Below are 72089 nucleotides of genomic sequence, written 5' to 3' on the forward strand. Positions count from 1 at the left end.
AATAAGTTACTTATACTACAGATTGCTTTTAACAAATAGAATTAGAGAGAGAAGGGAAAACGTCATTTCTGTGCCTTATAAATTTTCCCATTTTTAATAATTGGTTTTATTTTTTAAACATTTTATTTTATACTGGAGTACAGATGATTAACAATTTGTTAGTTTCAGGTATAGAGTGAATTGATTCAGTTATATATATATATATATATATATATATATATATATACACACACACATGTATTTATTCTTTTTCAACATGTATTTATTATTTTCCTGATTAAGTTGTTACAAATAACATTGAGCTGTATTCCCTGTGCTATATAGTAAATCTTGTGCTATACAGTAGGTTCTTATCCATTTGTAAATATAGCAGTGTGCACATGTCAATCATAAACTCCCTAACTATCCCTCTCCCTTACCCTTGCCCCCAGTAACCATAAGGTGCTCTCTAGGTCTGGGAATCTTTTTCTCTTTTGTAAATAAGTTCATTTGTATCATATTTTTAAGGTTCCGTGTACAAGAGCTATCATATGATATCTCTATATTTATTTTAAAATATAAAACAGTTCTTTATTGAGGGAGCTATAATTTAGGGTTAGTTAGGTCTCTCCCATGTGCAAAGCTTGTTTTAGCTTTATTGAGATATAATTGATATATAACTTTGTATAAGTTTAAGGTGCACAACCTGTTAATTTAATACACATATATTGCAAATGATTACCACCACAGTATCAGCGAATACTTCCATAATGTTGCATAATTACAATTTCATTTTTTGTGTGTGTGGTGAGAACATTTATGATCTACTCTCTTATACACTTTTTAAAAAAATTTAAATAATCAAATTATCCAAAAAAAGTATCAAGGATAGTACAGAGAACTATATTTTCCAAATTAAATTTTTTTGCTTCATGTGTACCCTCTATTCCTCCTCCCATTATCTATCTGTCTATCTAACACCTATCAATCATCCATCTTCTGCATTCACAGCCAGTTCAGTTTGGTTCAGTTGCTCAGTCATGTCTGACTTTGTGACCCCATGGACTGCAGCATACCAGGCCTCCCTGTCCTTCACCAACTCCTGGAGTTTACTCAAACTCATGTCCATTGAGTCAGTGATGCCATCCAACCATCTCATCCTCTGTCATCCCCTTCTCCTGCCTTCAATGTTTCCCAACATCAGGTTCTTTTCCAATAAGTCAGTTCTTCACATCAGGTGACCAATGTATTGGAGCTTCAGCTTCAGCATCAGTCCTTCCAATGAATATTCAGGATTGATTTCCTTTAGGATCAACTGGTTTGACCTCCTTGCAGTCCAAGGGACTCTCAAATGTCTTATCCAACACCACAGTTCAAAAGCATCAATTCTTTGGCACTCAGCTTTCTTCATGGTGCAACTCTCACATCCATACATGACTACTGGAAAAACCATAGCTTTGACTAGACAGACCTTTGTCGGCAAAGTAATGTCTCTGCCTTTTAATATGCTGTCCAAGTTTGTAATGGCTTTTCTTCCAAGGACCAAGCATCTTTTAATTTCATGGCTGCAATCACCATCTGCAGTGATTTTGGAGCCCAAGAAAATAAAATCTGTCACTGTTTCCATTGTTTCCCCATTTACCATGAAGTGATGGAACCAGATGCTATGACCTTAGTTTTTTGAATGTTGACAGAATAATACATAATTCTCAGTGTTTATCATCTCAGTTTGTCACGGTTTGAGGCATGCAATGACAATCTGTGATCTATTGATGATGCTAATTTTGGTCACCAGGTCAAGGTGTTGTCAGGTTTCTGCATTTTATGGTTACTAGCTTTTCCCTTGTAACTAATAATATATCTTTGTAATGATGCTTTGAAGTCATGCCATTACACTGTTCCTCATCAATCTCTCCCCTCCCCTCCACAGATTTCAAAACCACTGATAATTCTTGCCTGAATCAATCTTTATAATGGTGATTATGTGATGGTGATCCACGCCTTCAAGCACTACAACTTCCTTGACATTTATTAGTAAGCATTCTTTTCAAAGAAAGTACTTAATCACACTTCATAATATGTATTTATTGACCACATACCTCTTTATTATCACCATGAACTCATGGATTACTGTTTTTAAAAAAGTCAATAGGTTACATTACATCACCCTTCTTATTTATTTTGATGCTCCAATTGTCCTAAACTTCACCACTGTGAACCCCTTCAAGCTATATTTTGTATATGCCAAAATTATTATTTGAATATTTTCTTAACTTTCTAGCATAAGATATTCCAGTCTCATCTTGTGCTTTACCTACCTTATCCAAGCATCAGATACTTCTTCAAAGAGCTACATTTCTATTAGTGAGGACTTATGTTTGGAAAACAAGATCTGTGTGCTATGTGGCATATCATTACTTTTAGGTCCTTTCAGGTGACAGAGCAACCTCAGTCTACCCACACACCGTTCTTGCCTTTCTCTATTTTATAATTATATATTCTTTCTTCCATAGTAAAGACTCAAGCTTCCACTCCACAATAAAATACACATTTACATATTTGCTTAACCCTATAATATACTTAAAAAAAAACTTTCAGAATGTCAGTCTAAGATTTATCTATCTAATCTATCATCTATCTACCTATCAGAAGATTTTCAAGAGTTGTCTACATTCCATTTTTATCCTCTTCAATTGAAAGTATACAATCAAAGTACTATTGCAAGTGTTAGTTTTTTCCCCTTGTTTGAAATACAACTGTGTATATTTGTTCCTACTTGCATTAGTTTTAGGGATTTTTTTTTCCCTATTCTAGCTTATTTAATTTAATTCTTTGTACAAATAGATCATCACAATTATTACTTCTTCCCTGTTCTTTCCATACTGTCTAACCTCCACATACATTACTTGTAGGTAATTTGACATATTCTGACATATCCATCTGTTACCTTTTGAAGATATATGCATGCTTTCAATTTCACCTTTTTTCCTATAAAAGTAGCATATTATACACAAAGAAACTTTTAGCCTACTCTTTTATAAGATTTCTGTAAGCTATATTAGTGATGATAAACAGCATGACATAATTTTTATATTTATCTGTAGTATTCATTATAAGATGAGGTTAAGCACATTGTTTAACCGTTTATATTGGTACCTTTGATAATGTCAAAGGGAAGAGTGGAAAAGTTAGATCTAGGCAACATTTGTCCTTTGTTATTTAGAAAGAAGCAACCCCAAGTCCAAGGAGCAGCGGCTGCACAGGTGCAGGAAGGCTGAGAGGAGCTACTCCACGTTGAAGGTCAGGAGGGGCAGCCGTGAGAAGATACCCCTCATCCAAGGTAAGGAGCAGTGGCTGTGCTTTGCTGGAGCAGCCATGAAGAGATACCCAATGTCCGAGGTCAGAAAAACCCAAGTAAGACAATAGGTGTGGCGAGAGGGCATCAGAGGGCAGACACATTGAAACCATAATCACAGAAAACTAGCCAATGTGATCACATGGACAACAGCCTTGTCTAACTCAATGAAACTAAGCCATACCATGTGGTGCCACCCAATACAGACGGGTCATGGTGGAGAGGTCTGACAGAATGTGGTCCACTGGAGAAGGGAATGGCAAACCACTTCAGTATTTTTGCCTTGAGAAACCCATGAACAGTATGAAAAGGTAAAATGATAGGATACTTAAAGAGGAACTCCCTAGGTTGGTAGATGTCCGATATGCTACTGGAGATCAGTGGAGAAATAACTCCAGAAAGAATGAAGGGATGGAGCCAAAGCAAAAACAATACCCAGTTGTGGATGTGACTGGTGATAGAAGCAAGGTCCAATGCTGTAAAGAGCAATATTGCATAGGAACCTGGAATGTCAGGTCCATGAAGCAAGGCAAATTGGAAGTGGTCAAACAGGAGATGGCAAGAGTGAACATCAACATTCTAGGAATCAGCGAACTAAAATGGACTGGAATGGGTGAATTTAACTCAGATGACCATTATATCTACTACTGTGGGGAAGAATCCCTTAGAAGAAATGGAGTAGCCATCATGGTCAACAAAAGAGTTCGAAATGCAGTACTTGGATGCAATCTCAAAAACGACAGAATGATCTCTGTTCATTTCCAAGGCAAACCATTCAATATCACGGGGATCCAAGCCTATGCCCCAACCAGTAATGCTGAAGAAGCTGAAGTTGAACAGTTTTATGAAGACCGACAAGACCTATTAGAACTAACACCCAATAAAGACCCCATGGAAAAGAAATGCAAAAAAGCAAAATATCTGTCTGAGGAGGTCTTACAAATAGTTGTGAAAGGAAGAGAAACGAAAAGTAAAGGAGAAAAGGAAAGATATAAGCATCTGAATGCAGAGTTCCAAAGAATAGCAAGGAGAGATAAGAAGGTCTTCCTCAGCAATCAGTGCAAGAAATAGAGGAAAAGAACAGAATGGGAAAGACTAGAGATCTCTTCAAGAAAATTAGAGATACCAAGGGAACATTTCATGGAAAGATGGGCTCGATAAAGGACAGATATGGTATAGACTTAACAGAAGCAGAAAATATTAAGAAGAGGTGGCAAGAATACACAGAAGAACTGTACAAAAAGTATCTTCACGACCCAAATAATCACTATGCTGTGATTACTCACCTAGAACCAGACAACCTGGAATGTGAAGTCAAGTGGGCCTTAGGAAGCATCACTACGAACAAAGCTAGAGGAGGTGATGGAATTCCAGTTGAGCTATTTCAAATCCTGGAAGATGACCCTGTAAAAGTGCTGCACTCAATATGCCAGCAAATTTGGAAAACTCACCAGTGGCCACAGGACTGGAAAAGTTCAGTTTTCATTCCCATCCCAAAGAAAAGCAATGTCAAAGAATGCTCAAACTGCCACACAGTTGCACTCATCTCACACGCTAGTAAAGTAATGCTCAAAATTCTCCAAGCCAGGCTTCAACAATACATGACCTGTGAACTTCCAAATGTTCAAGCTGGCTTTAGAAAAGGCAGAGGAAGCAGAGATCAAATTTCCAACATCTGCTGGATCATCAAAAAAGCAAGAGAGTTCCAGAAAAACATCTATTTCTGCTTTATTGACTATGCCAAAGCCTTTGACTGTGTGGATCACAATAAACTGTGGGAAATGAAAGAGATGGAAATACCAGACCACCTAACCTGCCTCTTGAGAAATGTGTATGCAGGTCAGGAAGCAAAAGTTAGAACTGGACATGGAACAACAGACTGGTTCCAAATAGGAAAAGGAGTACGTCAAGGCTCTACATTGTCACAGTGCTTATTTAACTTATATGCAGAGTACATCATGAGAAACGCTGGACTGGAAGAAGCAAAAGCTGGAATCAAGATTTCTGGGAGAAATATCGATAACCTGAGATATGCAGATGATACCACCCTTATGGCAGAAGTTGAAGGGAAACTAAAAAGCCTCTAGAAGAAGGTGAAAGAGGAGAGTGAAAAACTTGGGTTAAAACTCAACATTCAGAAAACGAAGATCATGGCATCTGGTCCCATCACTTCATGGGAAATAGATGGGGAAACAATGGAAACAGTGTCAAAGTTTATTTTTTTGGGCTCCAAAATCACTGCAGGTGGTGACTGCAACCATGAAATTAAAAGACGCTTACTCCTTGGAAGAAAGGTTATGACCAACCTAGATAGCATATTGAAAAGCAGAGACATTACTTTACCAACAAAGGTCCATCTAGTCAAGGCTATGGTTTTTTCCAGTAGTCATGTATGGATGTGAGAGTTGGACCATAAAGAAAGCTGAGCACCAAAGAATTGATGCTTTTGAACTGTGGTGTTGGAGAAGACTCTTGAGATTCCCTTGGCCTACAAGGAGATCCAACCAGTCCATTCTGAAGGAGATCAGCCCTGGGATTTCTTTGGAAGGAATATGCTAAAGCTGAAACTCCAGTACTTTGGCCACCTCATGCGAAGAGTTGACTTATTGGAAAAGACTCTGATGCTGGGAGGGATTGGGGGCAGGAGGAGTAGGGGACAACAGAGGATGAGATGGCTGGATGGCATCACTGACTCGATGCACATGAGTCTGAGTGAACTCCGAGACTTGGTGATGGACAGGGAGGCCTGGCGTTCTACGATTCATGGGGTCGCAAAGAGTCGGACACGACTGAGTGACTGAACTGAACTCAACTGAACTGAATATTCCATTATGTATGTATATTTTTAGGCACTTTGATTGCTTCCATATTTTGGCTATTGTAAATAATGTTGAAATGGACATAAGAGTGCATATAACACTTTGACTTAGTGTTTTGTTTTCATTGACTAAATGCCCAGGAATGAAATTCTGAATCATATGGTAGTTCTGTTTTCAACTTTTGAGAAACCATCAGTCTTTTCTATAGTGTCTACAGCTATATACATTCTCACCAACAATGCATAAAAGTTCCCTTTTCTCCACATCCTCTCCAAGACTTTTTATTTGTTGTCTTTTTGGCAATAGCCATTTCTGATAGGCTGAGGTGCTATCTCATTGTGGTTTTGATTTGAATTTCCATAATGATTAGTATGTTGGACTTTAGTTATATTTTTGAAGACTCCCTAAGTACTTTTATTTTGCCTTCCTTTATGTCTCTATAGCTTTCACTGATGTACTGGAAATACTGTGTCCTTATTTTTTATGCTTACTATTAGTAGCAATTCTGCAAAAATGCTATTAACAGAGGTAAAAGGCCCAGGCTCCAGAATCAGACTACCTTGGTTTGAGTTCTCACTCTGCCACTCACATCTCTATGTCTCAGTTTTTTCATCTGTAAAATGAGGATGATCATAGCACATACTGTAAAATCTTTAGAAGTGGACTTACCACATGTATGGCCATTTGTCAATTAACTTTTTATTATCTCCACTGTGATCAATGTGATCCATTGTGATCTCCACAATGAAGATCATAGGGTTTTGCTTTGCAAAGGAAATACGTTATTATATATACAATAGGATTTTTATTTTTAAAATAAAATTTAAATTTTTTATTCAAAAAACTTGCACTCTAATTATAGCTTTAATGTTTACTTGCTGTGTAACTATATGCTAATTTATTCATTTCTCAAGCATCACTCTCTTCATTTGTAAAATAAGGATCATAAGAGTATTGACCTCATGAGAGTGTTGTGAGGCTTAAATAGCACATTAGAAATAATTATAGACATTTACATGTTAAAAACTCAAAATTATAAAAATCTCTGTAATCAGACTTCCTAGGTTTATATCTGTGATGGTTATTTTTATATGTGAGTTTGGAGGGTGTTTTTGAATGACAGTAACATTTAAATAAGTGGGTTTTGAATAAGTACATCACCCTTCATAATGTGGATGGGCCTCATTTAATCAGTTGAAGGCTAGAATAGAGCAAATAAAAAGAAACCCTCCTTGAGCAAGAGAGAAACCTCCAGTAGTATGTCATTGGACTTCTTCTTCACCATTGACTCTCCTTACTCTCAAGCCTGCTGACCCACAATGCAGATTTGGCCTACCAGATATAATAATTATTATTTACCAATTCTTTATTATAAATCTTTATTAATAAGCACATCCTGTTGGATCTATTTCTCTAGATACCCTTTATGAACACAGTTACTCAACTTTGCAACTCACTACCTCTGTGGTCTAATACAATTTATTTGAGCCTCTTTTCTTCATATAGAAAATTGAAATAACAATGCCTAACTCACTTGATTGTTGCAAGAATAAACTGAGTTAAAGTCTATAAAGTGCCTTGTAGATAACTTGAGAACTACGATATGAATTTCATGGAGTACCTGAAAACAGGAGTTACTTTTTCTCCAAATGACAATGTAGATATTTTTAGTTCTTTATTTTAAGAATTAAATAGGCAAAATGCATTGATTGTCAGCATAAATTCTTCTGGAAAAGTAAGGTAGGTCCCAAAGATAAAAATTTGTTTTATGGGAAATTTTTCATTTTTTTCAGACTTGCAGGGACCCATCATGTGTGAACAATACAATCTTAATGAAACAATATTGCCTTAGGGAATTGAAGACATGAGAAAGCTATACCAAGATATACTACTTTTTGTTCTGACTTGTCTGGTCCCCTGATTCTGACAAGTTTCTGTATCTTAATTTTGTGTGTCACTGTTTTCTGAGTTGGCATTCTTTTAAAACTATGAAAATATCCTCAAGATACTTGTGTGGTTCATTTTTTAAAATTAATTTAGTTTGAGGCTAATTACTTTACCTTATTGCAGTGGTTTTTGCCATACATTGATATGAATAAGCCATGGGTTTATATGTGCTCCCCATCCTGAACCTCCCTCCCACCTTCCTCCCCATCCCATCCCTCTGGGTCATCCCAGTGCATCAACCCTGAGCACCCTGTCTCATGCATCAAACCTGGACTGGTGACATGTTTCATATATGATAATATACGTGTTTCAATGCTATTCTCTCAGATCATCCCACCCTCGCCTTCTCCCACAGAGTCCAAAAGACTGTTTTATACATTTGTATCTCTTTTGTTGTCTCGCATATAGGGTTATCATTACCATCTTTCTAAATTCCATATACATGTGTTAGTATACTTGATTGGTGTTTTATGTTCTGGGTTATTTAACTCTGTATAATAGATTCCAGTTTTATCCACCTCATTAGAAATGATTCAAATGTATTCTTTATTAATGGCTGAGTAATATTCCACTGTGTATATGTACCACAGCTTTCTTATTCATTAGTGTGCTGATGGACATCCAGGTTGCTTCCATGTCCTGGCTATTATAAATAGTGCTGCAATAAATATTGGGGTACATGTGTCTCTTTCGATTCTGATTTCCTCGGTGTATATGCCCAGCAATGGGATCACTGGGTCATATGGCAGTTCTATTTCCAGTTTTTTTAAGGAATCTCCACACTGTTCTCCATAGTGGTTGTACTAGTTTGCATTCCCACCAACAGTGTAAGAGGGTTGCCTTTTCTCCCCACCCTCTCCAGCATTTATTCTTTGCAGATTTTTGGATAGCAACCCTTCTGACGGGTGTGAGATGGTACCTCATTGTGGTTTTGATTTGCATTTCTATGATAATGAGTGATATTGAGCATCTTTTCATGTGTTTGTTAGCCATCTGAATGTCTTCTTTGGAGAACTGTCTGTTTAGTTCTTAGGCCCATTTTTTCATTGGGTCTTTTATTTTTCTGGAGTTGAGGTTCAGGAGTTGCTTATATATTTTTGAGATTAATTCTTTGTCAGTTGCTTCGTTTGCTATTATTTTCTCCCATTCTGAAGGCTGTCTTTTCACTTTGCTTATAGTTTCCTTCGTTGTGCAATAGCTTTTAAGTTTAATTAGGTCCCATTTGTTTATTTTTGCTTTTATTTCCATTACTCTGGGAGTTGGGTCATAGAGGATCCTGCTGTGATTTATTTTGGAAAGTGCTTTGCCTGTATTTTCCTCTAGGAGTTTTATAGTTTCTCATGTTACATTTACATCTTTAATCCATTTTGACTTTATTTTTGTGTATGGTGTTAGAAAGTTTCCTAGTTTCATTTTTTTGACAAGTGATTGACCAGTTTTCCCAGCACCACTTGTTAAAGAGATTGTCTTTTCTCCATTGTATATCCTTGCCTCCTTTGTAAAAAATAAGGTGTCCATAGGTGCGTGGATTTCTCTCTGGGCTTTCTATTTTGTTCCATTGATCTATATTTCTGTCTTTGTGCCAGTACCATACTGTTTTGATGACTGTAGCTTTGTAGTAGAGCCTGAAGTCAGGCAGGTTGATTCCTCCTGTTCCATTCTTCTTTCTCAAGATTTCTTTGGCTATTCAAGGTTTTTTGTATTTCCATACAAATTGTTAAATTATCTGTTCTAGTTCTGTGAAAAATACCGTTGGTAGTTTGATAGGGATTTCATTGAATCTATAGATTACTTTGGGTAGCATATTCATTTTCACTATATTGATTCTTACAATCCATGAACATGGTATATGTCTCCACCTATTTGTGCTCTCTTTGATTTCTTTCATCAGTATTTTATAGTTTTCTATATATAGGTCTTTTGTTTCTTTAGGTAGATATATTCCTAAGTATTTTATTCTTTTCGTTGCACGGGTGAATGGAATTGTTTCCTTAATTTCTCTTTCCGTTTTCTCATTGTTAGTGTATAGGAATGTAAGGGATTTCTGTGTGTTACTTTTATATCCTACAACTTCACTATATTCTTTGATGATCTCTAGTAATATTCTGGTAGAGTCTTTAGGGTTTTCTATGTAGAGGATCATGTCATATGCAAACAGTGAGAGTTTAACTTCTTTTCCCATCTGTATTCCTTTTCTTTTTCTTGTCTGATTGCTGTGGCCCAAACTTCCAAAACTATGTTGAATAGTGTGTTGAGAGTGGGTACCCTTGCATTGTTCCTGACTTTAGGGGTCCTGCTTTCAATTTTCCACAATTGAGGATAATGTTTGCTCTGGGTTATCACTGATGAACATAGATGCAAACAGCCTTATCAAAATTCTAGCAAACAGAATCTAACAACATATTAAAATGATCACACATCATGACCAAGTGGGCTTTATCCTAGGAATGCAAGGATTCTTTAATATCTGCAAATCCATCAATGTAATACACCACATTAACAAATTGAAAGGTAAAAACCATATGGTTATCTCAATAGATGCAGAAAAGCCTTTGATAAAATTCAAGACCCATTTATGATCAAAAAAAAAAAAAAAAACTCTCCAGAAAGCAGGAATAGAAGGAACATACCTCAAAATAACAACAGCTATATATGGTGCTTGTTTATAACTTGGACTATCAGCATGAGTGAATTCTGGTTGCATTTCAACTGCTGTATTGCAGAACAGCCTCAGCCAAAAAGGCACCGGCGGATTGACTGAAGTATGATTGGAGAGCCCACAAACTTCTTGCACATATGGCTCATGTGGCAACTTGTTCAGTGGGATGAATTCTGTCAGTTCCATGCAGAACTATATATAGTCCAAGGGAGGCTATGGGGGGTGGCATGGCCACCAACGTGCAGATGCACCTGGTGGACATGAAGGCAGGATAGTCCCGGACTTTTCCTCAAACTGTGATGGCGTCTTGTTCATCCTGTTGTGATTGCTCCAGTGACATCTTACTGTTCTACTCTGAAGAAACTTGTCAGAAGATTCCTGTATTTCCTTCAGCTGGCATGCATGCTTTTGGACTCCTGGACAGAGTTCTTTGGATTGTAGCTTAATTGATTTTTATGAATATGGATCTGATTTTAGCATGATCTTTTTTGTGAATGCTAGCACTGTTTGGCATTCTTCCCTCACATTTTTCTCTTTCCACCTTCAATCCCTCTGCCTTATTGATTTTATTGGTAAGTAAAGACCTGCTATTATTTATTAATTTGTCACCACTTATGTATATTTTAGAAGGTATGCAACCCGTAAACACAATGATAATTTCTATTCATATGAGACTGCAGCAGAGTAGTGTCTGCATGCTTTATGAAGTTGCTTGTGTGGGAGCCCAAGGGATGCCAGAAATGGACAGCTCCTGGCTGCCGTGGGTGGATGATACTGCTGATATTAGAGAAAGGTGAATTGTGGCACCAAGTCACATGAATTTCACAGAAAAAGGCAACTTGTAACTTATTTTAGGAGTATGACTTTTATATAGTTAGAATTGTAATAAAAGAAAAGCTTGCATCCATAAGGCATTCATTTTGTTGTAAATTTTTGATCTATTTATTTGAGAGCAAGAACCTGGGCTTGTAAACAAGTGTGGTTACATATCAAGTGTGTGGTAATATCCTCACCCCGTCTGACTCTGAGCATCCTGTTCTTAGTAGCTGTTCATTTCTTTGTTTGCTTGGTCTTGGTTTTCACTTGTTTAATACTGTGGTATCCAGTTGGCTTCCAGCAGTAGTTTGTTGAGCTTCTAGCCTCTACTTCTAAGTGCAGGCTCTGGAGTCATTGGTCTCTCCAAGTCCACATTTTGGGACAGTGGAAGTTTCCAGGATCAGTGGCTGACCTCGCTGTGTTGTTGCCTATGAGAACAACCTGGATGGTGACTTAAGGTATTGCCAAGAATCCTTGGGCTTGGGATCCAAAATGTTTGTTTTCCACAAATTTTATTTCTATAAATGCTCCTCCTTCCACATAAGAGTGTAGTGCTAAGCCCAGTAGTGGTTTAGTTTCCATTAGAAATTTTAAATCCTATTTCAAGTTTAGCCCTATCTAACAGTTATATTTGATAGGAGTACCATTTCCTACAGGAAATGTGCTTAACTGGAAGAAAATAGTAAGGAATTAAGTAACTGCATAAAGAGAGAGAGATAATATTACCTTCACCTTAGTCACAAGTTCTTGTGAAATAGGTAAGTGGATAAATATTTGGTTTATATAGGCAAAACATGGAAGGATTTCTTCCCCCAGTTCTTTTAAGTTACCCTATACAGCAGGCACTAGATTATTCAGTCCTTGTATTTCTGTAGTTTTGAGTCTTCATAGTTGTCAATTGCAGAGAATCTGTCAAGAAATAACATTTATGCTGAGCAATCAGAATAAGCATTTTGCAGTTTAATAGCTTCTAAACTTGAATTCATCTGATGTCACTGTGTTGATACTGCATTCTGGATTTTGCTTGAGTACCAGTGCCATTCTGTTCAGCAGCCACAGTCCTGCCAGGGACACTGCAGTGTGCATGCTCTTTAAAGATGGATTGTTTTGGTATAGACAGTGATAATACTAGTTAGTCTACTTCTATTTTGACTTTAACAATTACAGAGTTTATATTTGTATAACTCTTAGAACAGTACAGGGGGCCATGGTCCCTTTTCCCTACCTCATGATTTAACTTTATTTTTGTCAATTGCTTGCTTTCCTGATTCCTCAAACATGAAATTCTCCAGTGAGCACTAGAGCATGTCTCCATGGTAAGCCAAAGGCTGCCCTCTTCAGCCTCTAATTGTTCTGCAGCTGCCTCTGAACTGACAGGCACAAGTAGCCACACTGTGTGCAGGAACAAATGCCAAGGAAGGTGCCAATATTGACTCAAGAAATAAGAAAATTACCAACAATTTTAAGATACTAACCTTGGACACAGTTTTTTTAGGGAGTCCACTTTCCCCACTGATAAGTGGGCTTTTAAACCTTGTTATGTCATTTGCTCCCAATAATATTGTGTCTGACTTGAAAATTGAATCTAACTAAATAGAATTGGCTGTTAATATTTTGCTGAAACATGTGCTAACAACTGTTAACTAATGACATGCGTTCTGTAAAAGAGGTGCTTTCCCATGATATAGGCATGGAGTGGTGCCAATGAGCATAGAGCGGAAATGTGGACCATGGTGATTGGGTTCAGCATTTCTGATGCAGTATTATCAGTGGGCCTTTACAGATACTTTGTGAGTATATATTAGCTTTCACTTTTGTTATTAAATTATAACAGTTCTATTATAGAGAGCAAATTTGCCTTGATTTTTTTAATGACTTCTGCTCAGCACCCAGGAAATAAAATTGATATATTTTTATAATATAAACATACTTTTTTTGTACACTGTGTTGATTTTGAATAAATTAAGTTCAGTGTTGGCTGGTAGATAATAAAGAGAAAGCATTTGATTTTGATTCAATAAATGTTTTTCAATCCTGAAAAAAGGTCAAGGGATTAATCCAAGAAGATATAACAATTGTAAATATATAGGAATCAAACTTAGGAGAGCTTTAATATATAAGGCAAATACTAAGAGCCATAAAGTGAGAAAGAGACAGTAACAGAATAATAGTGGGGGACCTTGAACACACCACTTTCATTAATGGACAGATCATTCAGGCAGAAAATCAATAAGGAAACATAGATATTAAATGACACATTAATTCTGAATGGCATAAGTATTCCATCCTAAAGGAGCCTAATGCACATTTTCTCAAGTGCACAATGAACATTCTCCAGGATTGCCAACATGCTTGGCCACAAAAGCTAGCTTTAATAAACTTAAGAAAACTGATATCATATCAAGATTTTTTTTTTCAGATCACAATGCTGTGAGTTAAAATTAGATACAAATTACAAGAAAAAATACCTATAAAGACACAAAAAATTGGAGGCTAAACAATATACTACTAAACAACAAATGAATAACTGGAAAAAAAAAAACAAAGAATCAATAAAAAATACATAGAGACAAATGAAAATGAAAGCACAATGATCCAAAAGCTATGGGATGCAACAAAAGCAGTTATGAAAGGGGAGTTTATAGCAATACAACCTTATTTAAAGAAATGAGGAAAATCTCAAATGAACAACCTAAACTTACACCTAAAGCTAACAGAGAAAGAAAAATTAACAAAATCTAAACTTAGGTATTTTTCTTAGAACTAGAACAAATAATTTTACAATTTGTATGGAAAAATGAAAGACCCTAAACAGCCAAAGCAATCTTGAGAAAGAAGAATGGAACTGGAGGAATCAAACTTCTTGACTTCAAACTATACTGCCAAACTACAGTCATCGAGACAGTATGGTACTAGCACAAAGACAAAAACATAGATCAATGGAACAAAATAGAAAGTCCAGAGATAAATCCATGCACCTATGGGCACCTTATTTTGACAAAGGAGGCAAAAATATACAATGGAGAAAAGACTATCTCTTTAACAAGTAGTGCTGGGAAAACTGGCCAACTATGCATAAAGGATGAAACTAGAACACTTTCTAACACCATACACAAAAATAAACTCAAAATGGATTCAAGACCTAAGTGTAAGACCAGAAACTATCAAACTCTTAGGGGGAAACATAGGCAGAACATTGATGTAAACCACAGCAAGATCCTCTATGACCCACCTTTCTGAGTAATGGAAATAAAAACAAAAACAAAAAATGGAACCTAATTAAACTTAAAAACTTTTGCATGACAAAGGAAACTATAATCAAGATGAAAAGACAGCCCTCAGAAAGGGAGAAAATGATAGCAAATGAAATAACTGGCATTGAATTAATCTCCAATGTATACAAGCAGCACATGCAAATCAATACCAGAAAAACAAACAACCTAATCAAAAACTGGCAAAAATCTAAACAGATATTTCTCCAAAGAAGACATAAAGATGGCTAATAGACACATGAAAAGATGCTCAGCATCACTTATTATTAGAGAAATGCAAATCAAAACCACAAAGAGGTGTCATCTTACCTTGGTCAGAATGGCCATCATCAAAATGTCTACAAAGGATAAATGCTGGAGAGGGTGTGGAGAAATGGGAACCCTCTTACACTGTTGGTGAGAATGCAAACTGGTACTATCACTGTGGAGAACAATGTGGAGATGCTTTAAAAAACTGGGAATAGACAACCCATATGACCCAACAAGCCCAATGCTGGGTGTACACCCTGAGGTAACCAGACTTGAAAGGCACTCATGTACCCCAATGTTCATTGAAGCACTATTTACAATAGCTAGGACATGGAAGCAACCTAGATGTCCATTGGCAGATGAATGTATAAGGAAGTTACAGTACATATAATTAACAGAATATTGCACAGGTATTAAAATGAATGCCTTTGAGTCAGTTCTAATGAGGTGGATCAGTCTGGAGCCTCTTACACAGGGTGTAATACCTGTGCAGTATTCTATTGTGTATATGTACTGTAACTTCCATGTCCTAGCTATGAACATTTTTTTTACTGTATGTTAACACATATGTATGGGTCGTCTATTCCCAGGTTTTTTATATATGGAATTTAGATGGACTTCCCTGGTGGCTCAGATGGTAAAGCATCTGTCTACAATGCGGGAGACCCAGGTTTGATTCCTGGATTGGGAAGATCCCCTGGAGAAGGAAATGGCAATCCATCCCAGGACTACTGCCTGGAAAATCCCATGGACAGAGGAGCCTGGTAGGCTATAGTCCATGAGGTCACAAAGAGTTGGACACAACTGAGTGACTTCACTCACTCACTCACTCATGGAATTTAGAAAGATGGTACTGATGATCCTCTTTAAGAAATTTCCACATAGAGAGGATCATCAGTACCATCTTTCCAAATGGTACATTACCATATGCAAAATAGATGACCAGTGCAAATTCAATGCATGAAGCAGGGCACCCAAAGTCTGTGCTCTGGGTCATTTCAGAGGGATAGGGTGGGGAAAGAGGTGGGAGGAGTTTCAGGATGGGGGGGAAACTGTGGAAAACTCTGAAAGAAATGGGAGTACCAGACCACCTGACCTGCCTCCTGAGAAATCTGTATGCAGGTCAAGAAGCAACAGCTAGAACTGGACATGGGAAAATAGACTGGTTCCAAATTGGGAAAGGAATATTTCAAGGCTGTATATTGCCACCCTGCTTATTTAACTTATATGCAGAGTACATCATACGAAATGCTGGGCTGGAGGAAGCACCAGCTTGAATCAAGATTTTGGGAGAAATATCAATAATCTCAGATATGCAGATGACACCAGCCTTATGGCAGAAAGTGAAGAGGAACTAAAGAGCCTCTTGATGAAAGTGAAAGAGGAGAGTGAAAAACTTGGCTTAAAGCTCAGCATTCAGAAAACTAAGATCATGGCATCCAGCCCGATTGCTTCATAGCAAATATATGGGGAAACAGTGGAAACAATGACAGACTTTATTTTCTTGGATTTCAAAATCACTGCAGATGGTGACTGAAGCCATGAAATTAAAAGACACTTGGTCCTTTAGAAAAGTTATGACCAACCTAGACAACATATTAAAAAATAGAGACATTATTTTGCCCACAAAGGTCCATCTAGTCAAAGCCATGGTTTTTCCAGTAGTCATGTGTGGATGTGAGAGTTGGACCATAAAGAAAGCTGAACACTGAAGAATCGATGCTTTTAAACTGTGGTGTTGGAGAATACTATTGAGAGTCCCTTGGACTGCAAGGAGATCTAAACAGTCCATCCTAAAAGAAATAAGTCCTGAATATTCATTGGAAGGATTGATGTTGAAGCTCAAACTCCAATACTTTGGCCACGTGATGTGAAGAACTGACTGATTGGAAAAGACCCTGATGCTGGCAAAGACTGAAGGTGGGAGGAGAAGGGACGACAGAGGATGAGATGGTTGGATGGCATCACTGACTTAATGGACATGGGTTTGAGCAAGCTCCAGGAGTTAGCAATGGACAGGGAAGCCTGGCCTCCATGGGGTCACAAAGAGTTGGACATGACCGAACGACTGAACTGACTGGTGATTCTACATGTAGGGAAGGGAAGAAGACACAGATGTAAAGAATAGACTTTGGGACTCTGTAGGAAAAGGCGAGAGTGGGAAGATTTGAGAGAATAGCCTTGAAACATGTACATTACCATTTGCAAAATAGATAACCAGTGCAAGTTCAATGCATAAAGCAGGGCACCCAAAGCCAGTCTTCTGGGTGGACCCATAGAGATAGGGTGGGGAGAGAGGTGGGAAGGGTTTCAGGATGGGGGGAGCACATGTATACCTGTGGCTGATTCATGTTTATGTATGGCAAAAACCATCACAATATTGTAAAGTAGTTATCCTCCAATTAAAATAGATAATTAATTAAAAATGGTAATGATGGCAGTTAATTATTACTGCCTTATAAGGTTTTCTGTATTTGTTATCAGATATTGCTGCTGCTGCTGCTGCTGCTAAGTCGCTTCAGTCGTGACCGACTCTGCGACCCCATAGATGGCAGCCCACCAGGCTCCACCATCTCTGGGATTCTCCAGGCAAGAACACTGGAGTGGTTTGCCATTTACTTCTCCAATGCATGAAAGTGAAAAGTGAAAGGGAAGTCACTCAGTCATGTCTGACTCTTCTCGACTCCATGGACTGCAGCCCACCAGACTCCTCAGTCCATGGGACTTTCCAGGCAAGAGTACTGGAGTGGGTTGCCATTGCCTTCTCCATATCAGATATTAGGTATGAGTTAATATTGTAAAACAATACTTCATAATGGTGATGACCTTTGACAGGTGTTTAATAAATGTTACATTTCACTATAAAAATTAAAGTTAGAATGAAAGAAATTATAAAAATCAGAGCAGAAGTAAATGAAAAAAAAAAGAAAAGAATAATAATGGTTAATGAAAATAAAAATTTTTCAAGAAGATAAACTGATAAATCTTCAGTCTGATTCATCAAGAAAAAAGGGAAAGGATTCAAATCAATAAAATTGGAAATGAAAAGGGATAAATTACAGCTGACACCATAGAAATACAAAAGATCATAAGAGACTACAATTAACTGTATGGCAATAAAATGGACAGTGTGGAAGATATGGTCAAATTCTTAGAAAGGTACACCTCCCAAGATTGAACCAGAAAGAAACATAAAATATGAACAGACAGATCACATGCACTGAAATTAAACTGTGATTTAAAAATGCCCAGGAAAGAAAAGTCCAAAACCTGATGGATTCACAGACAGTTTCTATCAAAGATTTATAGAAGCGCTAACAGCTATTCTTCTGAAACACTTCCAAAAATTGCAGAGGAAGGAAAACTCCCAGTTTCATTCTATGAGGTCACCATTACCCTGATACCAAAACCAGATAAAGATACTACAAAAATGAAAAGTAGAGGCCAATATCACTGATGAACATAGATGGCAAATATCCTCAACAAATACTAAACATTCATATACAACAATACATGGTTCATACACCATGATCAAGTGAGATTTATCCAAAGGATAAAAGGATTTTTCAATGGTTTCAGATCAATCACTGTGATACACCACATCAACAAATTGAAAAATAAAAACCATATGATCTTCTCAATAAATGCATAAAAAGCTTTTGACAAAATTTAATACTCATGTATGTTAAAAACAACAACAACAACAACAAACAAACAAAAACTCACCAGAAAGTAGGTATATACCTCAACATAATAAAGGCCATATATGACAAACCTATAGCTAACATCATACTAATGGTGAAAAGGTAAAAGCATTTCCTCTAAGATTAGGATCTAGAGAAGGATATTCACTCTCACAACTTCATTTCAACAAATTTTTGAAGTCCTAGTTGTAGCAGTAAGAGAAGAAAAGGAAATAAGAGGAATCTGAATTGCTAAAGAAATAGTGAAACTGTCACTGTTTGCATATGACATGATAGTACACAAAGAAATTCCTAAAGATGCTACCAGAAAACTACTAGAGATCATCAATCAATTTGGTAAAATTTCAGGTTACAAAATTAATGCACAGAAATCAATTGCATTTCTATACACTAACAATATTGACTTAAGGAGACCAAAGACCTATACTCCAAAAACTGTAAGACCCTGATGAAAGAAATCAAAGACAAAAGCAAACAGAGTGAAAGATACACCATGTTCTTGGATTGGAAGAATCAATATTGTCAGAATTACTGTACTACCCAAGGCAATCTACAGATTCAATGCAATCACTATCAAATGGCCAATGGCACTTTTCTCAGAAATATAACACAAAATCTTGAAATTCATATGGAGACACAAAAAACACCAAATAGTGAAAGCAATACTGAGAAAGAAAAATGGAGGTGGAAGACTTAGGTTTCCTGACTTCAGATTATACTACACTGCTATAGTCATCAAAACATTATAGCATTGGCACAAAAATAGAAATAAAAATCAAAGGAACAGTATAGAAAGTCCAGACATAAGCTTAGGCACCTGTGGTCAAATAATCTATGACAAAGGAGTCAAGACTTTCCAATGGAGGAAAGTTAGTCTTCAATAAATGATGCTGGGAAAACTGGACAGCCACATGTAAAAGATTGAAATCAGAACATTGTTTAACACCACACACAAAAATAAATACAAAATGGATTAATGACCTGATTGTGAGACTGGACACTATAAATCTCTTAGAGGAGAACATAAGCAGAACACTCTTTGACATAAATTGCACCATATCTTTTTTGCTCTATCTCCCAGAAGAATGGCAAGGGAAACAAAAGTAAATAAATGGGACCTAATTAAAAGCTTTCACACAGCAAAGGATATCATAACGGAAACAAGAAGACAACCCAGAGAATGTGATAAAATATTTGTAAATGATGCACCTGACAAATATTAGACTCCAAAATTTATAAACAGCTCATGTGGTTTATATCATTAAAATTAAAAAAAATTAAAAAATGGGCATAAGAGCTAAACAGACATTTCTCCAAATAACACATACAAATGGCCAAGAAGCATAAGAAAAGATATTCAACACTGCTAATTATTAGAGCAACGCAAATCAAAAGTACAATGATTTACAAAACTTTACACCTTTCAAAATGGCTATTGTCAAAAATCCACAAACAATAAATGCTGAATATGATGTGAAGAGAAAGGAATAACTCAGCAACTGAACAACAATTGATTTTACAATTGAAAATCAGTTTGAAAATCACTGTTCTTTACGTTGCTTAATAAAAATATACCTTAGTTTGCTCCTTCTCTCTGATGGGTATTCTGGTTGAACCTCACTCTCTACATAGAAATCCACTCATTCCTTGAGGAATCCATTTACTCCCTTCCTTACTGGCATCCCCTGCTCACAGCTGGTTGCCTAGCAAGTGGCAATTGACTTGGTCACATTTTCCTCAAGCATATGATTCTTAAAGAAAATAATGTTATGACTCAAGAACAAATGACAATTTTTAGGTTCAGGAACTGGCAACAAGTTCATAAATTTTATTTCATTATGCAGCAGAAAAAAAAGAAAAACAACAACAACAGCTTTCTATTGCAGTGTAACAATTACCACAAATGTAGTGGCTTAAAACAGCGCAGTTTCCATGGGTCAGGTATGGCGGCTGCTGCTGCTGCTAAGTTGCTTCAGTCGCGTCCGACTCTGTGCAACCCCATAGACGGCAGCCCACCAGGCTCCCCGTCCCTTGGATTCTCCAGTCAAGAACACTGAAGTGGATTGCCATTTCTTTCTCCAAGGCATGAAAGTGAAAAGTGAAAGTAAAGTCGCTCAGTCGTGTCTGACTCAGCGACCACATGGACTGTACCCCACCAGGCTCCTCTGTCCATGGGACTTTCCATGCAAGAGTACTGGAGCGGGGTGCCATTGCCTTCTCCGGTCAAGTATGGAGTAACAGGTTAGATTATCTGCCTAGGGTCTCACAAGGATGAAATAAAAGTGTTGACTGCAGCTGTGATCTCCTCTGGGGCTTAAGTTCCTTCTCCAATCTCACTGGAATTTGGCAGAGGACAGATTTTAGAGGCTGTAGCTATAGAACTCATGGTGATTGGCTTCATCAAGGTCAGAAGAAAGACTCTCTTTACTGTAATGATTAAGACCCTTTTTTAATGGCCAGCCTGATTATGCCATAACCACCTACAATGATCATTCTTGTGATTAAGTACAAATCAACTACTTAGTAATCTAATTGTGAGAATGATATCCCATACACAAGTCCTGCCCATACTCAAGAGTGGGAATCATATAAGATGTGTACATCAAAGTCATAAGGATCATCTTAGAACTCAGCCTGCCACACCAACCATCTCTTTTTCCAATATCTGACCTTGATTTATCATTGAAAGTTCCACATTCCCAGTGAAAACTCTTGGTTACAGGAAAACCTGTACCGATGCTAGTCACTACAGACGTGTCTGCTCAGTGCTGGAGTGGTGAGTGGTCAAGAGGAGATACCCCACATCCAAGATAAGGAACAGTGGCTGTGCTTTGCTGGAGCAGCTGTGAAGACATACCCCACATCCTAGATAAGAGAAACCCCAGTAACACGGTAGGTACTAAGAGAGGGCATCAGAGGGCAGACACTGAAACCACAATCACAGACAACTACCCAATCTAGTCACATGGACCAAAGACTTGTCTAACTCAATGAAACTAAGCCATGCCGTGCAGGGCCATCCAAGACGTAAAGGTCATGGTGGAGAGTTCTGACAAAATGTGGTCCACTGGAGAAAGGAATGGCAAACCACTTCAATATTCTTGCCTTGAGAACCACATGAACAGTATGAAAAGGAAAAAGATAGAACACTGAAAGATGAATTCCCAAGTCGATAGGTGCCCAATTCGCTACTGGAAATCACTGGAGAAATAGCTCCAGAAAGAATGAAGAGAGGGAGTCAAAGAAAACACATCACACAGTTGTGGATGTAACTGGTGATAGAAGCAGGTCCAATGCTGTGAAGAGCAGTATTGCCTAGGAACCTGGAATATTAGGTCCATGAATCAAGGCAAAGTGGAAATGGTCAAACAGGAGATGGCAAGACTGAACATCAACATTTTAGGAATCAGTGTACTAAAATGGACTGGAATGGGTGAATTTAACTCAGATGACCATTCTATCTACTACTGTGGGCAAGAATCCCTTAGAAGAAATGGAGTAGCCATCATAGTCAACAAAAGAGCCCAAAATGCAGCACTTGGATGCAATCTCAAAAACGAAAGAATGATCTCTGTTCATTTCCAAGGAAAACCATTCCATATCATGATCATCCAAGTCCATGCCCCGACCAGAAATTCTGAAGAAGTTGAAGCGGAATGGTTCTATGAAGACCTACAAGATCTTCTAGAACTAACACCCAAAAAAGATGTCCTTTTCATTATAGAGGACTGGGATGCAAAAGTAGGAAGTCAAGAAACATCTGGGGTAACAGGCAAATTTGGCCTTGGAGTACAGAATGAAGCAGGGCAAAGGCTAATAGAATTTTGCCAAGAGAATGAACTAGTCATATCAAACACCCTCTTCCAACAACACAAGAGAAGACTCTACACATGGACACACCGAAATCAGACTGATTATATTATTTGCAGCCAAAGATGGAGAAGTTCTATAGAGTCACGAAAAACAAAACCAGGAGCTGACTGTGGCTCAGATCATGAACTCCTTATTGCCAAATTTATACTTACATTGAAGAAAGTAGGGAAAACCACTAGACCATTCAGGTATGACCTAAATCAAATCCCTTATGATTATCCAGTGGAAGTGAGAAATAGATTTAAGGGACTAGATCTGATAGTTTGCCTGATGAACTATGCACAGAAGTTTGTGACATTGTACAGGAGACAGGGATCAAGACCATCCCCAAGGGAAACAAAATGCAAAAAAGCAAAATGACTGTCTGAGGAGGCCTTACAAATAGTTGTGAAAGAAGAGAAGCAAAAAGCAAAGGAGAAAAGGAAAGATATACTGTGCATTTGAATGCACAGTTCCAAAGAATAGCAAGGAGAAATAAGAAAGCCTTCCTCAGTGATCAAAGCAAAGAAATAGAGGAAAACAATAGAATGGGAAAGACTAGAGATCTCTTCAAGAATATAAACAATAACAAGGGAACATTTCATGCAAAGATGGGCTCAATAAAGAACAGAAATGGTATGGATCTAACAGAAGCAGAAGATATTAAAAAGAAACAGCAATAATACACAGAAGAACTGTACAAAAAAGATCCTTATGATCCAGATAACCACGGTGGTTTGATCACTCACCTAGAGCCAGATATCCTGGAATGTGAAGTCAAGCAGGCCTTACGAAACATCACTACGAACAAAGCTAGTGGAGATGATGGAATTCCAGTTGTGCTATTTCAAATCCTAAAATGTTAAAATGTTTCAAATCCTAAAATGTTGACTGTTGTTAAAGTGCTGCACTCAATATGCCTCCAAATGTGGAGAACTCAGCAGTGGCCACAGGACTGTAAAAGGTAAGTTTTCATTCCAATCCCAAAGAAAAGTCATGCCATAAATGCTCAAACTACCACACAAATGCACTCATCTCACATGGTAGTAAACTAATGCTCAATATTCTCCAAGGCAGGCTTCAGCAATACATGAACCATGAACTTGCAGATTTTCAAGTTGGATTTGGAAAAGACTCAGGAAACAGAGATCAAATTACCAACATCCCCTGGATCATCAAAAAAGCAAAAGAGTTCCAGAAAACATTTATTTCTGCTTTATTGACTATGTCAATGCCTTTGACTGTGTGGATCACAATAAATTGTAGAAAATTCTTAAAGAGATGGGAATACCAGACCACCTGACCTGTGTCTTGAGAAATATGTATGCAGGTCAGGAATCAACAGTTAGAACTGGACATGAAACAACAGATGGTTCCAAATAGGGAAAGGAGTACATCAAGGCTGTATATTGTCACCCTGCTTATTTAACTTCTATGCAGAGTACATCATGAGAAATGCTGGGCTGGATGAAGCACAAGCTGGAGTCAAGATTGCTGGGAGAAATATCAATAACTTCAGATATGCATATATCACCTCCCTTATGGCATAAAGTGAAGAAGAACTAAAGAGCCTCTTGGTGAAGGTGAAAGAGGAGAGATGAAAAGTTGGCTTAAAGCTCAACATTCAGATAACTAAGATCATGACATCCAGCCCCATCACTTCATGGCAAGTAGATGGGGAAACAGTGGCTAAGTTTATTTTGGGGGGCTCCAAAATCACTGCAGATGGTTATTTCAGCCATTAAATTAAAAGACGCTTACTCCTTGGAAGGAAAGTTATGACCAACCTAGAAAGCATATTAAAAAGCAGAGCCATTACTTTGCCAACAAAGGTCTGTCTAGTAAAGGCTATGATTTTTCCAGTAGTCGTGTATGGATGTGAAAGTTGGACTATAAAGAAAGTTGAGCACTGAACAATGGACGCTTTTGAACTGTGGTGTTGGTGAAGACTCTTGAGAGTCCCTTGGACTGCAAGGAAATCCAACCTGTTCATCCTAAATGAGATCAGTCCTGAGTGTTCATTGGAAGGACTGATATTGAAGCTGAAACTCCAATACTTTTGCCACCTGATGCGAAGAACTGACTCATTTGAAAAGACCCTGATGCTGGGAAAGATTGAAGGCAGGATGAGAAGAGGACGACAGAGGATGAGATGGTTGGATGGCATCCCTTTGGGTAAACTCTGGGAATTAGTGATGGACAGAGAGGCCTGGCATGCTGCAGTCCATGGGATCGTAAAGAGCCAGACACGACTGAGCAACTGAACTTAACTGACAGTCGTGTCTGACTCTGTGACTCTATGGAGTCTAACCCACCAGGCTCCTCTGTCCATGGGTTTCTTCAGGTGAGAATACTGGAGTAGGTTACCATGCCCTCTTCCAGTGGATCTTCCTGAGCCAGGGATTGAACCTACCTACCTCTAAGTCTCTTGCATTGGCCAGCAGGTTCTTTTCCACTAATGCCACCTTTGCAGTAGAAACTGAAGTCTCTGAGCCAGCACCTTTTATGTCCCATACCTAATGAAAGTCCAATTACGGGTAACCTGGATATGGAGTGTGTTCCTCTTCTCTTCAAATAAAATTTTTGTAAAGAGGGATTATTTAGTAGTGTGCCTATGGTTAGATGCCTCAGAGTCAGCATCATAGAAACACATGATCAAAATTTTATATTTTGGGGGGTTCATATCCCACCTATTGTGCACAATAATGTTCACAAATGGAAAACTATGGAGAGGAATGGAATATCACAAATTTAGAGTTCCTTTTGAATTCACTGTGTTTAAAGTTATAAATGCAATAATATCTCAACGGTGTTAGTTAAACTCTAAGTGTAGGCAACAATGACAAAAGTCCCCAGTGATTTCAGATCAAGTCTAAATTAAATTTCAAACATCACTAGTAACATACATTTTCTTTTTCTTTATTTTTTCATTTATTTTATTTTTTTACATTTGTATAATTTAGTTTTTTTTTTTACTTTACAATATTCAGTATTTGTTTATACATCTCTACCTAAATTCAACAAACATTCAGCTTGAATTGCAGCTTATTAGCACTTTTACCATCTTTTTGCCACCCCTTTTGAGTAAAATTTTGATAAAAATCAAATCAAAAGGAAAAGGTGACTTTCTGATTAAAAGCAAACTTGAATTTTATATTTCATTTTTTATTTTGCTTTCTTCCTATGATTGGAAAATTATTTTCTTAAATCAAAAGCTGAAACCAAGACAATTTTTCTTATTAATTTCTTTTTATATAGATTATTTTACATCATTTAAAATGCAATGCAAATTCCAAGGGAAAAATCTAGAATATTTCCTCTCACAGTAGAATATAAATTTTCAGCTTTTATAGGATATTAGTTCCCTGGAGTTCTTGGCATTGAAATGTGATATTTTGTATTGCTTTTGTCTGTTTGGAAGGATAGATCAATGGCCATTGTTCTTTTTATTATTTGATTTTAGCTTGAACTTCTCTCTGTTTTATCTGCCTTGGAACAAATTTAGTTGCATAAAAAGACAGTCCTTAGACACCCACTTATTATAAACGACTTCTCATTCTACTTAAGTTTTACCATCAGCTCAAGAAATATCTTCAGAATATTAACAGATTTAACAATTACACTCAAAATGACATTTGACTTTTCATTTAAATTTCAGATGCTTTTCTTTTTCATATGAATATTCACTGCTCATATATCCTCTCATTTATTTTCTAAAGGTCTACTTCAGCATGTAAGTGACAATCATTTGTTGCTTTGTGTCAAATATTTCTAATATAATGAGTTTATGTGTTAATTTTTAGTTTTTGTTTTGTTTATTCCTGTGGAAGAAGAATCTCTTGAGCTTTTTAGTTTGACTAGTAATCAAACCTCATGGAGACAATACTTCACTCTCTTGATGCCTTGCCATCATAAGCAAGGAGGCCATTTCACCATCCCAAACCTGGGAAATCTCTTTTCTCACTTTCCAGTTTTTAGACATGAAAGTTGATTTATTTGAAGAAGCACTTAGAAGGAAAGAGGGCAAGGACTTAATACACACCATGGAATTCTACCCTTTATACCTCACTGTATCTTAGTAAAACATATTTTGACATATTTAGTGATTCTGGAATCCTTCCCAGAAGCAGAGAAGTGCCTACAATGGGAGTAAAACTGAAATGCCAATGCTAAACCCAGACAGTTATTTCAGATTTTTAGTTCTATCATATGCAAATATCTTTCCAGACCTTACAAATTAAAAAAGAAAAAAAAAAGCTTCATTCAGAATGTTTAAATGTATCAAAGAACACTGTTTCATGGCTACTGCCAGTGTTCACTGTTAAACACAGGGACCCTCAAAAGAAACACAAACTGCTTAGAAATAGAATATTCATAAAGTTACAAAGGTTAATAATTATCTTGCTTCATTCCCAAGCTGTTCCCCAAAGAAACACGTACATGTTAGCATCATATCACCACCAACTGGCTGAAAGTGTTTACTAGGAATGTTTACTAGGAAGGAAATCAACTTTTAAAATAAAATAAACAGGAATAAACACTAAACATCTAGTATTTGATAAACTCATGGAGAAACCAGATCCTCCTCAAGTTGCCTTTTATTTATTTGCAATTGAGATTAAACTTCAACTACTTCAAATCTAAAGAAAGCTGGCACCTGAAATACTGTTAACTTTGGAAACAAATCATAACTTGTCAGTCTATCTTTAGCCTTAACAGATTTTGAAGAATTGGTTCACTAGTTTTGTTCACTCCTTTTTGAACTCTGTCCAAATAGACCATTTTATGTATTCATTTGGTGACATTATCTGAACATCCCAACATTTTAAGGTGTCTTCTCCTTCTTGGTGGCTGATTAAGCTTCATTTAGAACATACAAATATAGTTATGCATATGTCTTCTCTACCATCTAATCTAGACAATGCATATATACTGGCTCAGACAATTTCATTTGGCAGTGAGAAATTCCAGCACCTGTTTTCCCAAAGAAACTATCAACTTATAAAGCTGAAAACCTGATTGGAACTATTAACCCAAGGCACTTAGGGTTTACAACCAGCACATAAAAATTTTAAAGATTGGCTTCTAACATACTGAAGAGTGTACAGTACTTATCCAAAAATGGTATATTTCTAGTTCTCATGAAACACTCAGGTTCACCTTGTTGCCTTCAGAACACAGCATAAAACACAGCATGTATCTTGTAGACATTACTGCTTTGTATATGTGTGATCAAAAATAATTGAACTCTAAGCAAAAAAGCAAAATGGCTGTCTGAGGAGACCTTACAAATAGCTGTGAAAGGAAGAGACATGAAAAGCAAAGGAGAAAAGGAAAGATATAAGCATCTGAATGCAGAGTTCCAAAGAATAGCAAGAAGAGATAAGAAATACTTCTTCAGTGATTATTGCAAAGAAATAGAGGAAAACAACAAAATGGGAAAGACTAGGGATCTCTTCAAGAAAATCAGAAATACCAAAAGAACATTTTATGAAAAGATGGGCTCAATAAAGGACAGAAATGGTATGGACCTAACAGAAGCAGAAGATATTAAGAAGAGATGGCAAGAACACATAGAACAACTGTACAAAAAAGATCTTCACGACCCAGATAATCACGATGGTGTGATCACTGACCTAGAGCCAGACATCCTGGAATGTGAAGTCAAGTGGGCCTTAGAAAGCATCACTACGAACAAAGCTAGTGGAGGTGATGGAATTCCAGTTAAGCTATTCCAAATCCTGAAAGATGATGCTATGAAAGTGCTGCACTCAATATGCCAGCAAATTTGGAAAACTCAGCAGTGGCCATAGGACTGGAAAAGGTCGTTTCCATTCCAATCCCAAAGAAAGTCAATGCCAAAGAATGCTCAAACTACCGCACAATTGCACTCATCTCACACGCTAGTAAAGTAATGCTCAAAATTCTCCAAGCCAGGCTTCAGCAATATGTGGACCGTGAACTTTCTGATGTTCAAGCTGGTTTTAGAAAAGGCAGAGGAACCAGAGATCAAATTGCCAATATCTGCTGGATCATGGAAAAAGCAAGAAAGTTCCAGAAAAGCATCTATTTCTGCTTTATTGACTATGCCAAAGCCTTTGACTGTGTGAATCACAATAAACTGTGGAAAATTCTGAAGGAGATGGGAATACCAGACCACCTGATCTGCCTCTTGAGAAATTTGTATGCAGGTCAGGAAGCAACAGTTATAACTGGACATGGAACAACAGACTGGTTCCAAATAGGAAAAGGAGTTCGTCAAGGCTGTATATTGTCACCCTGTTTATTTAACTTATATGCAGAGTACATCATGTGAAATCCTGGACTGGAAGAAACACAAGCTGGAATCAAGATTGCCAGTAGAAATATCAATAACCTCAGATATGCAGATGACACTACCCTTATGGCAGAAAGTGAAGAGGAACTAAAAAGCCTCTTGATGAAAGTGAAAGTGGAGAGTGAAAAAGTTGGCTTAAAGCTCAACATTCAGAAAACGAAGATCATGGCATCCAGTCCCATCACTTCATGGGAAATAGATGGGGAAACAGTGGAAACAGTGTCAGACTTTCTTTTTCTGGGCTCCAAAATCACTACAGATGGTGACTGCAGCCATGAAATTAAAAGACGCTTACTCCTTGGAAGGAAACTTATGACCAACCTAGATAGCAGATTCAAAAGCAGAGACATTACCTTGCCAACAAAGGTCCCTCTAGTCAAGGCTATGGTTTTTCCTGTGGTCATGTATGGATGTGAGAGTTGGACTGTGAAGAAGGCTGAGTGCCGAAGAATTGATGCTTTTGAACTGTGGTGTTGGAGAAGACTCTTGAGAGTCCCTTGAACTGCAAGGAGGTCCAACCAGTCCATTCTGAAGGAGATCAGCCCTGGGTGTTCTTTGGAAGGACTGATGCTCAAGCTGAAACTCCAGTACTTTGGCCACCTCATGTGAAGAGTTGACTCATTGGAAAAGACTTTGATGCTGGGAGGATTTGGGGGCAAGAGGAGAAGGGGACGACAGAGGATGAGATGGCTGGATGGCATCACTGACTCGATGGACGTGCATCTGAGTGAACTCTGTGAGTTGGTGATGGACAGGGAGGTCTGGCGTGCTGAGATTCATGGGATCGCAAAGAGTCAGACACGACTGAGCGACTGATCTCATCTGATATATATATATATATATATATATATATATATATTTATATATTTATATATATATATATAAAACACACACATACATACATGTATATGTGTATGGAAACTAAACTTCTTTCCACAGTGATGAACCTTATAGCATTCCTTAGATGGTTTAGATTTCTTTCGATGTCAGCTCTTTCCTCACAATCTTTGCCTCATTCCCTACTATTATTTGGCTCTGAGCAAAGGAAATAAGGCTTCTAAGTATTTAACTCTTTATAATGATTAACATGTAAAAATTGCATATCTTATTTGGTTGGTTGCACCCTTATTTACTTTTTCACTTTTGTCAGTTCTCATCCTCTAGTCTGGAAGCATGGTTTGTAACAGCAATCAGATTTAGTCCTTTTCTCTCTTCTGGCTTTCATTACTTGGGTTATTTGTAAGACCACAACTATCTGCAAACTAAATTCCATGTCTCAATTATTTTTGTCCTCTAACTCACTCTTCACACCACTGTCATATTTATCTCTTTCAAGCACCACTTACAACTTGTAATACTTTATGTCTGCGTTTCAAATGCAAACTCATTATTTGACGATTCAGACTCTATAATCTAATACCACAGTCTCTCTCCCTAGCCATTGATACTAGTCTTTAGTTCTAGTTAGTTTACTTTTCTTGTCAACTCATTCATACTCCCCACAAGAGTCATGACACATTTATATGATTCAGCTATTTATATAGTAAAATGAATATTATATTAACATAACAAAAATTTATGACAAAATTGCCCTCAAACTCATAACAACCAAATATTTTTGATTTTTCTTCACATAACAGCAAATAGTAATATAGTATTTATCGGGTGTCATGCCCTATTCTAATAGCTTTAAAAATACGATCTGTATAACCAGCAGTAGCCATCATCCATTCTGATTAGTTGGTGCTTGGCTCACACTACTTGTTAACTATAGTGACTATTATCCTTGGTAAAAGTAGTGGTCGGAAAGGGCTTTTATCTGTGCTCAGTTAAGAGTGGGAGTACTGAAAACTGTTTCTAGTAAAGGATGTGATATGCTAAGGGTCACCAGGTTCAAAGAAAACATAGGAAATTGCAAGTAGGCCAGTACACTCGGAGTGAAAAGGGAGTAGGAGATTGAGAACAAATGCTAGAATGGCATGCTCCAGAAAGATCATTATGGACCTTGAAAGTCATCAAAGTAAAGAAAAAAACTGAAGTAGAAAAATAACAGGTTCAAATGAGTATTTTAGAAACCTCACTCTGTCAGCAGTGTGGGCAATAGACTTAAGACGTTAAGTTATAGATAGGGTTACTTGTGTGGAGGGATTCTTTCCGACTATCACATTTGTCTACCTCAAATTCTATTCTGTGAATGGTATTGAGTTTTAAGCTTCTTTCCTACATGAGAGTTTGCTACAGCATTTTAACTCTTCTCCAAAAAGCTGTCTAATGTCAATTAAAACAAGAATGCCCATCTCTGTTCTATATCCACATCACTCTCCAGTTCAACTGTTTATAAAAACTAGCTATGAAACAATAAAATTCAAAGACTTTCCTTTCATTTGCAAAGTCCTCTATGATCTTTTCTCTTCCAAAATCCATGAGGTAATCTTATATTATTCTCACCTTCATTCACTATGATCCAGCCACACCAGCATTGTTTTATTATTTGAGTTAATGAAGGACTTATCATTAGCTCTTTACTTCTGCCTAGTGTGTATCAACACGCTCCCCCTCTATATTTCCAATGGTACTAAACCTTGATCTTTGTTTTTCATATCTCAGCTGAGAAAAATCTTTAGATCTTCCCAACTCAGGGACCGAACTCAAGCTTCCCACATTGAAGGCAGAGTTCTACCATCTGAAATACTAGGGAAGCCCAAGAATACTGGAGTGGGTAGCCTATCCCCACTAAAGTCCACTTCAAAGAGGCCTTTTCTAACTACTAAGTCTAAAGACACCAAAAACTTTCTGCCTATGTTTTCATCTAGGGGTTTTATGGTTTCAAGTACTACACTTAGATCTTAAATCCATTTTGAGTTTATTTTTGTATATGGCATCAGAGAATGTTCTAACTTCATTCTTTTACATAAGCTGTCCAAATGTCCCAGCACCACTTATTAAAAAGACTACTTTCTTCATAGTATATCCTTGCCTCCTTTGTCACAGAATAATTGGCAATAGGTGTGTGTGTTTAGTTCTGAGCTCTCTATTCTGTTTCATTGAACTATGTGTCTGTTTTTGTGCTAGTAACATACTGTTTTCATTATTGTAGCTTTAAAGTATAGTTTGAAGTTAGGAAGACTGATTTTTCCAACTTATCCTTCTTCCTTAAGATTGTTATGACGATTTGGGATATTTGTGTTTCCATACATTTTTAAAATTATTTGCTCTACTTTAAAAAAAAATGGCATTGGTATTTTGATAGGGAGTGCATTGAATTTGTAGATTACCTTGAGTAGTATGATCATTTTAACAATATTAAGTCTTCCAATTCAATCGTAGTATATTTATCCATCCGGTTGTGCCATCTTCAGTTTCTTTAATCATTGTCTTACAGTTTTCCTGGTAGATCAGCTGGGAAAGAATCTGCTTGCAATGCAGGAGACCCCGGTTGAATTCCTGGGTTGGGAAGATCTTCTGGAGAGGGGATAGGCTACCCACTCCAGTATTCTTGGGTTTCCCTGGTGTTTCAGATGGTAGAACTCTGCCTGCAATGTGGGAAACGTGGGTTCAGTCCCTGAGTTTGGAAGATCCCCTAGAGAAGGGAATGGTTACCCACTGCAGTATTCTGGCCTGGAGAATTCCATGGACCATATAGTCCATGGGGTCACAAAGAGTCAGAAACGACTAAACGACTTTCACTCACATTGCTTTCCAAATATACATTTTTCACCTACGTAGGTAAGTTTATTCCTAGGTATGGTTTACTCTTTGATGCGATGTTAAATGGGGCTGTTTCCTTAATTTTTCTTTCAGATAGTTTGCTGTTGGAACATGTAAATATCACAGATTTTCATATATTAATTTTGAACTGTACAACCTTATCAAATTCATTGATGAGTTCTAGTAGTTTTCTGGTGGCATTTTTAGAATTTTCTATGTAGAGTATCATGTCATTTGCAAAGAATGATGGCTTTACTTCTTCCTTTCCAATTTAGATTCCTTTTACTTCATTTTCTTGTCTGATTTTTGTGGCTAGGACTTCCAAAACTATGTTGAATAAAAATGTGAGAGTGGGTATAGTTTTCTTGTTCCTGATCTTAGAGAAAATTATTTCAGCTGTTCACTTTTGAGTATAATACTACCTGTTGGTTTGTCATATCTTGCCTTTATTATGTTGAACTATATTCCCTCTGTGCTCACTTTCTGGATATTTTTTAATTATAAGTGGACATTGAATTATGTCAAAAGATTTTCCAGCATCTATTAAGATTATCATGTGGTTGTTATTCTTCAATTTATTAATGTGGTGTATCACATGGATTGATTTGTGGATACTGAAAAAATCCTTGCATCCCTGAGATAAATCCCACTTGATAATGGTTTATGATCTTTTTATTGACAATAACTTTTGTTGTTGCTGTTCAGTCACTCAGCTGTGTCTGACATTTTGAGACCCAATTGACTGCAGGATGTCAGGCTTCTCTGTCCCTCACTATCTCTCAGTTTGCTCAAATTCATGTCTATTGAGTCGATGATGCCATCCAACCATCTCATTCTCTGTCATCCCCCTCTCCTCCTGTCCTCAGTCATTCCCAGCATCAGGGCCTTTTAAACTGAGTTAGATCTGCACATCAGGTGGCTGAAGTATTGGAGCTTCAGCTTCAATATTAGTCCTTGCAATAAATATTCAGAGTTGATTTCATTTAGGATTGACTGGCTTGATCTCTTTGCTGTCCAAGGGACTCTCAAGAGTTTTCTCCAACACAACAGTCCAAAAGCATCAATTCTTCCATACTCAGCCTTCTTTATGGTTCAACTCTCACATCTATACACGACTACTGGAAAAGCCATGGCTTTGACTATACAGACCCTTGTTGAGAAAGTGATGTCTCTGTTGTTTAGGTTTGCCATAGTTTTTCTTCCAAGGAGCAAGTGTCTTTTAATTTCATGGCTGCAGTTACCATCTGCAGTGACTTTGGAGCCCAAGAAAATAGTCTGTCATTGTTTCCAGTATTTCCTCATCTATTTGCCATGAAGTGATGGGACAGGATGTCATGATCTTAGTTTTTAGAATTTTGAGTTTTAAGCCAGCTTTATCACTCTCCAATTTAACATTAATCCAGAAGATATTTAGTTCTTCTTCATTTCCTGCCATAAAGGTGATGTCATCTGCATATCTGAGGTTATTGATATTTGTCCAGGCAGTCTTGATTCCAGTTTGTGCTTCTTCCAGCCAGGCATTTTGCATGATGTACTCTGCATATCATTTAAATAAGAAGGGTGATAATATACAGCCTTGATGTACTGCTTTCCCAATTTTGAACCAGTTCATTGTTCCATGTCCAGTCCTGACTGTTGCTTCTTGACCTGCATACAAGTTTCTCAAGAAGCAGGTAAGGTGGCCTGGTATTCTCATCTTTTTTAGGAATTTTCCACTGTTTGTTGTGCTTCACACAGTCAAAGGCTTTAGTATAGTCAGTGAAGCAGAAGTAGATATTTTTCTGTCTTTTACATAAGTCATAGCAATATATTTTTTAATTTATCTCCTAAAACAAAAGAAACAAAACACAAATAAACAAATGGATCCCAGATAATCTCAAAAGCTTTTGCACAGCAAAATAAATCACTTACAAACCATAAAGATAACTTGATGAATGGGAGAAAATATTTGCAATTGATATGACTGATAAGGGCTTAATATCCAAAAATACAAACAGCTCATACAACTCAACATTAAAAAACAAACTGCTTAAAAATGTGCAGAAGACCTAAATAAATATTTATGTAAAGAGGATATGCTGATGGTCAGCAGGCAGGTGAAAATTTGCTCAACATGTCCAATAATCAGGAAAACGGAAATCAACACCACAAGGAAATCACTTCACACCTGCAAGAATGACCATCATCAAAAGGAACACAAATAACAAATGCTGGAGAAGATGTGGAGAAAAGGCAACATTGTACACTCTTGGTGGAAATGTAAATGGTTGTAGCCACTGTGGATAACAGTATGGAATTTTCTGAAAAATTAAAAAATAGAGCTACCAAATTACCCAGCAATTATACTCCTTGAGTCCCTCCATATGCAGTCTCAGTCATCTCCTACTTGGTATCATAGCCACCATCAGATCTCTCATAAAGCCCAAGATCATCAAAAAGAAGACCAAGAAGTTCACCTGGCACCAGTCAGATTGATATGTCAAAATTTGGTGGAACTGCCAGAAACCCAGAGGCATCAACAACAGGGTGGGCAGGAGATTCAAGGGTCATATCTTGATGTCCAACATCAGTTATGAGAGCAACAAGAAAATAAACACATGATGCCCAGCATATTTTGGAAGTTCCTGGTCCACAACAACAAGAACTTGTAGTGCTGCTGATGTGCAACAAATTTGTTTCAATTTCTCACAATATCTCTTCCAAGAACTGCAAAACCATAGTCGAAAGAGCATCACAGCTGGCTATCAGAGTCACCAATTGCAATGCCAGTCTGTGCAGTGAAGAAAACACAGAGACAGCTCATGTTCACATTGTGTTTGTGTTAACAAAACCATGAAACTTGGGATAAAAGCACTAACTTGAAAAGATACATGAATCCCAATATTCATAGTAGCATTGTTTACAGTTACTAAGATATGAAAGCAAACTAAGTGTGTTATTTTATATTTGTATGTGCTCCTAACTTAGAGAGGTATTTTCTTCATTAAATGTTTCCTTTTTATAATTCATGGCACTGTATTTGATCATAATCTACTTTCTTTATTCAACTTTTTAATAGTTGCACTGTTCCTGGAATGGCTTTATTTAGGAAGCTTGTGTGAGGAAGGGAGGAAGAAGATGATCTAAACTATTGAATATTATCCTAATATAAGACTATCATAAGACTGCGATTGCTTTAGACTTAGAAACTAGAATCAGGGCATGTGGAGTCTTTATATTTTCCCTGACACACTGATAGTAAACTTCCTGTAAATGTTAAAAGTTTATATTATTTCTTACTCAGTCTCACCTCTACAGCTTTTCAAGACTTTATGTCTTGTGGGGTCCAAGAAAGCTTCAACCACTATCCCTAAACACTTTTTTTTTTTTCTGTTATAGGAAAAAAGTCATCATTTATTTTTTAATTCAGGGTATACCATTTAATTGCTGGGTTTTACTCAGCCACAGGTAATAACTCTGTAGTCCTTCAGTTCTACTTGACCACCAATTTTTGGGCAGTCTTTGCCTTGTTTCATCTTTTTGAGTTAAAGATACTTCTTAGTATCATTGCAGACAAAGTTTGTTTTTCTGTCCTTCACTCTTCTCCTTGTTTACAGTGATTTATGAGGAGAAATAAATTATTGGTGGCTCAGACAGTAAAGAATCCGCCTGCAATGTGGGAGACCTAGGTTCGATCCCTGGGTTGGGAATATCCCCTGGAGGAGGACATGGCAACCCTCTCTCGTATTCTTGCCTGGAGAATCCCCATGGACAGAGGATTATGGTGGGCTACAGTCCATGGGGTCACAAAGAATCAGACACGACTGAGAAACTAAGCACCTGAGGAGAAAGGGAGAAAATGTAGGTTAAGAGCACCACTTTTAACTATAAATCTTTCCATAAACTTCTTAGACTTGAGAGAATAATAGGAATTAGGTTCAGAGGTTCATCATTGATGATAATGTAATATTGGGACTTGATAATTTTAGTGTGTGTTTGTTTTTCTATTTAACTTTAAGTTGGAGTATTTGCAAATGCTCAACACATATGGGGGGAAATGTTTCTGCTACATTAATAAGTTTCTTTGCATCAATAGCCTCACTTATACAGGGAGGCTAAGCACAGTAATTCAGTAAATTGAAAAGTCTATACATTGCTGCTTCCATGTATAATTCTGAGAATTAATACATCAATGTAGTAAAAGTGGATAAGTAAAGATGGAGCACAGTGAAAAGCCCATTGTAAACAGTTATGGGAAGAAGCACATTGGTAGTTTAGTCTCAAATATAGCCTGATATTAATGCTCACAAGGGTGAACTGTGTAAAATCATCAAAGGCATGTATACAAGCTACTTAGAATTTCTTTTCATAAGTATTTTAGTTTAATTGTGGTGTTTAACTTCTTATATCTTTTTAATCCATCATATATTTTGAAGATGTATATATTTACAAATATGTTTTCAAAAAAAAGCAACTGAGCTTTTTTTTTGTCCAGTTGTGAAGAAGGATACTGAGGTAATTCATTTTAGCTTTAAAGGAGAAATTCTTGCATATGGTAATTTCTCATGAGTGAGGTTGAGAGGTATATTTGGAAGAATAAAATTATTTGGGGGGAGCAGAGAGAAGCCATGGAAGAGTGGCCTCAGGTGCTGCATGAGTCTTCGTCTACTATTCATGCTTTCTGTATTACTGTGGTATTAGGAAAGGTCTTACAATCAGATGCTGGCAGAAGACATGACATTCCTTGGTAGGAGACAAAAGACTTCATCACTCATGGCACAAGAATGGAAAATGAGGCAAGAGAAACAAGACAATTTCTTAAAAAATAAAATTATGGATGATATAATTTGCTTATGCTGCTTTTCTGGAGATAAAAACTTTGTAAATAATATTACTCAGGAATGAGTCTGCTCCTAGTTATCTTATCAGACAAGCTGTCTAAAGTCATTCTGTGTGCACAGACATCTCTAAGCACACTTCTTGACACGTCCCTGCCTATCAGAGGGACAAGACTTAGCTCTACCCATCAGTGAGCAGGAACCAGTCCTTCCCACTAGAAAGTCTGCACAAGCCCCTGAACCAATGTTACCCACTGGAGACAGACACCAGAAGCAAGAGAAATTAGGAATCTGTACTCCAAGAAGCAGAGACCACAAACACAGAAAGTAAGACAAAATAAGATGAAAGAAATACACTACAGAAGAAAAAACTCCAGAAGAACAACTAAATGAAGTGGAGACAGGCAACCTGCATGAAAAAGAATTCAGAGTAATGATAGTAAAGATGATCCAACATAGGAAAATAATAGAGGGACAGACTAAGAAGATGAAAAAAAAAATGCTAGAAAAGAGCTAGGATATTTAAAGAACAGAGATGGAACAATGCAATAACTGAAATGAAAAACACAATAGGAAAGAAATCAATAGCAGAATAATTGAAGCAGAAGAATGAATAAGCAAGCTGGGAGACAGAGTGGTGGAAATCACTACTGCAGAACAGAATAAAGGAAAATGAAAGAAAGAAAGAAAGACAATCTAAGAGACCGCTGGAACAACATTAAATGCACCAACATTTACGTTATAGGGGTTCCAGAAGTAGAAGAAAGAGAAAGGGCCTAAGAAAATACTTGATTAAAACTTCATTAAAATGAGAAAGTAAGCAGTCACTCAATTCCAGAAAGCAGAGTTCCATAAAGAAAAAACTCAAGAAGGATCATGACAAGGCACACATTAATCAAATCCACAAAAATTAAAGACAAATTATTAAAACAAACAAAAAAAAGCAACAAATAAAAACAAGGGAATCCCCATATAGTTATCAGCTGATTTTTTCATAAGAAATTCAGCAGGCCCAAAGAGAGTGGTGCAATTATATTTAAAGTGATGAAAGGAAAATACCTACAAGTAAGAACACTATACCCAGCAAGGTTCTTTTTCAGATTTGGCAAAAAAGTAAAAGCTTTACAGACAAGCAAAAGCTAAGATATTTCTTAGCTCTACAACAAATATTATAGAGCTAACCACCTTTACAACAAATGTTAAAGGAACTTCTCTATGCAGAAAAGTCCACAACTAGAAACAAGAAAATTATGAATGGAAAAGCTCACTGGTAAAACAAATATACATTAACTGTGGGAAATTATGCATACAGAAATATGATATAAAAGTCACTGATAATAAGGAAAAAAAAAAGGAGAGTACAAATACACGATATTGGAAACACATTTGAAATTAAGCAGCCAACAACTTAAAACAGTCTTGTGTGTGTGTGTGTGTGTGTGTGTGTGTGTGTGTATACATATATATATTGTGTATGTATATATATATAGACATATATATTGTGTGTATATATATAGACATATATATATATGTAAACTGCATGACAACTACAAACTTAAAATCTACAATAGATCTACATATAAAAAAGAAAAGGCAATCCAAAACAAATTGAAATAGAGTCAACAAATCACAAGAGAATAGAACAAAAAAAAAAAAAAAAAGTGGAGGTGGGGGGAGACCTCAAAAACAAATCTTAAACACTTAACAAAAAGGCAATATGAACATAAATATTGATAATTGCCTGAAATGTAAATGAATTAAATACTTCAAACAAAAGACACAAATTCACTGGATATGGAAACAAGACCCTATGTATGTACGTGTGTGTGTGTGTGTGAAATTTTTTATTTGTTCAGTTGTGTCCAACTCTTTGCAACCCCATGGACCATAGTCTGCCAGTCTCCTCTGCCCATGGAATTCTCCAGGCAAAACTACTTGAGTGGGTAGCCATTCCCATCTTCAGGGGATTTTCCTGACCCAGGGATCGAACCCAGGTCTCCTGCAGGCAGGAGATTCTTTACCACTGAGCCACCAGGGAAGCCCATATATACTGTCTACAAGAGACTCACTTCAGGAATAGGGACACACACAGACTGAATGTGAGAGGATGGAAAAAGTTATTCCACTTAAATGGAAATCAAAACAAAGCTGAAGTAATGATATTCACATCAGACAAATAAGCCTCAGAATAAAGACTGTTACAAGAGAAAAAGGACACTACAATAATAATAAAGGAATCAATGCAAGAAAATACAATAACCATAAATATACATACACCAAGCATAGGTACACCTCAATATATAAGGCAAAAGTTAGTAGCCATAAGAGGAGAATCAACAGTAACACATTAATAGTGGAAGACATTAACAGACAACTTACATTAATTATCCAGACAGATGATAAATAAGGAAAAACAGGCATTGCATGACACATTAGACTAGATGGATGTAATTAATAATTATAGAGCATTCCATCCAAAAACAGCAGAATACACATTCTTTTCAAGTGCACATAAAACATACCTGTGGCAGATTCATTTCAATGTTTGGCAAAACTAATACAATATTGTAAAGTTTAAAAATAAAATAAAATTAAAAAAAAAAAAAAAAACATACTCCAGGATTGGTCACATGCTAAGCCATAAAATGAACCTTGGCAAATTTGAGAAGATTGAAATCACATCAAGCATTTTTTCTGACCACAATACTATGAGACTAGAAATTGGTAGAACAGAAAACTATAAAAAGAAAAAGAAAAAAAAAAAGGAACATGTAGAAGCTAAACAATATGTTACTAAACAATCAGTAAATCACTGAAGAAATCAAAGAGAAAATTTTAAAAATATCTAGAGACAAATGAAAATGAAAACATGATGGTCCAAAACCTTTGGGACACAACAAAAGCAGTTTTAAAACAGAAATTTATACCAGTACCCTCTTTCTCAGAAATTGAGAAAATGTCAAATTTAAAACTAAAGCAGAGGCGGTCCTAAGATTGTGGAGGAATAGGATGGGGAGACCACTTTCTCCCCAACAAATTCATCAAAAGAACATTTAAAAGCTGAGTAAATTCCACAAAACAACTTCTGAATGCTGGCAGAGGACATCAGACACCCAGAAAAGCAGCCCATTGTCTTCAAAAGGAGGTAGGAAAAAATATAAAAGACAAAAAGAGAGACAAAAGAGGTAGGCTCGGAGTTCCGCCCCAGGAAGAGAGTCTTAAAAAGAGGAAAGTTTCCAAACACCAGGAAACACTTTCACTGCCGAGTCTGTGGCGAGCCTTGGAACCTCAGAGGGCAACATAACTGGGATGAAAAAATGAATAAATAATTAAAACCCACAGATTATGTGCCCAATGAAAACTCCCAGTGGAGAAGCAGCGTAGATGCCTGCACCCGCCACTAGCAAGCGGGGGCTGGGCAGGGAGGCTCAGGCTGCATTGCTTAGAGTAAGGACTGGGTCTGAATGCCCTGAGGACAATCTAAGGGAACTAATTTGGGCTAGCAAATCAGACTGTGGGATAGCTACCACGCGAAAAGCCCTAACCTAAGACACCTTCAGGTCCGCTCACAGAACAAAAGACTGAATAGAGATAGCCGGCTGCCTACCATCCCCCTCCAGTGACAGGAAGCCAGAGCCTGAAGGGGGCAATCGCAGCCCCAGAGAGGCATTATCTACCAAACTGCAAGCAGGCTTCTTTGCTAACTAAGACTTCTTGGGGTTCTGGACAGTCAACATCCGCCTGAGAAGGTGTGCCAGTTGTACACCCAGAAAACAGAGCGGCAGGGACAGGGGAGGCCATAAGTCACACCAACTGCTCTCGACAAACACCTCATCACCACCTGAGCTGCTCAGACCTGGGAAGGGCACAAAACACAGGCCCAACCTAGTCTGCACCTCTGAGGACTACCCAAGTGCCTGAACCTGAACGGCTTAGACCTGGGAGGTGCATGCAGCCCAGGGCCGGCCTCGGACGGTTCCCAGAGGAGCAACCTAGAGCCTGAGCAGTGTGGGCAAGGAGGGCACACGCACCGTGAGTGGGGACAGGGCCACTGTGGCTGAGACACTGCAAGTACATGCCAGTGTTGTCTGTTTGCAGAGTCCCTCCCTCCCCATTGCGCAACTGAACAAGTGAGCCTAAAAAAGGGTCCATCACAGCCCCCTTGTGTCAGGGTGAAAATCAGACACTGAAGAGACCAGCAAACAGAAGAAGCTAAAACAGAAGGAACAGTGTTGGAAGTGACAAGTACAATGGATTCAGTTCAGTTCAGTCGCTCAGTAGTGTCTGACTCTTTGCGACCCCATGAATCGCAGCACGCCAGGCCTCCCTGTCCATCACCAACTCCCAGAGTTCACTCAAACTCACTTCCATTGAGTCGGTGATACCATCCAGCCATCTCATCATCTGTCATCCCCTTTTCCTCCTGCCCCCAATGCCACCCAGAATCAGAGTATTTTCCAAAGGTTCAATCCGTCCCATTAGGTGGCCAAAGTACTGGAGTTTCAGCTTTAGCATCATTCCTTACAAAGAACACCCAGGGCCGATCTTCTTCAGAATGGACTGGCTGGATCTCCTTGCAGTCCAAGGGACTCTCAAGAGTCTTCTCCAACACCACAGTTCAAAAGCATCAATTCTTCAGCGCTCAGCTTTCTTCACAGTCCAACTCTCACATGCATACATGACCACAGGAAAAACCATAGCCTTGACTAGACGGACCTTTGTTGGCAAAGTAATGTCTCTAGTTTTTAATATGCTATCTAGGTTGATCATAACTTTCCTTCCAAGGAGTAAGCGTCTTTTAATTTCATGGCTACAATCACTACCTTCAGTAATTTTGGAGCCCAAAAAAATAAAGTCTGACACTGTTTCCACTGTTTCCCCATCTATTTCCCATGAAGTGATGGGAACAGATGCCATGATCTTAGTTTTCTGAATGTTGAGCTTTAAGCCAACTTTTTCACTCTCCTCTTTCACTCTCATCAAGAGGCTCTATAGTTCCTCTTCACTTTCTGCCATAAGGGTGGTGTCATCTGCATATCTGAGGTTATTGATATTTCTCCCGGCAATCTTGATTCCAGTTTGTGCTTTATCCAGCCCAGCTTTTCTCATGATGTTATCTGCATACAAGTTAGATAAGCAGGGTGACAATGTATAGCCTTGGTACACTCCTTTTCCTATTTGAAACCAGTCTGTTGTTCCATGTCCAGTTCTAATTGTTGCTTCCTGACCTGCATATAGGTTTCTCAGGAGGCAGATCAGGTGGTCTGGTATTCCTATCTCTTTCAGAATTTTCCACAGTTTATTGTGATCCACACAGTCAAAGGTTTGGCATAGTCAATAAAGCAGAAATAGATGCTTTTCTGGAATTCTCTTGCTTTTTCCATGATCCAGCGGATGTTGGCAATTTGATCTCTAGTTCCTCTGCCTTTTCTAAAACCAGCTTGAACATATGGAAGTTCACGGTTCACGTATTGCTGAAACCTGGCTTGGAGAATCTTGAGTATTACTTTACTAGTGTGTAAGATGAGTGCAATTGTGTGGTAATTTGAGCATTCTTTGGCATTGCCTTTCTTTGGGATGGGAATGAAAACTGACCTTTTCCAGTCCTGTGGCCACTGCTGAGTTTTCCAAATTTGCTGGTATATTGAGTGCAGCACTTTCAAAGCATCATCTTTCAGGACCTGGAACAGCTCAACTGGAATTCCATCATCTCCACTAGTTTTGTTCATAGTGATGCTTTCTAAGGTCCACTGGTCTTCACATTCCAGGATGTCTGGCTCTAGGTGAGTAATCACACCATAGTGATTATCTGGGTCATGAAGATCTTTTTTGTACAGTTCTTCTGTGTATTCTTGGCATCTCTTCTTAATATCTTCTGCTTCTGTTAGGTCCATACCATTTCTGTCTTTTATCGAGCCCATCTTTGCATGAAATATTCCCTTGGTATCTCTAATTTTCTTGAAGAGATCTCTAGTCTTTCCCATTCTGTTGTTTTCCTCTATTTCTTTGCAGTGATCACTGAGGAAGGCTTTCTTATCTCTTCTTGCTATTCTTTGAAACTCTGCATTCAGATGCTTATATCTTTCCTTTTCTCCTTTGCTTTTCGCTTCTCTTCTTTTCACAGCTATTTGTAAGGCCTCCTCAGACAGCCATTTTGCTTTTTTGCATTTCTTTTCCATGGGGATGGTCTTGATCCCTGTCTCCTGTACAATGTCACGAACCTCCATCCATAGTTCATCAGGTACTCTATCTATTTAGATCTAGTCCCTTAAATCTGTTTCTCACTTCCACTGTATAATCATAAGGAATTTGATTTAGGTCATACCTGAATGGTCTAGTGGTTTTCCCTACTTTCTTCAATTTAAGTCTGAATTTGGCAATAAGGAGTTTATGATTTGAGCCACAGTCAGCCCCCAGTGTTGTTTTTACTGACTGTATAGAGCTTCTCCGTCTTTGGCTGCAAAGAATATAATCAATCTGATTTCGGTGTTGACCATCTCGTGATGTCCATGTAGAGAGTCTTCTCTTGTGTTTTTGGAAGAGCGTGTTTGCTATGACCCTATAAGTAGAGAAGAAGCACATAAAAATATGGAAATTAAAAGTCAAACTAAAAAAAGATAAAATTACATATTTAATGTCATTGTTAAATTTAACAATTCTGCTAATACCTAGTGTTGGCAAAAATGTAGAGCAACAGGAATTCTCATATATTGCTGATAATAATGTAACATGGTACAGCCATTTTGTAACTCTCAGTCATTTATAAAGTAAAAAATCACTTGTATGACTTGGCAATTCTATTCCTTTTTATTTAGCTAGGAAAAATAGAAGCATATTACACAAAATCTCTTGCACCACCATGTTCAGAGCTACCTTTTCATAGTCAAAATTATTTGGAAACATCTTAATATCTATCAGTGGATAATGAAAAACAAATTGTGGTATAACCATACAATGGGAAACCATTTAGCAATAAAAAAATAAATACATGACATAGTCAACAATGTGTAAGCATCTCAAAATACACCTTGTAGAAGGAAAATATCCAAAAGTAAATGAGTACACACTATGTGATATCATTTATATGTACCTCTAGAAAAAGAAAAAAATATTCTATAATGACAGAAAGCCAATCAGTGTTTCAACTAGCAGAGTGGAATGCAGGTTATTACACTGCAATGGGGCATTATGGGACTTCATTGAGTAATAGAAGCATCCTAATGTCTCTTTGTGGGGTTGATTACACAGGCATTCACATTTGCCAAAACGTTTCAATCTCTGCTCTTATTGCACTTTATTGCATATAAATGACTATTCAATAAATCTGATTTTGAAGGTAAAAATAATGTTATACTATAAAAGATATAGCTATGTTATGTACTGTTTGGAATTTAGATCCTGATCTAAACAAATTCTAAAAAGACACTTTTTTTTTTAATTTTATTTTATTTTTAAACTTTACATAATTGTATTAGTTTTGCCAAATATCAAAATGAATCCGCCACAGGTATACATGTGTTCCCCATCCTGAACCCACTTTTTTAGGCTGTTGGGGAAAGTCAAATGTCCCTGATTAGTTGATGATATTAAGAAACAATTATTGTGTTTTAAAATGATCATTTCATTGAGATATTGTTTAAAAAACAAACTCCTTATGTATTGTAAATATATTTTTTAGATTTTTGTAATGTTTTATAATATCTGAGATTTGCTTCAAAATAATCCTAAGCAGAAAGTAGTAAGTGAACATATAAATGAAAGTCGATTGGTCATATGTAGGTAATTAATGAAGCAAGGCAATAGGTACTGTGAAGTGAGGTTCATAACTGCATAATCTTTACTTTTGCAAGCATTCAACATTTTCATTATAAACGTTTTAAAATGATCAAATAGCATTATACTTGTTTGTTTAGCCACTAAATCGTTTCCGACTCTTTTGCTACCCCATGGGCTCTAGCCCACAAGGCTCCTCTGTCCATGGAATTTCTCCAGCAAGAATACTGGAAAGTGAAAGTGAAAGTGAAAGTCGCTTAGTCCTGTCCAACTTTTTGAGACTTCATGGACTGTACAGTTCATGGAATTCTCCAGGTCAGGATACTGGAGTGTGTAGCCTATCCCTTCTCCAGTGGATCTTCCCAACCCAGGAATCGAATCAGTGTCTCCTGCATTGCAGGAGGATTCTTTACCAACTGAACTATCAGAGAAGCCTAAGAATACTGGAATGGGTAGCCATTTTCTTCTCCAGCAGATGTTCCCAATCCAGGGATCAAACTTGCGATTACTGCATTGGTAGACATATTTTTCGCCACTGAGCCAACAGCGAAGCCCCAGCATTATAGTACAATTCCATATTTTGCACATGTATGTAGAAAAGCTATTTCATAAATAGATTTTCATCATAAGCCTTAAAGGATACGCACAAAAGCTTTGGCAATTGTGATTACCCTTAGAGCTTGGAAATTCAGACTATTGAAATTGCTTTTCATTTTGATTTCTGTGTGTTTGACTCTTTTCTACAGTGAGATTTATTACTTGTAATTAAAATACGTATAATACAGAGTGAAGTAAGCCAGAAAGAAAAACACCAATACAGTATACTAACGCATATATATGGAATTTAGAAAGATGGTAACAATAAACCCTGTATACGAGACAGCAAAAGAGACACTGATGTATAGAACAGTCTTTGGACTCTGTGGGAGAGGGAGAGGGTGGGATGATTTGGGAGAATGGCATTGAAATATGTATAATATCATATACGAAACAAGTCACCAGCCCAGGTTCGATGCATGATACTGGATGCTTGGGGCTGGTGCACTGGGACCACCCAGAGGGATGGTAATGGGGAGGGAGGAGGGAGGAGGGTTCAGGATGGGGAACACGTGTATACCTGTGGCAGATTCATTTTGATATATGGCAAAACCAATACAATATTGTAAAGTTAAAAAATAAAATAAAAATAAAATAAAATACATATAAATAATTATAAAAATTATAAAGCAATTGATTACCATTAATTAAAATTATATTATTTTGTATTCAGAAAATAAGTCAACAAAATTCCCAAGGACAGTTTTATCTACAGTTTGCTGGAGGACACATTTTCAATATGTTCCTGGGAACATTCCTCTTTTTGACTTCTTTTTTCAGAAGATTGTGTCAAATGTGATAGCATTCATGGTTGTTTTTTTTTTGTTTGTTTGTTTGTTTTTTTGCATTTTTACCAACTCTATCCAGTACTTGTATTTACATCACTTTTCCTTGACTGGTTTGAAATGCCAACTTGCTGAATCCTCAGATCACTTCATTTAAACTTCTATTATGGCTTTAACTCCTAAAAGATTGGCATTTAACTTCCTAAACAATATAACTCTAACCAGTTTTTCAAAACTTATGTTCCAAAGTGTAGTAAGGAGACAGCATCATGTGGCCAAAGTGAATGTATTTAGCAAAAAGCAGATAGATTAAAATCACAACCTTGATATCAGTAGAGTGCCTTTGAACAAATTATTCAACTCCATTGGGCCTCAGTTATCCTTATTTTTAAAATAGACATAAAAAGTGTTATTACCACACAGGACTGAATATAGGAAAATACAAGAAAGCATGTGAGGCTTTTAAAACATAATATATGCTCAAAAAATGTTGGTTTTCCTTTCCTCTAGCCCCATACATAACACCTATGTGCCATTAAAATTTTATTAAACTCTTTGTGCTTAAATAAACACCCCTAAACTTTAACAGGTTTAAGTGAAGTGATTTGAAAATCTGAGGCATTTCAAACTAGTCAATGAAAAGAGATGAAAAAGCAAGTATAGTAAGATAGTAAAGATGTAAATTTTCCAGTTAGAATGCTTTCATTCTGCTTAAGTCTGCCTGCAAGGTTATACATTCTTCAAGGTCCAACCTAAATAGTATTATTTCCAAGGAGCCTTTTCTGATTCCCAAGTTAAATGTTTTCTCCCTCTTTTCAATTCTGCTTAAAACCACATACTTTTTTTTTTGACATATTCCTTGCCTTATTCATTACTGTTACCTTTATCCAGGTATTGTCTCTCTACTAATAATATTTTATACTAGTTTTAAAGTCATAAACTATGTCTTAACTGTTTTTATATAAATTATAATATTCATCACAGAGCCATTAACAGTGTGGGCATATATTATAGTATTATAAATTTGGTAGTAGGAGTAGGGAACAATAAGAATACAGTAATGGTGATGATTAGAATAGCAAAGATCTTGTATATGAAGTATAAGACATGAAAAGTTACTGTTCTAGTGAGTGGATTGAATTTGGAGATTTGAATTGACATACATACACTACTAAGTATAAAATAGGGCTTCCCAGGTGGCACAGTGGTAAAGAATCCATCTGTCAAGCAGGAGATTCAGGTTTGATCCCTGGGTTAGGAAGATTCTCTGGAGGAGGAAAAAGGCAACCAATTCCAGTATCATTGCCTGGGAAGTTCCACGAACAGAGGAGCCTGGAAGGCTACAGGCCATAGGGTTGCAAAGAGTTGGACACAACTAAACAGCAGCAGCAGCATGTATAAAGCAGATAACTAATGAAAACCTACTATATAGAACAGGGAACTCTACTCAGTGCTCTGTGGTGACCTAATTGGGAAGAAAATTTTAGAAAGAGGGGATATATGTATACATGTAACTGATTCAGTCTGCTATATAGCAGAAACTAATGAAACATTATAAAGCAACAATATTTCTTAATGACTCTCCTATGTTGTTATAAGAAAGGCAATAAGCATGGGCATAGGATATGTAATACAGAATGAAGCAGGGCAAAGGCTAATAGACTTTTGCCAAGAGAATGCACTGGTCATAGCAAACATCCTCTTCCAACAACACCAGAGGAGACTCTACACATGAAAATCACCAGATGGTGGACATCGAAACCAGATTGACTATATTCTTTGCAGCCAAAGATGGAGAAGCTCTATACAGTCAGCAAAAAGGAGACTGGAAGCTGACTGGGGCTTGGATCATGAACTCCTTATTGCCAAATTCAGACTGAAATTGAAGAAAGTGGAGAAAATCACTAGACCATTCAGGTATGACCTAAGTCAAATCCCTTATGACTATACAGTGGAAGTGAGAAATAAATTTAAGGGATTAGATCTGAGAGAGTGCCTGATTAACTATGGATGGAGACTCGTGACATTGTACAGGAGACAGGAATCAAGACCATCCCCGTGGAAAAGAAATGCAATAAAGCAAAATGGCTGTCTTAGGAGGCCTTACAAGTAGCTGTGAAAAGATGGGAAGTGAAAAGCAAAGAAGAAAAGGAAAGATATTAGCATCTGAATGCAGAGTTCCAAAGAATAGCAAGGAGAGATAAGAAAGCCTTACTCAGCGATCAATGCAAAGAAATAGAGGAAAACAACAGAATGGGAAAGACTACAGATCTCTTTAAGAAAATTAGAGATACCAACGGAACATTTCATGCAAAGATGGGCTCAATAAAGGGCAGAAATAGTATGGACCTAACAGAAGCAGGAGATATTAATAAGAGGTGGCAAGAATACACAAAAGATTTTCACAACCAAGATAATCATGATGGTGTGATCACTCACCTAGAGCAAGACATCCTGGAATGTGAAGTCAAGTGGGCCTTAGAAAGCAGCACTATGAACAAAGCTAGTGGAGGTGATGGAATTCCAATTCAGCTATTCCAAATCCTGAAAGATGATGCTGTGAAAGTGCTGCACTCAATATGCCAGCAAATTTGGAAAACTCAGCAGTGGCCACAGGACTGGAAAAGTTCAGTTTTCATTCCCATCCCAAAGAAAGGCAATGCCAAAGAATGCTCAAACTACTGCACAATTGCACTCATCTCACACACTAGTAAAGTAATGCTTAAAATTCTCCAAGCCAGGCTTCAGCAATATGTGAACCGTGAAATTCCAGATTTTCAACTGGCTTTAGAAAAGGCAGAGGAACCAGAGATCAAATTGCCAACATCCGCTGGATCATGGAAAAAGAGAGTTCCAGAAAAACATCTATTTCTGCTTTATTGACTATGCCAAAGCCTTTGACTGTGTGGATCACAATAAACTGTGGAAAATTCTGAAAGAGATGGGAATACCAGACCAACTGATCTGCCTCTTGAGAAGCCTGTATGCAGGTCAGGAAGCAACAGTTAGAACTGGACATGGAACAACAGACTGGTTCCAAATAGGAAAAGGAGTACGTCAAGGCTGTATATTGTCACCCTGCTTATTTAACCTATATGCAGAGAACATCATGTGAAACGTTGGGCTGGATGAAGCACAAGCTGGAATCAAGATTCCCAGGAGAAATTTCAATAACCTCAGATATGCAGATGACACGAGACCCCTATGGCAGAAAGTGAGGAAGAACTATAGAGCCTCTTGATGAAAGTGAAAGAGGAGAGTGAAAAAGTTTGCTTAAAGCTTAGCGTTCAGAAAACTAAGATAATGGCATCCAGGCCCATCACTTCATGGCACGTAGATGGGGAAACAGTGGAAACACTGGCTGACTTTATTTTTGGGGGCTCCAAAATCACTGCAGATGGTGACTGCAGTCATGAAATTAAAAGGCACTTACTTCTTGGAAGGAAAGTTATGACCAACCTAGATAGCATATTCAAAACCAGAGACATTACTTTGCCAACAAAGGTCCGTCTAGTCAAGGCTATGGATTTTCCATTGGTCATGTAGGGATGTTAGAGTTGGACTATAAAGAAAGCTCAGTGCAGAAGAATTGATGCTTTTGAACTGTGGTGTTGGAGAAGACTCTTGAGAGTCCCTTGGACTGCAAGGAGATCCAACCAGTCCATCCTAAAGGAGAGCAGTCCTTGGTGTTCATTGGAAGGACTGATGTTGAAGCTGAAACTCCAATAATTTGGCCACCTGATGCAAAGAGGTAACTCATTTGAAAAGACCCTGATGCTGGGAAAGATTGAGGGCAGGAGGAGAAGGGGACAACGTAGGATTAGATGGTTGGATGGCATCATCGACTCGATGTAGATCAGTTTGGGTGGATTCCGGGAGTTGGTGATGGACAGGGAGGCCTGACGTGTTGCAGTTCATGGGGTCGCATAGAGTTGGACATGAGCAAACGACTGAACTGAAATGAACTAGGATATTTAAAGACAAATATATGTGTTCTGCATATCTACAGTGCTTAAGAAAGAAAATGGGTAAACTATATAGACTGCAGGAGTTGGCTTAGTATGGATATATCAGAACATGATTGGCTAAAGACAGGAAAATGATGTATTTAAATAGAAAGCATCAAATTTAAATTTGATTCATTGCCTAGCATCATGGGAACACTCAATATTATACTAGCTTTGAGGATAGTTATTGATATTTGTACTATGCAAATTCTCAAATAAATATATTAATATAGAATATGTAGAATGATCAACATTAATCATTAATAGTAAATAGCCATATTTTTATTTTCATGCAGGTCCGCTAGACAACATCTAGTAGAAGCCATCTTCCAAGATTCTATAAGAAAAGCTCCAAGTTTCTTTCTTCTGAATCAGATTCCCACAAAATACAAATATACGTTCAGTTCAGTTCAGTTGCTCAGTCGTGTCTGACTCTTTGTGACTCCATGAATCACAGCACCAGGCCTCCCTGTCCAGCACCAACTCCCAGAGTTCACTCAGACTCATGTCCATCGAGTCAGTGATGCCATCCAGCCATCTCATCCTCTGTCGTCCCTTCTTCTCCTGCCCCCAATCCCTCCCAGCATCAGAGTCTTTTCCAATGAGTCAACTCTTCACATGAGGTGGCCAGAGTACTGGAGTTTCAGCTTTAGCATCATTCCTTCCAAAGAAATCCCAGGGCTGATCTCCTTCAGAATGGACTGGTTGGATCTCCTTGCAGTCCAAGGGACTCTCAAGAGTCTTCTCTAACACCACAGTTCAAAAGCATCGATTCTTCGATGCTCAGCTTTCTTCACAGTCCAACTCTCACATCCATACATGACCACAGGAAAAACCATAGCCTTGACTAGATGGACCTTTGTTGGAAAAGTAATGTCTCTGGTTTTGAATATGCTATCTAGGTTGGTCATAACTTTCCTTCAAAGGAGTAAGCGTCTTTTAATTTCATGGCTGTCATCACCATCTGCAGTGATTTTTGACCCCCCAAAAATAAAGTCTGACACTGTTTCCACTGTTTCACCATCTATTTCCCATGAAGTGATGGGACCAGATGCCATGACCTTAGTTTTCTGAATGTTGAGCTTTAAGCCAACTTTTTCACTCTCCACTTTCACTTTCATCAAGAAGCTTTTTAGTTCCTCTTCACTTTCTGCCACAAATACACATTAGGAGCTATTGATACAATTACCAATAAGAGATGAATGAGTTACTCTTTCAAATTGGATGTTATAGTTTGCAATAGGCCAATAATACACTGGAAGCAAACAGGAAAGGTAAAATTTTAAGACATCAGACAGCTACAGAAGTAAGAAGATCAACATGAATTAGCATTTTAGAAAGGAGAAAACCTTTAAGACACTAAGCATAGTCAGCTTCCTCTTCTAGAAGCAATTTGAAAATCTAGTTATGGGTCAGAATAGACAATCTTGGTGTGGCTAAGGCAGAGGGCTACTACTTGGGAAAAAGAAACCAGCATACTGATGATCCCATGAGACCAGAGTGACAAGGTTGGAGAATTTAGGGTCTTAAAATTTCAGCCAAGATATTCACTATATTCTAAATCTAAACACAGTAGGAGGCAAACAAATTATTCTAATATCCTATAAAAATAGAGTTGAATTTTTTTTCTGGTCTTATATTACTAAGGGAGCAAGTGTATGCCTAGATAGAAGCCTTAAAAGAAAAAGAAAAAAAAAAAAAGATGAGAGTTGAAATCCTAGAATGGTTTTCCCTAAGAGAACGTGCCATTTGTGCATGGCAGAAGACTAAGAATCTAGGCCTGGCCCCTAGCAGAGGGCCTTTAGTGGAGGACAGATACACCTGTATATGTGTTAGCCAATTGTTAGATACTTCATGGGCAAAACTGGAGACTTGAAGAAGTTCAAACACAGTCATTATCATTTATCCTGGAGACATCTGCTAAATCCTAAAGCTATGATGCCATACAAAAAAAAAAAAATATATATATATATATATATATATATATATATATATATATATCTGAAAATGAAAGGGTAAAAGTCCCCACAAATTCTGAGGAGGCAAAAATTTGTTTGAATAACCTATGAAATCCCTGTAAGGTCACATCCATATACCAGGAAACAAACCAGAGGTAGATAGTAACTTACCAAACCTGCTATAGAGCCTCAACACAGTTCTGTTCCTGATTTGATTAAGGTGATAAGCTTCTCCTCTCATTTGTGCCTAACACATAAAATGTTAAACACTCTCTGTTAAAAGATAATATTATCTTGACTCTATATGGCTCTTTTATATACAGTGAACACAATCCAATTAAAAATCAATAGAGTCAACTACAAGAATAGTTTCATATATATGTATAACTGAATTATTTTTCTGTACACCTGAAACAATCACAATATTGTTAACCAACTATACTCCAATATAAAATAAAAAGCTTAAAAATCTATAGAGACAACTACATGTGACTAATAATGCAGGATAAATAAAAAAGGCAACAGAAAAATTATAGGTGATCCTGGCATTTGAGCTTAGCAAACAACTTCAAATATCATTGGGTATCTGATTATACTCTTGCTATAAAAATTATAATGCATAGATTCATATATATATATATATATATGCACACATATGAATACATGTTAAGTCACTTCAGCTGTGTTCAACTCTGTGTGACCCAATGGACTGTAGCCCACCAGGCTCTTCTGTCCATGGTACTATTCAGGCAAGAATACTGGAGTGAATTGCCACACTCTCCTCATTTACATACATAATACTGTAGAAAGTTGAATTGTGTCTCCTCAATAGTTATGTCTGGAGAAGGCAATGGCACCCCACTCCAGTACTCTTGCCTGGAAAATCCCATGGGTGGAGGAGCCTGGTGGGCTGCAGTCCATGGGGTCCCTCCGAGTTGGACACAGCTGAGCGACTTCATTTTCACTTTTCACTTTCATGCATTGGAGAAGGAAATGGCAACCCACTCCACTGTTCTAGCCTGGAGAATCCCAGGGACGGAGGAGCCTGGTGGGCTGCCGTCTACGGGGTCGCACAGAGTTGGACACGATTGAAGTGACTTAGCAGTAGTAGCAGTAGCAATAGTTATGTCAAGCTTCCCAGGTGGCTCAGACTGTAAAGCGTCTGCCTATGATGCCTACCATGTGTGAGACCAGGGTTCAATCCCTGGGTCGAGAAGATCTCCTGGAGAAGGAAATGGCAACCCACTCCAGTATCCTTGCCTGGAAACCCCCATGGACAGTGGAACCTGGTAGGCCACAGTCCATGGGGTCGCAAAGAGTCGGACATGACTGAGCAACTTCATTTCACTTCACTTCAATAGTTATGTCAAAATCTAACTCCTCAATACATATGAATATAACCTGATTTGTCAATAAGGTATTTGAGATGCAATAAAGTTCCTGGTTGGCTGCAGTCCATGGGGTCACTAAGAGTCAGACAGGACTGAGCGACTTCACTTTTACTTTTCACTTTCATGCATTGGAGAAGGAAATTGCAAACCACTCCAGTGTTCTTGCCTGGAGAATCCAAGGGATGGGGGAGCCTGATGGGCTGCTGTCTATGGGGTCGCATAGAGTAGGAAACAACTGAAGCGACTTAGCAGCAGCAGCAGCAGCAGCAAAGTTATGCTAAGACCTTGCTAGTCATAGTGGACTCTATGTATAAGCCAGAAATAGGAGTGATGCACCTAAAAGTCAAGGAATACCAAAGGTTTTCATCAATCACCAGAAGCTAGGAAGAGGCAAGGAAAGATTTTTTCTTAGAGACTTTAGAGGGAGCATGGCCTTTACAACAACTTGATTTCTGGTTTCTAGCCTGAAGAACTGAGAAAATAAATTTCTTTCCTTTTAAGTCACTCAATATTTTTTTAATGGTAGGTCTAGGAAACTAATATACATACATTTGTTGTTATTTGGTTGCTAAGTCATGTCCAACTCTTTGTGACCCTATGAATTTCAACACACCAAGCTCCTCTGTCCTCCATTATTTCCTAGAGTTTGTTCATAGTCATGGCCATTGAGTTGGTGATGCTCTCTAACCATCTTATCCTCTACCACCTCCTTCTCCTTTTGCATTCAATCTTTCCAAGCATTAGGGTCTTCTCCAATAAGCCAGCTCTTCATATCAGGTGGCCAAAGTATTGGAGCTTCAGCTTCAGTATCAGTCCTTCCAATGAATATTCAGGGTTGATTTTCTTTAGGTTTGACTGGCTTGATCTCCGTACAGTCCAAGGGATTCTCAAGAGTTTTCTCCAGAACCACATTTTGTAAGCATCAATTCTTCAGGTAAATATGTTGGCTGGCATTGAATTAACCAACAAAATTTCAGTCAAAGTGGCTGAAATTCAGGAGACAGGGTAAAAAAAAGGAGCTGGCCATAAAGAAGGAGGCACAAATCTTTGCATAAATATTCTTTTCAATTCCTTGAGAAAATTTTAACCTATGCAGGTACAGACAAAATTCTATTAGGCCTGGCAGATATTAGTTACTGAAAGTCTAGAAAGTTGGGCAAAAATTATAGAAGCCGCACAGTGCAGAGATGGTGTTTGGGTTTAAGCCTAGCCAGAGTGGAGAGATGTTGTTAGACATATTGGGCTTCCTTGAGACCTTGCTTGTGTCTCCATGGCTAGACATTAAAAAATCTCCTGCAATGCAGGAGACCTTGGTTGACTCCCTGAGTCAGGAAGATTCTCTGGAGAAGGGAACACGATCCCATTCCAGTATTCTTGCCTGGAGAATTCCATAGACAGAGGAGTCTGGTGGGCTACTATCCATAAGGTCACAAAGAGTCAGACACGACTACCGAGTAACACTGAGATCCTAACAGCCATAACCCAGAAGTAAAGAACATACCCCAGAATAATGCCTATACCAGGTATGTAAGAACAAAACTGAAATACAGGCTAGCAAATTTATAAAACAAGCTTTAGGATGGTTAAGGTGATCTTCTGAAAATTTAACTGTACTCTGGGGCAAAATATGATACTCCAGAGAGGAATATTTACATAATCAGATCCTTCTAAACCTTTAAGGAACAATGTACAACATAGAATAATATATGTGTGTGTGTATATATATATATACATATATATATATATATATATATATATATATATATGGCATGTAGAGTCAGTAATAAAGAAGTACAGTACTCTGGTAAGAAAGATAACCATCAAAAAATCTGTAAACAATAAATGATGGGGAGGGTGTGGAAAAAGGGAACCCTCTTACACGGTTGGTGGGAATGTAAATTGACATAGCCAATAAGGAGAACTGTATGGAATTTCCTTAAAGAACTAAAAACAGAACTATCATATGACATTCCTGGGCACATACCTGGAGAAAACCATAATTCCGAAAAACACATGCACCCAAAGTTTATTGCAACAGCCCGGATATGGAAGCAACCTAAATGTCCATAAACAGAGAAATGGGTAAAGAAGATGTGGCACATATATCCAATGGAATATTCAGTTCAGTTCAGTTCAGTCGCTTAGTCGTGTCCGACTCTGCAACCCCATGAATTGCAGCACAACAGGCCTCCCTGTTCATCAGCAACTCCCGGAGTTCACTCAAACTCATGTCCATTGAGCCACTGATGCCAGCAAAAACAAGACCAGGGGACCATCTTCTGTCGTCCCCTTCTCATCCTGCCCCCAATCCCTCACAGCCTCAGAGTCATTTCCAATGAGTCAACCCTTCACATGAGGTGGCAAAAGTATTGCAGTTTCATCTTTAGCATCAGTCCTTCCAATGAACAACCAGGACTGATCTCCTTTACAATGGACGGGTTGGATCTCCATGCAGTCCAAGGGGCTCTCAAGAGTCTTCTTCAACACCACAGTTCAAAAGCATCAATTCTTCGGTGCTCAGCTTTCTTCACAGTCCAACTCTCGCATCCATACATGACCACAGGAAAAACCATAGCCTTGACTAGACGGACCTTTGCTGGCAAACTGATGTCTCTGTTTTTGAATATGCTATCTAGGTTGGTAATAACTTTCCTTCCAAGGAGTAAGCATCTTTTAATTTCATGGCTGCAATCACCATCTGCAGTGATTTTGGAGACCCCAAAATAAAGTCTGACACTGTTTCCACTGTTTGCCCATCTATTTCCCATGAAGTGATGGGATGAGATGCCATGATCTTAGTTTTCTGAATGTTGAGCTTTAACCCAACATTTTCACTCTCCACTTTCTCTTTCATCAAGAGGCTTTTTAGTTCCTCCTCATTTATGCCATAAGGGTGGTATAATCTGCATATCTGAGCTTATGGATATTTCTCCCAGCAATCTTGATTCCAGCTTGTGCTTCATCCAGCCCAGCGTTTCTCATGATGTATTCTGCATAGAAGTTAAATAAGCAGGGTGACGATATATAGCCTTGACGTACTCCTTTTCCTATTGGGAACCAGTATGTTGTTCCATGTCCAGTTCTAACTGTTGCTTCCTGACCTGCATACAGGTCTCTCAAGAGGCAGGTCAGGTGGTCTGGTATTCCTCTCTTTCAAAATTTTCCACAGTTTGTTGTGATCCACAGAGTCAAAGGTTTGTCATAGTCAATAAAGCAGAAATAGATGTTATTCTGGAACTCTCTTGCTTTTTCCATGATCCAGTGGATGTTGGCAATTTGATCTCTGGTTCCTCTGCCTTTTCTAAAACCAGCTTGAACATCAGGAAGTTCACGGTTCATGTATTACTGAAGCCTGGCTTGGAGAATTTTGAGCATTACTCTACTAGCGTGTGAGATGAGTGCAATTGTATGGTATTTTGAGCATTCTTTGCATTGCCTTTCTTTGGGATTGGAATGAAAATTCCCTTTTCCAGTCCTGTGGCCACTTCTGAGTTTTCCATATTTGTTGGCATATTAAGTGCAGCACTTTAACAGCATCATCTTCCAGGATCTGAAATAGCTCAACTGGAATTCCATCACCTCCACTAGCTTTGTTCTTAGTGATGCTTCCTAAGGCCCACTTGACTTCACATTCCAGGATGTCTCGCTCTAGGTAAGTGATCACACCATCGTCATTATCTGGATCGTGAAGATCTTTCTTGTACAGTTCTTCTGTGTATTCTTGCCACCTCTTCTTAATATCTTCTGCTTCTGTTAGGTCCATACCATTTCTGTCCTTTATCGAGCCCATCTTCGAATGAAATGTTCCCTTGGTATCTCTAATTTTCTTAAAGAGATCTCTAGTCTTTCCCATTCTGTTGTTTTCCTCTATTTCTTTTCATTTATTACTGAGGAAGGCTTTCTTATCTCTCCTTGCTATTCTTTGGTACTCTGCATTCATATGCTTATATCTTTCCTTTTCTCCTTTGTTTTTCACTTCTCTTCGTTTCACAGCTATTTTTAAGGCCTCTCCAGACAGCCATTTTCTTTTTTGCATTTCTTTTTGGGGGGGATGGTCTTGATCCCTGTCTCCTGTACAATGTCATGAACCTCCATCCGTAGTTTATCAGGCACTCTATGTATCAGATCTAGTCCCTTAAATCTATTTCTCACTTCCACTGTATAATCATAAGGAATTTGGTTTAGGTCATACCTGTATGGTCTAGTGGTTTTCCCTACTTTCTTCAATTTAAGTCTGAATTTGGCAATAAGGAGTTCATGATCTGAGCCACAGTCAGCTCCTGGTCTTGTTTTTGCTGACTGTATAGAGCTTCTCCATCTTTGGCTACACAGAATATAATCAATCTGATTTTGGTGTTGACCGTCTGGTGATGTCCATGTGTAGAGTCTTATCTTGTGTTGTTGGAAGAGGGTGTTTGCTATGACCAGTGCATTCTCCTGGCAAAACTCTATTAGCCTTTGCCCTGCTTCATTCCATATTCCAAGGCCCAATTTTCCTGTTACCCTAGATGTTTCTTTGCTTCCTACTTTTGCATTCCAGTCCCCTATAGTGAAAAGGACATCTTTTTTTTTTTTTTTTGGGGGGGGGGGAGTAGTTCTAAAAGGTCTTGTAGTGTATATATGTTAATAGTACACAGTAGTGTATATATGTTAATTCCAATCTACCAGTTCATCCCAACTCCGGCTTCTTACCTTAGTGTCCATAGACTTGTTCTCTACATCTGTATTTTTATTTCTGTTTTGCAAATAGGTGTATCTCAACTATTTTTCTAGATTCCACATATATGCATTAATACATGATTTTTTTTTCTCTTTCAGACTTACTCTATTCTGACAGTCTCTAGGTCCATCCATGTCTTTGCATATGGTACAATTTTATTGATTTTAATGGCTGAGTAATATTCCACTGCTTCCATTGTGGCTCAGATGGTAAAGAATCCGCCTGCAATGTGGAAAGCTGAGTGCTGAAGAATTGATTGCAGCTGGTAAAGACCTGGGTTCAATCCCTGGTTTGGGAAGATCCCTGGATAAGGGAAAGGCTACCCACTACAGTATTCTGGCCAATGGAAAACCAATGAGAATCTACTGTATAGTACAGAGAACTCTACTCAGTGTCTATGGTGACCTAAATGAGGAAGGCATCCAAAAAAGAGGGAATATATGTATAAATGTACACTTGATTCACTTTTCTGTACAACAGAAACACAATATTTTAAAGCAGCTATACTCCAATACAAATTTTAAATGTACACAAAAATAATAAATAAATACAATTCTCTATAAAAGAAGGCCCAGATATGACCCAAATATCAAAGCTAAAAGGACCTCAAAATAACTATCATTAACATGATAATAAAAATATAAGAAAAGGTGGAAATAATCAAAAGAGATGTAGCATTTCAACAGAAAATCAGACTCTATAAAATGTATAAAATAAACATTAACTTCAAAATACAATATCTAAATCTCACAACTTATTAGATTGTTATAACATCAGATGGAACACAAGATTAGTAAACTTGAAGAAAAAAATAAAAGCATCCAACCTGTAAATTCAAAAATCAGCAAATAATGAATAGGATAGTGAGCTGAAAAAAATATTAAAAATGATTTTGAAATTAGTAGAATATTCAACAAAGAGGTAATAAGGTAATTTGCATATTTTAAAGCTGAATTTATTCATCCCCTGCACATCTACATTTCAAAAAAAAATTCAGTATGAAGAAAAATAGTCCTAACTGAACAAGGTACTATAAACATGAATGAAGAGCACCAGAAAATATGAATATGTTTTTAAATGTATATCCATTTGAAACTCAATGATAATGTCTAATTAGTTTTGAAACCCATGTTACAAATAAATTATACAACAAAAATAAAGGTTGAAGGGAGTAAATGGTGTTAAACTATTGTAAATTTCTTGTATTATTTGGGAAGTAGTAAAAGTTACTTAACAAAAAGTAGAGTCTACTTTATGATAGGTATATATGTAGTCCCTCAGGTAACCACTTATTAATAAAGAGGCATAACTAAAATCTAACACACACACACACACACACACACACACACACAACCCACAAAATAAAGAATACTTGATTTATAGGAAAAAATTAATAAAAGAGAATAAAGAAATACAGAAGAAAAAAAGAACTACAGAATGGATGAGCTAACACACTTAGAATTGGTTTTCTTTAGGGAATAGGAAAAACAGAGAGACAATCATAGAAGTTAGACTTCTTTAACTGTACCTCTTTTTTTTCTTATATGTTTCACCTGGCAACTTTGGGAATTTTATATATATATATATATATATCAGACTTAAAAAAATAAACAAGTTCAAAGGTCTGCAGCAACCAACAGAATGCCCAGTCAAAATGGGAAATTGCAGGAAACTTCCCTTAATTCAGAGGAAGAAGAATGAATCTCACTTATGATGGTCAAACCAATCTGGGAGATGAATGAAGGATTGATTCAGATTCACCTAAATGAGAAATTAGGGAAAAGTAGTTTAGCATAGATCTCGGGTTGGTGAAAGCTGTGAAGATGCATTGCACATGGGTACTGACTGGGAAAGCTACAGGCCTATGGACCTGAAGACTCCTGCTGCAAGGAGATTATAAGACAATACAACAGAATATCTAAGGCTCTGAGAATAAGCAGGAGTGAAATTCCCTGGGAAAATAAGTTATTTAAAAGCAGGCACATATAAGGCTAGAAATGGATAAAAAAAAAAAAAAAAAAAAAAAAAAAAAAATCCCTGCACATGGGCCTAGGCAATAGGCAGGCCAAGCAAAGGCCTGAGTCAACCTAAAGCCTTCATACTAGTTTATTTCAAAGCACAGAACACACTCTGCTAACTAGTAAAGTTCATCCCTGGCAGAGATCCTGTCTTCAGTGATACAGAGGTGGCTGCTTTTGTTTTCAACATCAACAAAAACTCACAAAGCATAAAAAGAGGAAAATATGATCTATTCAAAGAAAAAAAGTGTCAGAGAATGTCCCTGAGGAAACAGGTATCAAAAATAATAGACCAATAATTTAAAGCACATCTTAAATGTGCTCAGAGACTTAAAGAAAAAATAATAAATATCACCACAGAGGTAGAAATTATAGCATGTACAGAACAGAAAGTCTGGAGTCTAAAAATTAATAACTGAATTGCAAAGTTCACTAGAGAGGTTCAACAACAGAATTGAAGAAACTTAAGTTTCAGCCAAGTTTTTCTTGAGGTATATATATTCAACATACAATATTCAACTTGTGTATACATTGACATGTACACCACAGTAAGTCTGGATACCATCTGTCACCATCCAAAGTTAATACAACATTGCATTAGTGATTGTGTTTCCCACGCTGTATGTTTTATCCTCATGGCTTAATATTTTATGACTGGAAATTTGATCTTCTTGATCTCCTTCATCCACTTCACTCATTCTAACCTTCCTCCCCTTTGGCAAACGTCTGTTATCTGTATCTGAGTCTGGGTTTTGTTTCATTTATGTGTTTATTTTTTATATTTCACATATAAGTGAAATCATGCCATATTTGTCTTTGTCTGTCTTGACTCATTTCACTTAGCATAATATCCTCCAAGTCCCTTCAAGTTGTGGTAAGTTGTAAGATGTCTTTCTTCTTAATTGATTGAGTAGTAGTCCATTGTGTGTGTTGGGGGGGGGAGGGTAAAACATCTATCCATTCATCCACAATGGACATTTAGTTTCTATACCTTGGCTATTGTAAATAAAGAACATAGGGGTGCATATATATTTTCAAACTAGGGTTTTCATTTTCTTCAAACAAATACTCATACAGAAATAAAATTGCTGGAAAACAGATTAGTTTTGTTTTTCATTTTTTGAGGACTTTCTATACTATTTTCCATAGTGATTGCACCAATTTACATTACCGTCAACAGTGCATGAGGGTCCCTGTTTCCCACATTTTTATTAACATTTGTTATTGCTTTCTTTTATATAATGGCCATTCTAACAAGTGTGAGATGATATCTCTTTGTGGCCTTGATTGGCATTTTCCCAGTGATTAGTGATGTTAAGCATCTTTTCATGTGCCTACCACTTTTTAAATTGGATTGTTTGTTTTGTTCTAATTGAGTTGTATGAGTTCTTTAAATATTTTGTGTATTCATCCTTTACTAGACATATCATTGGCAAATATCTTCTCCTCTTTAGTAGGTTGCCTTTTCATTTTGTTGACCGTTTCCTTAACTGTGCAGAAGCTTTTTAGTCAATGTAGTCCTATTTGTTTATTTTTATGTTTTTGCCCTTTCTCCTTGAGTCATACCCAGAAAAAACGTCACTAAGACTAATGTCAAGGAGCTTGCCACTTATATCTTCATCTAGGAGTTTGATGGTTTCAGATCTTAAAATCAACACTTTAAAAGAAAGGGGCTATATCTATATCTATCTATCTATCTATTTATCTATCTATATACTTATAGCTGATTCATTTCTTTTTATTAACAGTAGAAGCCAACTCAAATTGTAAAGCAATTATCATCTAGTTAAAAAAAAAACAACTTTAATCCACTTTGAGATAATTTTTGTATAAGGTGTAATATAATGATCCAGCTTCATTCATTTGCATGTAGTTTTCCACTACCATTTATTAAAGAGATAATATTTTCTCTATGGAATATTGTTGGCTCCTTCATTAAATATTAGTTGACCAAATTTGTTTAAGTTAATTTGGTGGGAGGGTCTCAATCATGTTCAATTGATCTATGTGTCTTTTTATGACAGTACCACCCTGTTTTGTGTACTAGAAGCTTGTAGTATAGTTTGAAATCAGAAAATGTGGTGCCTCCCACTTCGTTATATCTTCTCAGGACTTTTTTGGCTATCTGGAGTCATTTGTGGTTCCACATAAATCTTAGGACTGTTTTTACTATTTATGTGAATAATGCCATTGGAATTTTGATAGGGATTACATTGAATCTATAGGTAACTTTGGGTATATGGACATTTTAACAATATCACTTCTTCTAATCCATGAACATCAAATATCTCTTCATTTATTTGTGTCTTCAATTTCTTTCATCAGTGTCTTATAGTTTTATGTGTACAAGTTTTTCATCTCCTTTGTTAACTTTATTCCTAGTTCTTTACTCTTTTAGATGTAATTAAATATAGTATTGCTTTCTTAATTTCTCTTTCTGATAGCTAATTATTGGTATATAGAAACACAACATATTTCTGTATATTTATATTGTATCTTGTAATTTTACTGAATTCACTTTTTAGTTTATTGGTAGTCTTTAGACTTTCTATATAAAGTATAACAGCATCTCATGCAAAGAGTTGACTCATTGGAAAAGACTCTGATGCTGGGAGGGATTGGGGGCAGGAGGAGAAGGGGATGACAGAGGATGAGATGGCTGGATGGCATCACTGACTCGATAGACGTGAGTCTGAGTGAACTCCGGGAGTTGGTGATGGACAGGGGGGCCTGCCGTGCTGCAATTCATGGGGTCGCAAAGAATCGGACATGACTAAGAGACTGAACTGAACTGAACTGAACCATCAACAATTAGTGATACTTTTATATCTTCCTTTATAAATTGTATATCTTTTATTCTTTCTTCTCTCATAACTGATATGGCTAGACTTCCAATACTATAATAATACTTCCAATATTTCCAATTATTTATGGAAGTTATGCCAATACTTCCAATACTCCCGTTGAATAAAAATGAAGAGAATGGGCACCCTTGTCTTGTTCCTAATCTTATAATGAAGGATTTCAGGTGTTCACATTTGAGTATGATATTAATAGTGAGTTTGTCATAAATGGCCTTTATTATGTTGAGATATGTTTCCACAGTACCTACTTTGTTAGGAGTTTTTAACATAAATGGATATTGAATTTTATAAAATGCCTTTTCTGCATCTTTTGAATATATCATACTATTTTGTCTTTCATTTTCTTAATGTGGTACATCATGTTGATTGCTTTGCAATGCTAAAACACCCTTGTATTCCTATAATATATCCCACTTGATCATGATGTATGATCTTTTTACGGTATTGCTGAATTTGGCTTGCTAATTTTTTGTTGAGAAAGTTTTCATCATGTTTATCAGAAGTATCATCAGTCAACTTTTTAAAGGGGCACTTAAAATGATTAATTCTAGATATCCAAAAGAGAAAAAGGATAAAAGAATAGTGAACAAACGATAAGGAATCTATGATAAACTATTAAGCAGATGAATATATCATTACTAAAGTATTAGAAGAAGACATGAAAGAATAAAAGATAGGAGATAATTGAATTAATAATGGGCAATATTTTCCCAAATTTGAGAAAATCATGGAACTATAAATCCGAAAAGCTCAACGAAGTCCAAACAGGATAAATTTAAAAACCTGCATGAAGCTACATTATAATTGAAATTTTGAAAGACAAAAAAAAAAAAAAAAAAAAGAGAGAGAGAGAATCTTGAAAGCAGGAAGAGAATAGTGAGTGGTAGTGTACAAATCTTCAATAATATTAGCAATGGACTTTTTTAGCAGAAAACTTGGAGGCCATAGGCAGTGGGATAATATATTTAAATTGCTGAAAGATTGAACTGGCAAATAAGAATTGTGTATATGTCAGAGAAATTAGCACAGAAAAACAAATACAAAGCATATGAATTTTAAAGGAAGTTGTAAACTGTTTTCTGATTGCAGAGGATATTATTATCTATGTAGAAAATCCTAACAATTCCACCAAAAGTATATCATAACTACTAATCAAATTAGGCTACATTACAAAACAGAAATCAATACAAGAAAATCTGTTTATTTGCTCTACCTCAACAATGAGCAATCCAAAAAGAAATTAAGAAAACCATTTCATTTACAATAGCAACAAGAGAAAAAATAATTACAAATAAATTTAACCACAGAGATGAGAAACCTCTACACTGAAAATTATATTTGTTGAAATAAATTAAAGATATAAATATATAAAAATAAATTCCATGTTCTTGTATTGTAGAATTTAATATAATTAATATGTTAATACTGCCCAAAGTGATCTGTAGATTCAATACATTTCCTATCATTTGATAAAATACTAATGATGGTTTTGCAGAAATATAACTATCAATACTAAAGTGTATATGAATTGCCAAGAGTCCTCATACAAACCAAATAAAAAAAAAGGTTCAAAAAGAACAAATTTACTGGTATCACACTTTTTTATTTCAAATATTACTGCAAACTATTGAGAAAATTGTATACAGGTCACGAAGCAACAGTTAGAACTGGACATAGAACAACAGACTGGTTCCAAATAGGAAAAGAAGTACACCAATACTGTATATTGTCACCCTGCTTATTTAACTTATATGCAGAGTACATCATGAGAAACTGTGGGCTGGATGAAGCACAAGCTGGAATAACTATTGCAAGGAGAAATATCAATAACCTCAGATATGCAGATGACACCACCTTTATGGTAGAAAGTGAAGAAGAACTAAAGAGCCTCTTGATGAAAGTGAAAGAGGAGACTGAAAAAGTTGGATTAAGCTCAACATTCAGAAAACTAAGATCATGGCATGTGGTCCCATCTCTTCATGGCAAATAGTTGGAGAAACAGTGGAAACAGTGGTTGACTTTAATTGCATTTTTACCCCCAGTTAAGCCCCTCTGTGATTACTTTGCCAACAAAGGTCCGTCTTGTCAAGGCTATGGTTTTTTCTGTAGTCATGTATGGATGTGAGAGTTGAACTATAAAGAAAGCTGAGCACTGAAGAATTGATGCTTTTGAACTGTGGTGTTGGAGAAGACTCTTGAGAGTCTCTTGGACTGCAAGGAGATCCAACCAGTCCATCCTAAAGGAGATCAGTCTTGGGAGTTCATTGGAAGGACTGATGTTGAAGCTGAAACTCCAAAATTTTGGCCACCTGATGCGAAGAGCTGACTCATTTGAAAAGACCCTGATGCTGGAAAAGATTGAGGGCAGAAGAGAAAGGGACAACAGAGGATAAGATGTTTGGATGGCATCACCGACTCAATGGACATGAGTTTGGGTAAACTCTGGGAGTTCGTGATGGACAGGGAGTCCTGGCATGCTGTGGTTCATGGGGTCACAAAGAGTCAGACACAACTGAGCTACTGAACTGAACTGACAAGAATCAAAATTGTGTGTGAATTGAGCAAAAACAGACATATAATGCCAAGAAATAGACAAGAGAGCTAAGAAATGCACTCTTACAGTTATTGTCTAGTGATTTTCATCAAGATTTCCAAGACTATTTATTTTTTTTTTTTTTTTTTTTGTTTTTTGTTTTTTGTTTGTTTTTTTTATTTTATTTTATTTTAAATTTTATTTTATTTTTAAACTTAACATAACTGTATTAGATTTGCCAAATATCCAAGACTATTTAATAGGGAAGTGGTCTTTACAAAAAATTTTGTGGAGAAAACTGGATATCCGCATGCAAAAGAATGAAGTTACTCTCATACATTCTAACACACACACACACACACACACAACTCAAAATTGATCAAAGATCCAAATGTAAGAGTTAAAAGTATAAAACACTTACAAGTAAATATAAGGGAAAAGCTTCATGATACTGGGTTTGGCAAAGATTTCCTGAATAGGATATCAAAAACACAAGCAACAATAATAACTCAACAGATAAAATGTGCTTCATCAAAATTAAAAACTCTTGTGCATCAAAAGATATTATCAACAGAGTAAAAGGCAGCCCACAGAATGAGAAAAATACTTGTAAATCATGTGATAAGTGATTGATATCCAAGATATATAAAAGACTCTTTTAACTCAACAACAACAATAATCATAAACAATCCAGTTTAAAAATGAGCCAGATCAGATCAGTCACTCAGTCATGTCCGACTCTTTGTGACCCCATGAATCACAGCACGCCAGGCCTCCCTGTCCATCACCAACTCCCGGAGTTCACCCAGACTCATGTCCATCGAGTCAGTGGTGCCATCCAGCCATCTCATCCTCTGTCGTCCCCTTCTCCTCCTGCCCCCAATCCCTCCCAGCATCAGAGTCTTTTCCAATGATTCAACTCTTCGCATGAGGTGGCCAAAGTACTGGAGTTTCAGCTTTAGCATCATTCCTTGCAAAGAAATCCCAGGGCTGATCTCCTTCAGGATGGACTGGCTGGATCTCCTTGCAGTCCAAGGGACTTCTCAAGAGTCTTCTCCAACACCACAGTTCAAAAGCATCAATTCTTCGGCGCTCAGCCTTCTTCACAGTCCAACTCTCACATCCATACATGACCACAGGAAAAACCATAGCCTTGACTAGACGAACATTTGTTGGCAAAGTAATGTCTCTGCTTTTATATATGCTATCTAGGTTGGTCATAACTTTCCTTCCAAGGAGTAAGTGTCTTTTAATTTCATGGCTGCAGTCACCATCTGCAGTGATTTTGGAACACAGAAAAATAAAGTCTGACACTGTTTCCACTGTTTCCCCATCTATTTCCCATGAAGTGGTGGGACCGGATGCCATGATCTTCGTTTTCTGAATGTTGAGCTTTAAGCCAAATTTTTCACTCTCCACTTTCACTTTCATCAAGAGGCTTTTTAGTTCCTCTTCACTTTCTGCCATAAGGGTGGTGTCATCTGCATATCTGAGGTTATTGATATTTCTCCTAGCAATCTTGATTCCAGCTTGTGTTTCATCCAGTCCAGCGTTTCTCATGATGTTCTCTGCATATAAGTTAAATAAACAGGGTGACAATATACAGCCTTGACGAACTCCTTTTCCTATTTGGAACCAGTCTGTTGTTCCATGTCCAGTTCTAACTATTGCCTCCTGACCTGCATACAAATTTCTCAAGAGGCAGATCAGGTGTTCTGGTATTCCCATCTCTTTCAGAATTTTCCACAGTTTGTTGTGATCCACAGTCAAAGGCTTTGGCATAGTCAATAAAGCAGAAATAGATGTTTTTCTGGAACTCTCTTGTGTTTTCCATGATCCAGCAGATGTTGGCAATTTGATTTCTGGTTCCTCTGTCTTTTATAAAATCAGCTTGAACATCAGGAAGTTCACGGTTCACATATTGCTGAAGCCTGGCTTGGAGAATTTTGAGCATTACTTTACTAGCATGTGAGATGAGTGCAATTGTGCGGTAGTTTGTTATAAATAAGAACCAAACAAAAGCAACAGAAATAGTACATAACAAATGTTGGTGAGGATTAGAAAACTTGGAAGGAACTATCATACACTACTGCTGGCTGTGTAAAATGGTGAAGTCAAAACAATATAGTGGTTCCTCAGAAAATCGAACAGAATTAACATACAAATTAGCATTTTTTCTAGGTATATACCCAGAACAAATGAAAGCATGGATTTGAACAGATATTTGTATACCTATGTTCATAATGGTATTATTCACAATAGCCTACAAATGAAAACAATCCAATGTTCATCCATGGATGAATGAGTAAACAAATTATGGTATAGTCATATACTGGAATATTATTCATCATTAAAAATGAAGGAAATTCCAGTGCTTGCTCAATATGAATGGACTCTGAAGACGTTATGTTAAATAAATATAAGCCAAATGCAAAAGTATTATATGATTCCACTTGGAAACAAGTATAATATTTGCAAACAAGTATTATATGATTCCACTTACATGAAGTAACTAGAGTAGCCAAACTCATAGGCTGAAGGTACAATGTTGTCAGTGGTTGAGAAAGTGGGAAATGAGGAATTCTTGTTTAAATTGATACTGAATTTTGGTTATGAAAAAAGTTCTAGAAGTGGATAGTGCCAATAGTTGCACAACAATTTGTACTTAATTTCATTAAAGTACAAATATCGTTAAACTGTATATTTAAAATAGTTAAATCATTGATTTTATATTTTGTATACTTTACCACTGCTGCTGCTAAGTCGCTTCAGTCTTGTCCAACTCTGTGCGACCCCGTAGACGGCAGCCCACCAAGCTCCCCCGTCCCTGGGATTCTCCAGGCAAGAACACTGGAGTGGGTTGCCATTTCCTTCTCCAGTGCATGAAAGTGAAAGTGAGTCACGTTAAAAAAAAAAGTGAAAGACACGCTAAGAGTCGTGTCTGACTCTTAGCGACCCCATGGACTGTAGCCCACCAGGCTCCTCCATCCATGGGATTTTCCAGGCAAGAGTACTGGAGTGGGGTGCCATTGCCTTCTCCAATACTTTACCACAGTGAAAAGTAATTGCAAAGATTTAATACCACAAAGAGTGTGACTGAATATAATTAAATCGGCATTTGATAACAAAAACATAACTAGAAAATATTGAAATGCATGGAAACTAAACAATGCAATGCAAAAGAACTCAGAGATCAATGGATGAATGAGTGTAAATTTTAAAAATAAACTGAATGACTATGCTAATATGACAAATCACAATGTCAGATGTGGCAAAGCTGGGAGATTATTTATAGCTTTAAAATCATATGTTGTTCAGGGCTTCCCTGGTGGCTCAGAGGGTAAACTGCCTGCAATGCCGGAGACCTGGGTTCAATCCCTGGGTCAGGAAGACCCCCTGGAGAAGGAAATGGCAATGCACTCCAGTACTCTTGCCTGGAAAATCCCATGGACAGAGAAGCCTGGTGGGCCACAGTCCATTGGATCACAAAGAATCAGACACAACTGAGCAACTTCACTTTCACTTTATTGTTCAGTCACTAAGTCGTGTCCGACCTTATCACCCCACCTACAGACAAGGGCTTCCCTGTCCTTCACTATCTCCTGGAATTTACTCAAACTCACAGCCATTGAGTAGGTGATGCCATCCAGCCATCTCATCCTCTGTCGTCCCCTTCTCCTCCTGTTCTTAACCTTTCCCAACATCAAGGTCTTTTCAGTGAGTCAGTTCTTTGCATCAGGTGGCCAGAGCTTCAGCTTCAGCATCAGTCCTTCCAGTGAATATTCAGGGTTTATTTCCTTTAGGATTGACTGGTTTAATCTCCTTGCAGTCCAAGCACAGTTCAAAAACATCAATTATTTAGCACTCAGCCTTATTGATGGTCCAACTTTCACAACTGTACATGACTACTGGAAAAATCAGAGCTTTGACTATATAGCTTCCCTGATAGCTCAGTTGGTAAAGAATCTGCCTGTAATTCAGGAAACCCAGTTCGATTACTGAGTCAGGAAGATTCCCTGAAGAAGGGACAAGCTACCTATTCCAGTATTCTTGGGCATCCCTTGTGGCTCAGCAGGTAAAGAATACGTCTGCAATGCCAAAGACCTGGGTTTAATCCGTGGGTTGATAAGATCCCCTGGAGAAGGGAAAGACTACCCACTCCATTATTCTGGCCTTAATAATTCCATGGACTGTATAGCCCATGGTGTCACAAAGAGTCTGACATGACTGAGCGACTTTCTTTCACTTTGGGCAATATGGACTTTTGTTGGCAAAGTGATGTCTCTGCTTTTTAATACACTGTCTAGATTTGTCATAGCTTTTATTCCAAAGAGCAAGCGTCTTTTAATTTCATGGCTGCAGTCGCCATTCACAGTGCTTTTGGAGCCCAAGAAAATAGTCTGACATTGTTTCTACTTTTTTCCCTCATCTATTTTCCATGAATTGATGGTACCAGATGCTGTGATCTTAGTTTTTTGAATGTTGAGTTTTAAGCCAGCTTGTTCACTCTCATTTTTCACATTTATCAGAGGCACTTTGTTTCCTCTTCACTTTCTGCCATTAGGGTGGTGTCATCTGCATACCTGAGGTTGTTGATATTTCTCCCTGAAATCTTGATTCCAGTTTGTGATTCATCCAGCCCAGCATTTTTCATGACGTGTTCTGCATAGAAGTCAAATAAGCAGGGTGACAATATACAGCATGGCGTACCCCTTTCCAAATTTTGAACCAGTCCATTGTTCCATATCCAGTTCTATCTGTTGCTTCTTGACATGTACATAGGTTTCTTAGAAGGCAAGTAAGGTGGTCTGGTATTCCTATCTCTTTAATAATTTTCCACAGCTTGTTGTGATCCACAGTCAAAAGCTTTAGTGTGGTCAACGAAGCAGATGTTTTTCTAGAATTCTCTTGCTTTTTCTATGATCCAATGATTGTTGGCAATTTGATTTCTGGTTCCTCAGCCTTATCTAAATCCAGCTTGCACATTAAATTCATATATTAGAGAGGCAAAAATAGTGAAAACTCATTGATCTCGCTTTCCAGTTCAAAAAGATAGAAAAATATAACAATAAATTTTAAGGAAAATAGAGGAAAAGGAAATATAAACTTAAAAGCAGAAATAGTAAACAGATATACAATCAAGTTCAATACAGTCACAAAATTACTTTTTTATAACATTAGTAAAATTTATAAACCCATAGAAAGATTGATGGAGAAATAGAGAAGCACAAATTATCAATATAGAACTCATCTTTAATACCCTGCATACTTTAAAGGATAATGTGTTTGCTCATTTGCTCAGTGTGTCTTACTCTTTGCAACTCCATGGACTGTAGCTCACCATGCTTCTCTGTCCATATGGATTCTTCAGGCAAGAATTACTGGATTGAGTTGCCATGCCCACCTCCAGTGGATCTTCCCAACCCACGGATCAAACACAGGTCTCCTGCATTGCAGGCAGATTCTTTAGTTTAATATAGCCTATGATCTTTTTCTCTTGCAATGCCCTTGCTAGATTTTGGTATTTATGGTAATGAAAGCCTATATAGATTTTGAAATGTTCCATTTTTGTGTAAGATTGATATCATTCACAAGTGTTTGCAAGAATTCACCAGGGAAACTCTCAAGGCTTAGAATTTTCTTTGTGGGAAGGTTTTAATTACAGATTTGTTTTAATTAATAAATTATCTTAGTATTCAGATTTTCCATTGGTTTTTGTATCATTTTTAGCAAATATTATCTTTCAAGGAATTTGTCCATTTCATTGACATTAAGTTGTAAAGAATCTGCCTGCAAAGCAGAAGACCAGGGTTCAATATCTGGGTCATGAAGATCCTCAGGAGAAATAAATGGCAGACCACTCCAATATTTTTGCCTGGAGAATTCCATGGACATAGAAGCCTGGTGGACTAAATCTATGGGATCACAA

At 37.3% G+C, this 72089-nt stretch overlaps 2 pseudogenes; both read left to right on the top strand.

Moving 5' to 3' along the window:
• Nucleotides 1–10783: 10783 nt before the first annotated feature.
• LOC129639867 (CDC42 small effector protein 2-like) lies at nt 10784–11034 on the top strand (annotated as a pseudogene).
• A 375-nt stretch (nt 11035–11409) lies between these two features.
• LOC129640033 (60S ribosomal protein L32-like) lies at nt 11410–35533 on the top strand (annotated as a pseudogene).
• Nucleotides 35534–72089: the final 36556 nt, after the last annotated feature.

This window comes from Bubalus kerabau, chromosome X (assembly GCF_029407905.1).
Source record: "Bubalus kerabau isolate K-KA32 ecotype Philippines breed swamp buffalo chromosome X, PCC_UOA_SB_1v2, whole genome shotgun sequence".
Classification (NCBI taxonomy): Eukaryota; Metazoa; Chordata; class Mammalia; order Artiodactyla; family Bovidae; genus Bubalus; species Bubalus kerabau.